Genomic DNA, 72,089 nt, shown 5'->3' on the forward strand with positions numbered 1-72,089 from the left:
AGCCCCACATACTACCTAACCCTAATTGTCACCAGTGTACCCTGTGAGACCCTTTCCAATTCAATTTCCTATTTCAAGTTACTCAATTCACCCTTACTCTAATTGTTTGAGGATTTAAATACAAAATGATGCATTTTTGTTTATTTATATCTAGAGGTAAGTGAAAAGAATCCTCAGATTTTAGCAGCTGGTGCTGCCTTTGCCTTCAGTGGTTTTGTTCAACAAAGAAATAAAGGCAATTAAGAATTTGTGGCATTATTATGTTTTATTTTTTATTGATCCAAGTTTCATGAAGATTTGTTGGCAAGCTGAGAGACACCAGTGTTGTGCTAGTAAATGTTCAGCAACCAGCTCCCTTGGAACAAATAAACAAACAAAACCTTGAATTTGTAGCATATGCCCATTTCTGTGGTGTAAATATTCTCATTAAGGTCAATTTAAAGTTATTGATGTTGAGAGTCTGAATGTAGGTGATGGGAATAGATACACAGTATTTCAGATTTTATAGTATTTCTACCATATGGATACAGTGGATGGTTATAATCTCACAAGGACCAATAATAATAAATGTACTAAAGCTATTTGAAGTGGTGACTTTTGCATATTTAATGCCACTTATTCATTTATTATATTATAAAATGCAATTTTAAAATTGAAATGCAATTGTTCAAATTAAACTAAATTTAAATTTTTACTAATAGCTGTGTCTAAAAACTAGCACACAAGATTCCTGTAATGGTAGCAATCAGCTTTCAGGAGCTGGCATAGACTGACTCAAGCACATCATTTTGGAGGTTCTCTTTAATAGGTTCTTTATTCTGTAGACTCTGTTCTGGTCTTTGTCCTATGTACAGAAGAGGCAGAACTTCAGATGACATTAGCCAGTGGAATGTGGTTCAAGATCCTGGCTGGACAACTACAGAATAAGTTTACTATCTTCTTGGTGCTATCAAAATTTGAGATGCTTTGTGTGTGAAATATTTTGTTATGTCATCACCCTCATTCCTGATTATTTGTTTTTTGTTGCCCAATAGCTCTATAAGCTGATCCCTGAGAACTGTATTGGTCTGGGTCATTCGACCTCTTACTTCTGGCTTGAGCTCAGGTAAAGCTCAGGTAAAGCAAGAGATATGAAGCAGAAGAAGAGAGATAACTGGAGTATATATGTATACCTACTCTCTCCTTGTCTTACTGCAGTTCTAACATTACCTGTATATGGCTCATCTTACACGACCATCTTCCATGAACCTCACTGCAACAATCCTTGTTCCCTTCCCTTGATTTTCCCTTTATCTGCTTCCTTGGTACATCACCAACCCTTAGTCCAGATCTCTATAAATAGTCCTGTCAACCCTTTGGAATAAGCTTCATATGATACCAAAACCCTATATGATGTACCAAGTATGTATATCCACTGATATATCTAACTGCATTGGTCTTTAGGAAACCTAGTAGACCGATTTTTCATATGGAGAAACACGCTTATATGGAATATTCTTATCATGTTCATCCCATCAAATTCAACTATCTCTGCCAAGTTATCAGCTACAGGAGGGAAAGAGGAGGAGAGCCAATTACTTTTCCCAAACAGGGCTTCCTTAACTGCCATAATAACCTGCATGGGCACATCATCAGCTCGCCTTGGCTGGCTAGCTGAACATGGCTCTTACTTTTCTCTGAGAGCCAGGCCTCAGTTCTGATGTCAAGCACCATCTGTCCTCTGGGATGTGTAATGAAACTGAGCACCTGATGAGGCCATTCTACAGCCCCTGTCCTGTCCATCTGGTGCTGCAGCTCCTTCTGAGGTCTGTGTCCTTGCCTTGGTTTGATGCTTACCTTTCTCAGTTTGACATACTTCCTGGCCTAATAGCCCAAGTCAATGCATGAATTTAGTTTTCAGAATTTCTGGAAGGCAATTCTAGGTCATTAAACTATTACAAACTGAGTGTATACCATGCACAAGGCACAAACTCCATCCATATTAATGGTGTGAAACAGTTCACACACATGGTCCCTTCTACCATGGTAATAACCCAGTGAGGCTGGTACCACCATTATCCCACTTCTACAACTTTTTGCCTACCACTCAAGTGGGTCATTTGTTTGGATTCAGATACATTCTGCAGTCTTTTCACTAGCTTTTGCTGTATCTCAAGCTTCCTGGATAGCTAGTTTCTGGTTAAATGCTGCTAAATGAAGGACTTCGCTAAAGATAAAACAAGAGGAAAAACCCAGGGTGCTTTTCTCCTTCTCTTCACTAGGGGCAGCATCTCAGGCAGCAATGGTGATTGTCGTGTGGCTCCACATCTCACTAGACAGCTGTCTACTACCAGCCCCAGCAGGGCTGACAAGATTCCACCCTTCACAGGGCTCTCGGGTGCCTGCAAAACCTGTTTCCTTCCTCTTACAGCCCTGGATGAGGTAGACAGTTTGTACAGCTGCTCTCTGGATTGCTTTATCCTCTCTCTGCTCTTGCAGCTCTTCTTATACCTTGAAACTAATTCCCTATGTTACGTCCTCTCTTTTGAAACATCTGACATGAATTTTGCTTTCCTAGCAACGTCTTGACTGATGTGCAACTATGTTACTTGTTCTTTATACTCACACTTCTGTGGTTGTGTGTGTGTGTGTGTTCGTGCATGCACAAGAGTGTGTGTTTTGTTCATTGGAAGCATCCTCAAATATAACTATTAGTTCCCTTGGTTGTGTTAAACTAGCAATAACTACCTGTACCTAGTTATGTTCATAACAATTTTACTTGTTCATTATTTGACTTCTTTGATAGCCTGTAAATTCTGTGAAGGTACAATTTTTACACATTATATTCACTGTTGAATTTCCAACATTCAGTAGATGATTGGCTCATGGGCACTAAAAAAGAATAACTAACTGAAAAAAATTAATGAATCTTCATTTTACATATATGAATATTTGAATTTAGAGAGAACTAATTTTTCAGATCATTTGATTTTATGCTGCCCACCAGCCCAGGGCACTGCTTTCCTCATGACAAGCACTTTTTTCTATGGACTTAAGAATCACAGCCCAGATTCTTTATGGCAGCAGCCACCTTACTTCATTTTCTATCACCCACTGCCACTACCTCTTGCTTTCGCCTTAACTTGCTGTTTTATCTCCATGCATCATGAGCCATATACCCAATATGTATCCCACTCCATGGTTGGGCCAGTTTCATTCCTTGATACCTGTTTCTATGAAAATGAATCTCAAGGTTTCCTAATAATGTATCTATAATGTCAAGTAGAACTGAGATACTCAGATGCAGCTCTGAAACAGGTGGTTCCCCCAAATAGCTCATTATCAGAATCTCCCAAGGGGAGATTCTTAGGTCCAATACTAGAAATACTTGTCAAGTGAGACCTGGGATTTTCACTTTTAAGAGCATCCCTTGTATTCTGGAAGTAGCCAGGATTAATGAGAGCTCTCACTGCTCCCACTATAGAAGCAATGAGACAGAAATTGCTAGGTGCAAGTGGATATGTAAAAGCGGAACAAGAGTTTTATGTGAATGCCTGGAAGGGGACTGTCCACTTCTCAAATATTGTGCTTCTCTGGATCAGAAGAGACAGACTGGCTGTGCCCAGAGTTGTTGACTGACTGTCCTGGGGGCTGCTTCCTGTCCCTGTTCTCCCTCCTTGCCTCCACAGCACTCTGTATGGCAGAGGCCCCTACAGTAACCAGGCAACTCTGGACTCTGGCCTGAGCTGCCAACTGAGATTGCCAGTAAAAACACAGAATACCCAGTGAAATTTGAATTTCAGAGAAATAATATATACGTATATGTTTACACCAAAAATATTTATTGTTCACTTGAAATTCACATTTCCCTGGATAGCCTATAATTTTGATTGCTACATCTGGCAACCTTGTTCCCTACAGTTGTCTAATACCGGGGCGAATGGAGCACTAACCAAGACTATGTTCCTTTCTAAGGGAACATTCTGAATTTCCTTTTGTATGAGCCACTCATGGAGCCAGGGATAGACCTTTGATAAATATGGTTTTCTTCAGGGCTTACTGATAGACTGAAATACATATATTTAATACCCATGACTGGCTGCTGCCTGAGCCCCAAACAATGATGTTAAAAATATTTCTTGTTCTGGGATGACTTTGACAAGAAGCTCAACCTATTTCAAGAGACCCACATCAATTCAGCTAACCCAGCTCAGTTTTTTAAGTGTATAATTTCTTTTTCTCATTTTTAGTTATTCCAAAGATGTTTAACAAATTTGTCTAAGGATATGTCCTACCTCACTCTACATTTCTCATGAATATATCTTAGATATGGATCCTTTTCATGAATGATAGAATTGTTTCCTATTTTAGGGGAAGTATCTATGCGTGTCATTTATTTACTCATTCAACAAATCTTTTGTTGAGAGTATATTATGTGCCACCTACTCTTCTAAGGGTTGGAAATCTTGAAGTGACAAAAACAAAGCAAAATTCATTCTCCTAGAGTGTGTTTTGTGGAGAAAATAAAGGAAAAAGTGGGGTATGTTGTGTAACTCTTGGAAGATAATGGGCTTGCAATTTTAAAATAGTGTGTAAGAAAGATCTCACCTTCCAGGTGTGGTGGTGCACACCTGTAATCCCAGAACTGGGGAGGCTGAGGCAGGAGGATTGCTGTGAGTTTGAGGACATCCCGGGCTATATAGTGAGTTCAAGGCCAGTCTGAACTAATAGTGAGACAGTGTCTCACAAAAACAAAAACAAAAAAAGAAAGACCTCACCAAAAAGGTGGCATTTAAGCAACAATATGAAAGAGAACTACTTTTATTTAGAATTCTAACAGCATTGTAATAAGTTTGCTTAGTTATCATTCATTAAAACTGCATACATTTCCTTGAAAGAAAATACTGTATACCAAGCCTATAATTATCAATATATCAGATTTGCTAGTATTATATTTAAATGTATGCATTGATGTAAATACTCTTCAATCTTAGAAAAACTCAGGAATAGACAGTGCACTACAGTTGATTCTAATTGACATTTTTTTTTCCATGCAGTGTAGCATTTACATGGTAGCTTCAGGAGTATGGCTGTCTGGTTCTAAATCCTGTCCCTATCACTAATAATAACTCATAATAACTCATGTACAAAACTTATATATAAAAAGTTGTTTTAATGTTTTGTTTCTCAGTTTTCTAATATCAGAATCACAGTATTAGTTACCTCAGAACATTGTTATCATTGTTATAAAGACTAAATAGAACACCATTTCTTTTACAAAGAGAGTTCTTAATCATATCCTGATTTTTAAAAAGCATACTGAAAAAAAAAAAGTGAACTGAAGAAAAACAAAACAAAACAAAAGCCCCTTACATATAGTATTTGTCAATTTCCATGGGCAAGTACTCCTAGCTTGATCAATTTCAAGCTACCTACATTGCCACTTAATGTATAGTTGGGAAGAGAGGCACATGGTTCTGGTGAGCTGGTCTAAGGAGTTTTAACACGCTATGTAATGATGTATAATGTCATATCATCAGAAGTATTTCTAGAAAGTACCTTATTTACATTTATTGATGGTTTTACAGGAGACTTTTTCAACTTTGACACTGTTGACACGTTGAGATTGATGTTTTTTTAATTGTTGGAAGGGCATCTGGTTCGTTATACTGTGGTGAACATTCTACCCAATACATACCAGAAACTGCCCTCTTGCCAAAGTTGTGATGACCAAGCACTGCTCCGGACATAGCCAAATATCACCTAGGGAGCAAAATGACCTTGACCAAGAGCTACTGCTTTACTTCTGCATTGCAAGAGTAACTATCAACAGAGCTAAGAGACAACCTACAATATGGGAAGAAATTTTTAGCAGCTGTACCTCAGACAAAGGTCTACTATCTAGAATATATAAAGAATTGAAAAAAATCAGACCCCCCAAATTCAAAGACCCAATTCAAAAATGGGCATCTGAAATGAACAGACATTTCTCAGACAAAGAAGTAAAACAGCAAATAAATATATGAAAAAATGTTCAACATCACTGGTCATTTGAGAGATGCAGATGAATACAATACTGAGATTCCACCTCACCCCACAAAGAATGGCTGCTATCAAGAAATCAACCAATAACAAATGCTGGCGGAGGTATGGAGAGAAAGGAACCCTTCTCCATTGTTGGTGGGAGTGCAGACTGGTGCAACCACTGTGGAAATCAGTGTGGAGATACCTCTGAGGACTAGGACTAGAGGTCCCATTTGATCCAACTATTCCCCTGCTGGGTATCTTCCCCAAAGAATTAAAAGAATCATACCACAGTGATATATGTGTACCCATGTTCATAACAGCACAGTTTGTAATAACTAAAGCTTGGAAACAGCCCAAGTGCCCATCAACTGGAAACTGGATAAAGAAGATGTGGTTTTTTACAAAATGGAATACTACTCAGCCGTAAAGAATGGGAAACTAGAGTCATTTATAGCTAAATGGATTCATATTGAGGCCATATCTTAAGTGAAATAAATAGGACACGCATGTGTAAATACCGAATAGTATCTCTAGTGTGAGAAACTGAAAGTATAAATAAGGATGAAAATGATTAAAACGAATAATTGATCATTTGAAATAGAAAAAGGTCCAAAGGTGGAGGGGTGGTGGGAGGGGAAGGGGAAAGGGAAGAAAGAACAGGAAAAATTATGAGAAAGAAAAAAAAATGGAAACAAAGTCTATGTAAATAGGGAAGGGTGGTGGGGGTAAAGGGCGCGTAGGTAATGGGGAAAAGAATAAGAACTAAGATTCATCATGTTCAGGTACAAACACCCAGTGATAAATGTAAATGTACTGTATACCTAAAATAATGTACCAATTTGTATATATATATATATATATAAAAGAGCTACTGCTTTAGAGAAAAACAAACATAAGCTAGAAAGACATATTTTAGAGAGATATATTTAGAATTGTGTTTTTAAAAGAAGACAAAAATTATATAATGCCTGTATTATTGCAAATTCCCTGAAAAGATAACTGACCTTCAGTAACTATGGTTAGACAAGTACTGCGGTCACTTTAGGTGAAAAGGTGGGCAAAGACATCACAGGTGAGGAGGAGCATGGGAGAATGGCCGGGGGGCTTCGGGTGGGGGGCTGCATGTTACACTTCAACAGCATGTTGATATCAGACCAGCGTCTGCTCCTACCTGAACTGTGTTGTTTACTCACTGTGTAATTCTGGGCAAGTCACTTCGCTGCCTGGAGCCTTGGTGTCCTCATTAATGAAAAAATAATGAAGGCTGACTTAACTAGATTGTGAAAATAATAGCCAAATCTTATTCATATTTATTAAACTGGAAAGAAAAGGGCCCTTGTTAGCTTTGGGTTTTGGAGGCTTGGTAGGCCTCAGGCAGGGACTGATGGGAGGGGAAGCCAAAAGGGTGGGGTGGGCTGGGGAAAGCGAAATGATAAAGTGCCTGCCCCGTCACATAAGGCTTCGGGTCACTGCTTGGAAATGTGAGAACAAAATGGGACCCCAAGCTAATGACTTTCAGGTGTGCTGGCCAGGCTGCCTGGCCACGGGGGACTCATGCTTAGGCCAAGGCTAACTTTCCAGGGCTGCCAAGGCAAACATCCATACCCACGGTAAACCAACCAGCACTCGAGACCTGAGCCTCCCATCAGACTGCACAGCACCCTGTGGCTGCCCGTGCCTGCACCTGCCCACTGTGGAACCAACAGTCACAGTCACGTATCCCTGCTCTCTCATTGTTCCTCACTGCCCCCACCCTCTTCTAGGAGCTCCTGCTGCCCTGTTCCCTGCCCATCCCAGGAATGATGCCATTGTGCCCTTTTTCTCACTGCAACATAGGCCACATGGAAATCCCTGCTGTTATGAGCTGTTCCTGACTCTGCCCTTTAGGCATTTGGACACATAATCCCTTCATGCCTCTTCCTGTCATGCCTTTGCCTTGCTCTATTCTTTGCACCCTTCACCTTGTTCCACCGTGACTCTCCCCAGAATTCCTGCTTCTATCACCTAGCTACAAGGATGGACCTGACCCAAAATACCTCCCATGTGAGGTCTGCATTGCCCACACAACACTCTCTGGTGGGCTGTGAGGCTGACTGAATGTCACAAATGCAGCATTTGTGATTTCCAAGGATGGGATGGAAGGTCACCAGAGAAGTGGGCATGCAGGTCGGTAGAGTTGGCTCTGTTCCAGGATACCTATCAATGTCACACGAATTGCACCCTGCAGACCCATTGCCTGGAGTGTGCAGAAGGAGCCTCTGATTATACAGGCAAGGCTTCGGTGGAAGGAGTTTGGCTCTAGCCATCACCAGTCATGGGTCAGAATCTAGATAACACTTTATTCGTCAGCTGTGCAGATATTATGCAGTCTCTCTGTGTCTGTTTCCTCGTCAATCAAACTCTTATGCTTTACCCTTTCACATGATTATTTAAGGGGTTGCTGAGATCGCTATTTCATTCACCAAGTATTTGCTAAGCATCAATTATTTTCCAGAAGTGGTGATAGGTGGGAGGAATCTAGCACATTCCTGATCTCTAGGGGCTCACAGTCTAGAGAAATAGACACAGAGAAATTACGGCAAGGTAATACATTACATAAGAATGAGAGAAATAAGAGATAATAGTGACATCCTACTGGAGCATGCCATTTACCATGCTTCAGGGCCTTTGCACTTTTCTCTCTGCCTCACGTCCTTCCTCCGGCTTTCTCAAAGCTTGCTCTCTAGCTTTCTTCAGGTCTCTAGTCAAATGTCATTTAGCCATCAACTTCCCCCTTGACTACCCTATAGAAAATACTCTCTACTTTCTCAGGCTCAGTTCCCTCTATCTTCCGTTTATTTCCTGGCTACATCACCATCTCACCTGTTATATTCTGTCCTCTGCCTTCCCATCCCAACTGGAGGCTCCATGAGGCCTGAGGCATTGTTTTGTTCGCTGACATACTCCACTACCTGACAGTATGCCTGAAATGCAGTTTAATGCCTCGATAAATATTTGTTGATTAAATGAACAAATCAATAAATGAAAGAAGGAAAATCAGAGTGAGCAGAGAGCCAAAAGCCTAATTCTTCCTGCGAGGGTCACAAAGAAGGAGACCCTCGAGGGAGAGTGGCTTGAATAATGCAGGGAAGGGCAGGGCAAAGGACAGATAGCAAGCTGTCTTACTTACTTTTCTCATTGCTGAGACAAAATACCTGACCCCCAAAGTTAAAGGAGGAAAGGTTTATTTAGCACAGTTTGTAGAAGCTTCAGTCCATAATCGGCTGGCTCCAAGGCAGGATGGCAGGGCAAACAGGTATCAGAGAGGAGAAACAGTTTGTGGTGGGCAGAAGATAGCAAAGCAAGCAGGGGATGACCACAGTTCTTTCTATCACTTATATCTTATCCAGGTTACTTAGGGCTGGTAGCACTCACAGCCTTAATCCTGGTGCCCTTGAGCCTGGCATGGCACCATGTATCAGTCCCAGCAACACACATTCTAGACCCAGCCACCTCTGAAAAAGCCCCACCTATGACTGTGTGAGGCTTTGAGGGAACATCTAGACACAAGCCATAACAGAAGCCATGACCTGGCTCAGAAACAGCTGATACTTTTAAGTACTGGGGAGCTATAGATAGGCTCAGAGGCTCTGGTAGAAAATGTGTATGTAGATAAAGGACTAGTGAATCCTTCTTAGGAAGAACAGACTTGGTATGTAACTTAGAGCCTAATTTAATTTTTAAAGTAGCACAGTGCCAGGCACATAAAGGATGCTCAGTGCTTGCTCAGCAGTAGCTCTCCCCTATATTGACCTATTCAAAGCCCATGGAAATCTCCAAGGAACAGACTGTTCTACTGACTCCAGCTGGTTGCACCATCCACTGACCCCACAGTAGGGCACTGTTGCAGGTAAGACCTGGGTTAGTTGGTGTTTGGACTGGACCACCCCACAGGATGTAAGTTCAGCCTCAGTGTACCCCTTAGAAAACATTTGCCCATTCTCAGAGCCTGAGTATGGAGAGCTTGCCCCAATCCAGCTAGCCATGTCATTTTTAATCTTTTCTATACAAATGTGATTTTGCCTAAGGCATTGATAAATTAGGGACCAGCTCCTGTTCCACCTGCTCTGCTGCCAGTCCACAAAGCAAAGTCTGCCTAAGTGGATTTTTATATGGAGTAAGCTCTTCTCTCTGTTTTGTAATGAAAAAGCATCACCTCTTTGAAGAGGATTAATGTCACAAAGAGGCTCCCAGTGCTTCCACCAGTCTCTGCAGACGCACTTGGATCAGAGTGGAGGCTGAATGCTCATATTGAACTAATGGAAGAGGCTGAAAAGGAACTATATAGGGTCTATTATATTGATTTGTACTCCAGTTCCCAATGTATCTAGGGTTTTGATGAGATACTATTCTAGGAGGAATTAAAGAGCCTTATTGTTTTGAAATGTAGTTAAAAGTTTAATTGATAGTTCAGAAGTGAATAACTATAACTGCTGTAGTGTGGAGGCATGCTATGAGGTGGTGTGTGTGTGTGTGTGTGTCTGTGTGTGTGTGTGTGTGTGTGTGTGTGATAAATGCAGTAATTATAAACTTTGGAAAATGCCCCCGTAAGTAGTGAAAATTATGAATGGCATTGCAGTTTATTTATGATTTTCAGGTCTCATCATCTCTCATTCTTAGCAACCACTTCCTTTTTAATACCTCTGCCTCCAGGACTACCTAGATCCAATGCATTCTTCATATTACCATAAGCAAAATCTTTCTAATATACACATTTAATAGCACTGCATTTGTCTAAAACCCCTCTGATAAAAGTGACTATCATAGAAGACAATGTCCAATCCAAACCTCTTCACCTGGCATTCATAGACACCTCCCAAGTAGCATCTGCTGACCTCACCTCCAGCATCCTACCTTTATGCAAGACTAAGAGACAACAAGGTCCTGTTGTACCTTATCTCCCTTTTATATATATCTATCTACAAGAGATCCATTTACCCTATTGAGAGAATGCTCAGTAAAAATTTAGTGAAAAACTGAAGGAAATATGAAAGAGGAATGCAAATACAAACATCTGTTTATGTTCTTTCCTTTTTATTCCTTCATTTCTCATGGCTTCAACATTTTCAAGAATAGTAGCTTCTCTGACAGGACTCAAGTATGAGTTCATAGGTCAAAGTCAGAGTAAGGACCTCTAAACCAGTGTCGTAGTGGTAGATCTGTGGGGAAGTGAACTTTAGCATCCTTCCCTTTCTCCTCATTTTAGGGCCATTGAGACATTGGTCCACACCTCGTATAGAAAGGATTATGTCTTCTGGGGAAATTTTGAAATGGCTAATCAAGCACCTAGGCTTAATGTGTGTGATGAAGACTTGGCCTGATCTGGCTGAGGAAAAAGGAATGCTACTGTCACAACTGCACAGATATGCTCCTGGAGCTACCAGGACGCAGGTCGCCTGACCCTTCATAAAAGAACAGTTTAGATGACAACCTGCTCTTGACAATGACTGTGACAATTATGCTCTGAGTCCCAATAAAAAGCTGCCTCAAATGACCTGCATTTCTGTATTCAGTGTGAAGGAAACCAGTGCCATTCAGAGAACCACAATAGCATTAGGCTAATTGTTCACTGGTTTTAGAACTAGATAATTTTTCTATCTAGAAGGTGCAATAACACTCAACGTTTTGCAAAATAGTTCATTAATATTCTAATTTACTTGGATCTTGATAGTTTGAGGTACACTGAATCCATTAGATTCACTAGAATGTTGAAATAATGGAGACCCTTCAATGATTCTGAGGTATCACTAAAGCAGGGGGTGCTTTCCAACCTCAAGAGACAGGAGAGCTGTTCTCCCCTTGTTGCAGCCCAAATGCTGGACATCTCAGAATCCAACTGAGCATGGGACCTAATGTAACCTAATGTGAATGAGATTTCTAAAAGAAGACCAGAGGTCTCTAATCACTGGGAATCTCTAATCACTCTCTAATCAAATAGAAGCAAGAAGAGCCAGCTCTGGTGGATCAAGTCAGGATTTGAATCCTGATCTCTTCAGCTTCAAATCAGCACGTACGTGTACCAAGCCTTGGTTCAACTCCTCTCGCCACACTGCCAGTGCTTGCTGCATGAGGCCATATTAAAAGGGCTCCTTTATTACCCAGTCTGGTACTTCAAACCCAATCATGGCTCTGAAAGTTGTGTCTCTCTGCCTTTGGTTGATTTTAATATGACACGAGGGCCTGGGAGTCCCTCTTACTCATTTTATTTATTTATTTTAATGGCCTAAATCAACTCCACTAAGCAAATCAATTCAGCACAGAGGCTGAAATTTATAATACATCCACCAATACTATGGCTCAACAGGGTGCATTAAGAGGCTAGTTAAACACCAAATGCAGTATAAATCTCAGCCTTATAGGTGTGCTGAAAACGTAAATAGCTTCCAAAGAGCTATGATCAATACCAAGATATATGTGCAGGCTCAAAGTGTGCAAATAATTTAAATTTTAAATTAGCCCCTCCCTAGTCACTCCCCCCCCCAATATCCTGGGCTCTGCAATTTCTGTTACTGGCACCAAATTTCCAGTATTGGTTTTTGAATTGCTATTAAGATATAAAAATGGAGACTAAGGTAGGATACGCATCTCTGTGTTGGTTGGAATCCATAGCTGGAAAGGAAGAGGTCTAGGGTTTACAGGGAAGGAAACAAAAAGTAAGATAACAGGGCATCCACACTGGTGCTAAAAAAGGGAATGGGAGAAAAGGTGAATAGCAAATTGGTAATGAGAAAGTCTAGAAGCAAGAAGAAGGCAGGTCATCTGAAAAATGTGTGTTGGCAATCATAATGAGGCTGGGCTGGATTTGGGAAATCCATGGATTCTAAGCAGGGGCCCCAAATGAGGATCTCACCATGGAACATGAGGCAGAGCCTCAGGACAGACATGACATCAGATGGACACCTGATTCCTACTGCCATGTTGTGAAGCAGCTGTGTGTCTTATCCTAGTGTTGGCTTTGAGATTGGGTGGCTGTGCTCACAGGAGAGTTAGAGAGCTTCAGAAAGCTGAAGGGCTGAGGTCATGTGAGAAAGTATGATCTCTCTTCTCCATGAGCAGCCTCTGAAGCCTCTACCTTCTGCAGGTTATGAGGCAGAAGCATTTCATGATTTTCCCCAAAGGGATTCACTCTGGGTAGAAGCTGGATTGCAAATGCTTGTGCATGAAAATGGTCTAAACCTGGGTCATTTCAGGGGTAGAAAACCTTCCTTTAGCTTCATCTTCCTCCAGCTGTTTTGGATAGAACACCTTACCTCCTTGGGCCATTACGGTTCCCAACTCTTCTGCTGCACACTACCAGTACCACTATGGGCAATAATTCAACCCCTGGAACTCACATTTCATCATTCGTAAAATGGAAGTAATGATGGGACCTACCTGATCAGGTAGATGGGGGGATTAAATAATTTACAAGCATTTATCCTGAACCATAATAATGTCTCCTACCACTCATGTTCAGCAAGTATTTGGGGGCACCTGCAGGACTCAGGTATATTTTTAACCTTGAGAATACAGTGGACAACAACAATAATGACAAATCCCTGCCCTCATGAAATGTACATTCTAGTGGGGAGGCAGATAATCAGCAATAGACAGAAGAACATGTGATGTGTTAGGTGCTTAAGTACTACATAGAAAAATAACATAGGCCAAGGAAATGGAGAGTAGTAGGTGTGCTCTTTTCACTAAAGCAACCAGGGAAGGTGCAAGTGAAATACGAGATCAAGCTAGAAAAAGTTGTGTGGGAAGACAGTACTAAGTAGAAGAAACAATGTGTAAATGTCCTGAGGCACCTTCAGGTAAGGAACAAGAAGGTGGCTAGAGGGGCTGGAGCAGTGAGTAAGGAGGAGAATGTAGGGAGAAGAGTGGAAACAGCCAAACTTGGGAGTCATGATAAGAACTTTGAACATTAATATGAAGACAGGGAGTTATCAGAAGATCCCGAAAAGCGTAGCTCTACGACCTAATAGTTTGATAGCACAGTGGTGACCTCTGCAATGGAGAATAAATTCTATGAAGGGGAAAATGGACCTATTTAGGATCTCATTTAATTATCCAGGGGAAAGATGGTTGGCTATAGCCTACTATGACTGTCACTGGCACAAGCTGAGAACACAGAAAATGATATCTACTCTTGCATCATTTATATTAATTCTCCCTTATGTGTCCATCCCCCTTTTTGGGGGACTCCTGCCCCAGCCTTCCCACTCCTCATCTGCTCAGATGCTCTCCCTTATACAGCCAGTGTCACTGGATTGTCAGAGAGTCAGTCCAGCCCTCCAGAATATCTTGGTCTCTGTGTGCCTGGAGACACATAGTGTAAACACAGTGTGTCCTGGTAGGCTCGGGCCCACGTCCAAAGCCATGTGCTCTCCTATCCTATAGAGCATCTTCTGCCCATTTCCCCTTGCTGCTTTCTGATGCACTTGGTAGATAGGCTGATGTATGGGTGGCCTGGAATTCCAGGGAGGGGCTGGCAGAAAGAAGAGGTCATATCCAAGGACATTAGCTTCTGTAACTGATGGCTTCTGAGGCCTCACTACCCCAATTTCAAAGGTGATGCTACAGACAAATCAAATTAACCACCTGCATTAGTCAGCTTTCCTGTTGTTGGGATAAAATACCCAACCTGACAACTAAAAGGAGGAAAGGTTTTTTGGCTTAAGACTTCAGAAGGTTCAGCGCTTGGTACTCTAGCTCCAAGACAGAAACATCATGGTAGAAGAGCATAGTAGAACAAAGCTATTCATTTCATGGAGGCTGGGAAGTGAAGCACTGGTGAAGAGATCCGGCAAGATACATAGCTTCCAAAGGCATGACCCCGGAAAGCCACCTCCAATCAGGCACCATTTCTAATAGCACACTCAGCTATTTTTATTATCCCACTCAGTAGGATAAACCCACTGATACGTATAGCACACCCATGATCCAATCATCTCTTCAGCAGGCTCTTCATCTAGTTAAGCAGACAATTAGGATTAACTGGCATACTTCCAATACCTCCAAAGGGAAAGTAGGAATGCACAGAGTCCAAAGGCTGTATTCCCTAGGAAGATGGCCTGGAGATTTCCAGCTTCCCTGCATTCTGGCATGCTTATCTCCTTGGCACTCATACTTCAGATCATAGCTGACCCCAATTTCCAAAGCTTGCTGCAACCAGAAGCTCCTCTTGAGACTGAAGAACAGATGGCAGGATTTTAAACATAGATACATTCTAGTGAGGCCCATTAAGTTTGCTTTTTGCCCTAGGAAGCCCCCAAAATTCAGATATCTTCCATGCAACCACTGTTGAAGCCCTTCCATCCAGCCATCTAAATATTTCTCCAGTCTCTCTCCTTCTCCCCTCAATATTCCAGTGAGGAGAATACCCCATCTCTAGGAGTGGTTGATGCGCCAGCTTCTGAATGTCCCACATGCTATATCATTTCGGTTCCTTTCCCATCCAAGCTTGAATAAGTGGATTTTCCCTCCCCTGCCCTGGCTTTGATTCTCCAAAGGCCTCAGAAGAAAGTACAGTCCAGCCATATGACTGTCCTGCACCTGGCACCATTCCACCAGTTCAGCCTAATGCTCATCTCCCTGGGAGAATGTTGTGCCTGTGCACATTTCTGTGCCCTTACACATGCCCTCTCTCAGTCATTTCCAGTGAGGCATGAACTAAGACTCCCTGTCCTATCACGGCACTCTAGTTTATCCCTGGTGTTTCTCTGAGTTGAGAAAACACTACTGGAGAATTTCTTTGGCTCACATTCACCAGAGAAGCAAAACAATAACTCCAAAGGCCTCCTCCAATAAGTAGAGCTTCTGGCTCAGGCCCAAGTGAACAACTCCCTTGGCTCCAGGGCCACCTCTTTTGAACTTCTCAGTAAGAGAACCAAGTGACTTGACAGGAAGATATTGATCTTGTACAGCTGAAAGTCAGTCAGGAAAGCCTTTTTGGATGAAGTGTCTTAAGGATTTATATCATTATCAGGTTAGCTGAAAAAAAAGGAGAAAGATGAACATTCCAGACAGAAGAACAGGTGAAGCAGCTTTGCAAGTGTGCGTGGACTAGTGTATGAGCAAGTGGGGCTATGCCAGGTTAGAGAGATGCCATGGCCAGGGGTGTGAGGTTAGAGACCAACAAAAGGTGCTTTTGAAAGCAAGTCTGATCGCTTTCACCCATACCTTCATTCTTCCTCCCTCTTCTTTCTTTGGTGTTAACTGGCCTTATTCACACACACACACACACACACACACACACACACACACACACACGCACGCCCCTGCACCCTCCAAGGGAGATTTAACAGCTGTTAACTCAATTCTCTCAACAGCCTTGGGAGTTATAATTATCCCCATTCACCAGATAAGGACACTGAGACTCAGAGGGGCTGCAGAGGAGCTGACTAAGAAGTGATGAATGCAGAACTGGGACTCATGTGGTGTCTTCACAGCTTTAGGGAAACTTCCTCCTCTCCTGTAGAGAACTGCCTTAAGGTGCCTAACTGGGCCTGTGTTTGGGTTGAGGGTAAGCTTTGCCTCTGTCACAGAAAACCAGCACAGCTAGTTACCATGCCTGTCCATTTTTAAAGATGAGCCAATCAAGCTGCTTGGAGACGTTAAATCACTGCTCCAATATCACACTGCTAAAAGTAGCCAATGAGTTACCCCTGCCTTTATGATAGCACTCCATTGCCTACAACACCTGGTGGTGGTGATTGTTAGGTGCTAATGATGACGCTTATGCATTGGTGAGAACATCAGAACATCAGAAGTGCAGGTGAGCAAAGCCACAGACAGTTCACTAAGCCCCATCTGCCTCAGAGCTGCTAGCTGAGCACCAGGAGCCCTCAGGAGCCTCCTCCTGTCAGCACAGGTTCCACCAGGGAGTGAGCAACATCTCTCACTTGTGCAGGCCTCTCTGAAACCTGGCCAAGGAGCAGGCGCTGAGAGAAGGCTCACAAGGCTCCTGGAACATCTAGCTCTGGACATGGTGCCCTTGCTTATGGAGATGGAAATAGCAAGGCCCATCTGACTTGAAGATGCCTTATTGCTCTTGGCACCTTGAACTTAAAGCCTACCATCACTGTCATTTAGCATGTACCCTGTCCAGTTGTGATGTGGAGGAGTGGAGCGGAAAGGGAAGGGGGCTGCAGTGGTAGGCGGAGCCTAGGAAAGAGGCTGGGGAGAAGTCCAGCACCCATTTGTGGGACCCTGTTGGAGTATTGAGGCTGGAGACCCAGCTGGGTGGGATCAAAGGGGAGCTTCTAGTGCAGCCCGGAGCCCAAGTCAGCAGCTTGCGGCTGTATGAGGCTGATTTCTCCCTCCAACTCGGCATTCCAGAGTGAACTACAGTCAGGGCCTGAGAACATGCTGCCTTGGGACGCAGGTTCCAATTCTAGTGTCTATAAAGTCTTTTTAGAAAAGGGCCGGGAATGTCATGCTTCTGATCCCCACCCCCCTAATCATTAGGCAAAATCACACAAGAAAAAAAAAATCTCTTCCCTTTTCAGTTCTCTCTCAAAGTCCCTGATTACAGCAGGGGAAATGCAGCAGATTAGTTCCAGCATCTGTGACACCTAACCTTTTGCTAAGTTACTTTTTAAACAAAGAGGCTCAATCTCTGCTGGGTGAGGATGCTACCATAAAACAGACCTAAGCCTCCGTTACCACTGGGCTCATCCTTTCCACAGCTGACTGTTTAGAGAGGAAAATGTCCACCATCTCTCAAAGGAACGATGTGAAGTTTCTGCTTGAAGCTTGCGCACCAAGTGTGCAAAAGTGAAAGGAAAGAACAGCTAGCCCCTTGCAGACACTGGAATCCCTGGAGGTGATGCAGGGCCAGCTGAAGGCCAGGAGAGAGCCCAGCTCTGAGGACAAGTAAGCCAAGGCGGCTGGGCTCCGAGGGATCTGGGGGTTCCAAAGGCAGGATAGGCAGTTGGTCCCTGGGTTGCCTGGTGGAGACCTGGCTCCTGCAGCCAGCAGGGGGTCCCTGAGCCTCAGCCTTTCTCAGGGCAAATATCAGTCTCTCCCCTCTTTGTCCTTAATGACCACAGCCAAGGGGGAGCGGCTTTCACTCCCAAGGAGGCTGTTTGTATCCAGCCTGTGAGGAGAGCCCTAAATTGGCATTCCACATTGTAATAAAAAAATTCCCAGCAATTATTAAAAGATTCTTATCTCTTGCTCCCTACATGGATAATGAGTTCCTTCTCTGCTGGACTGAGACTGGCTGTCTCTGCTCTCACTTAATGAAACAGGACCAAGTTTGCAAATGAGCCTGCCCTGGCTCTCCCCTTAACCTCTGCTTGTCGAGTTGTACATTAAAACTTCTGGCTTCTGTCTTTCCTTATTAACAGCCCGTAATCTTAGCAGGGCCCTTGCCTCGGCACTTCCTCTTTGCATGTACAGATCTGGTATTTTGTGGGACATAGCAACTGTGGGTTTGTCTTTGTTTCTCTGGAACTGAGTTTTAGGGGATCTGAGCACTCCTGGTTTCATAGAACAAAGTCTACAGAACAACAAGAGACAGGTAAAATTGGAGAGAGAGAGAAAGGGAGAGAGAGAAATGTTAAAGCTGAAAAGTCATCACCACTTTCTCCTTGGGACCTAGAGGTTCTGAAAGCTGTGTCTAGTGATGGTTATGATTGAACTCTTCCAATTGCAACTAGTCTTGGGGTTCATTTTTCCCCCAGGTCCAGTCTACTCTTAGGGGGAGAAGCAGGTCAGCTGAGTCATCATATACTCTTCCAAGTCAGCCTTCTTGGACTTCCAGGGACTTTCCTTTATTTTGACCACAGTTCGATAAAAATTTTTGAAGTAGGAAAAATCATTTTAAGTGGAATATTTGACAGCTTTTCCTTAAGGGCTCAGGCTTCAATCCCAGAAGGAAGGAGACATGAGCCTAGGCAGAAGGGCCTAGTGGGATAGTTGAAGCTTTCATTCTCTTGGGTGAATAGGCTATTATTTCCATAACTAATGGGCTCTGCTCCCAGAAGGTTGTGGATCTCTCCACTGGTATAGTGTGGCCAACACTGTGGCTCTTAGATGGGTTTTACTTGGAATATAACCAACCAGCATTTCAGAGGCTTCACTTTCTGATTCTGTTTTAGGGCTGTGTAAGAAAGTATCTGAACCTACTGGGCTTGAGCAACCATCTTAGTGAGCCTCGTGGTTATGTGGGCCAGGGAGTCAGGCAAGGCTTCTCTGTGCTGTTCTGCTCCTCCATGGACTAGGATCTCACATGGCACTCAGTGGGTGACTGGCTTGGTCTATAATTCTACAACGGCTTTCTCCATGTCTGCTCCCTTGGAAAGGATGATCGGACTCAGAAAGTTGTGCTTGCCTGGGCTCCTTGCCCCCTCTGTGTGTTCTCAGAGCCTCTCCAGTGGTCTTTTCATTGGGTGTTGGAGTTCTTGCATGATAGTTCAGGGCTCCCAAAGCACATATTTGCAGAAACAGAAAGTGGATGATGTTGGTCTCTTGTAGCCTGTGCCCAGACCCCAGCACTGCATCACTTTTGCTGCATTGTGATGGTCACAGTCACCACAGAGCCTGTCCAAGGCACAGAAGATATTTTAGAAGTAAAAGCTGGGCCATTTGTCTAACGCTTGCTGAAAAAGACTTCAGCAACACACAGAAGTACCAAGAGGAGAGCTGGAAGTCATCTCTCCATAGATGTGATTGAGGAGTCATGCTTTAGGCATAGCCACAGATCCGGAATGGGTCCATCTTGCCAGTCCCTGTATGAACTCATGTTTAGAACAGGACTATTGCAGGAGTTTGATTTTGTATGTCCGTAGTGAGAAGGGAGATGGAGAGACTGAGGCCTGGGCTTTATCTTTGCTGCCCATCAAAGTAACTCAGGGAAAAAACTTTAAATTAATTCCAGTCTTTCTTGCCACTTACAGCCATAGGTGGCTGCTTGCAGCCTGTGAGGCAGGGGAGCCAAGAGTCAAGGATGGCACTCTCACCAAACAGAGCTAAGCCATGTGCCTCTCTCTCTTCCTCTGCTCCTAGAGCATCACAGGAAGCTACTGTGACAACTACCTACTGCCCTTAAATGGAGTCCTGCCCCAGAACTTTGAGGTGTCCTATTGCATCTTCTTTGAATGCAAGGGTCACTCTATTTCCAGGACTTACCATTTGGCTATTGAAGGGAGTCTAGACGTAGTGGGTCCTTTCTTCCTACTAAGGGGATATTAGGTCACCCCTTTGTGCCTGTGCCTCTGTCCTCATTACTGTCATTTCTCCCTCCAGTCACAAGCACTCCTCAGTGATAAACTTGGGATATGAGGTACACTAATTTTTCTTCAGTTTTTTTCAGCTCATCTACTCCACCTGATTGTTCTGTGAGGTACACAAGAGAGAAGGCTGTTTTTAGTGGTTCTTAAATCTAGCTGTGCATGAAGGTAACCTGGGAAACTGATGGAAAAAAATACAGATTCCTAGAATCTCTATAAATAGATCCTCATTCAGGAAGCCAGAGTTGGAAAGCAGGAATCTGTGTGTCCATTGCTCCTTTCCTAATGATTTTGATGTAAACCAGTTTTGGGAACCATTGGCCTGTATCCTCCTGGATTCATTTTATTACCTTCCAGAAATGCTGGGTCCTTATTTCAAAGGGACAGGGCCAATTAGCCCTCTCAGCTGGCAAGACCAGCTTGGTTATTGAGGGGGTAAAGCCCCAGGGTGTGTTTTCTATAGCTAGGGCCTGACTCATGACCTTATCCAGCAGCCTTGCAAATGCCACTGGTCACCAGGGCAACCCAGCCAGAGAGGGTTAATGGTTCCGAGCACATGTGTCTTCACTGTTGGTGTGGGAGGGAAGAACAACTCTGAGAGCAGATCATTCTGAACCTGTCCCCTCTGAATAGCATCATCACGATCGTCAATTACAAAAATATGTAATGGAACCTGATGCCTTTTTGGGATATAAAGTGAGGTTGAACATTGTTTGCCATCTCAACAATGTGTTCAGCCCCCACTCTCTTTTTCCAAAGAGATTTTTGTTCATACCAGAACAGAATAATGCTTCATGTGAAAGAGTGATTAAGACATGGGTTCTAGATTTAAAGCCCTGGAATGGAATTTTGGCACCAGTGGTTGATAGCTGTGTAGTCAACCTCTCCGTGCCTCAGTTTTCCCATTTTATAACATTTTGGTAAAATTAGTATGGACTCTCTTCTTAGGATAAAAGATGAGACAGTACTTCTAAAGTTTTTAGGATGGTGTTTGATGCATTGAGGAACTCAAGAAATACTATCATCACTTTTATTTTAATGAGAATATTTCCCTTTCAATGTACACTTAACAGATTTTTACGTGTGTGATACAACATTGTAATCTGTAGGTACAATGTCACACAGCAGATCCCTGGAACTTACTCATGTTCCATGAGTGAAATTTCATACCTCGTGATTAGCAACTCCCCATTTCCTCCTTTTGTAGCCCTTGACCATCTTTATCCTTATTCTATCCTCTGCTTCTATGAGTTTGATTATTTTAGATACCTCTTATTAATTAGACTCATGTAGTATATGTCCTTCTGTAACTAGCTTAATTCACTCAGCATAATGTCCTTCAGGCTCATCCATGTTGTCTCATAAGATTTCCTGCTTTTTAAATGGTGAATAATATTCCATACCATACATTCATATGTCACTTAACAACAGTGATATATTCTGAGAAATGTATCTTTAGCCAATTTCTTCATTGTGTTAATGTCATAGATATACTTACAGAAACTTACCTGTTTTACAGTGAACTCTTTTCTAATAAATAAGAGTATATGCTAAAATAATGACAAAATTATAATATAGTGAATACACAAACCAGTAACATAGTTGTTTATGATCATTATTAACTGTTATGTATTATATATGAGTGTGTATTTCATACCTCTGTATACAACTGGCAGCACAGTAGGTTTGTTTACATTGACTACCATAAGCACATGAGCAGTGTGTTGGGGTATGAGTGTTATGACAGTACAAGTTCACTAGGTGACAGAAATTTTTCAACTCAATAATCTTATAGGACTACCATTGTATATGTAGCCTATCACTGACTAAAACATTTTTTCGCAGGTGACTCTACATGCTGCGTTTTTGTCTTTCACTTATTGATGGACTTTACAGTGCTCTAGTTGTTGTGGATAATACTATAGTAAACATAAGAGTGGTATATTTACTAGGGATCAGGATTTTAATTCTTGTTTGTAAACACTCAGAAGTGGAATTGTTGGATTATACAATAGTTTGACTTTGAATTTTCTGTGGAACCTCCATATTGCTTCCCACAGTAACTGCACTATTTTGCCTTCCCACAGAGTACGATGGTTCTAATTTCTCCATATCCTTGCCAATACTTATTATCTTCTTTTATCCTGATAATAACCATTCTAAGAGGTGAGAGTGATATCTTATTGCAGTATTTATTTACATTTTCCTGATGATTGATGCTATCTTTTCACATACCGGTTGGCTATTTATATTTCTTCTTTGGGAAAACTAAAACTGAAAGAAGACATAAAGAAAAAGCTAGACTAGTATAAGTAGCAATGCTTTAAGTCTTCATGAGTATAGGCAACATGGGCAAACATGGACAAGTGGTACTACAACAAACTGAAAAGCTGCATCTGTCTCTTTTTTTTTTTTGCTTACATTCTTTTATTGGTACATTTTAGGTATATAATACGTTTACATTCATCATTGCGTGCTTGTACCTGTACATGATGTACCTTGGTTCTTATTTTTTCCTCATTACCTGTGTGCCCTTCACCCCTCCACCCTTCCCTATTTACATACTTCGTTTCCATTTTTTTCTTTTCTCATAATTTTTCCTTTCCTTTCTTTCCTTTCCCCATCTCCTCCCACCACTCCTACCCCTTTGGACCTTTTCCTATTTCAAAGTATCAATTATTAGTTATTAATCCTTTTAATCCTTACACTTTGGTTTCTCACACTAGAGAAACTATTTGGTATTTACACATGTGTGTCTTATGTATTTCACTTAAGAGTATGACCTCGATATGTATCCATTTAGCTATAAATGACTCTAGTTTCTCATTCTTTATGGCTGAGTAGTACTCCATTTTATAAAAAAAAACACATCTTCTTTCTTTCTCCAGTTTCCACTTGATGGGCACTTGGGCTGTTTCCAAGCTTTAGCTATTACGAACTGTGCCGCTATAAACATAGGTGCATATATATCGCTGTGGTATGATTCTTTTAATTCTTTGGGGAAGATGATACCCAGCAGGGGAATAGCTGGGTCAAATGGGACCTCTAGTCCTAGGTCTTTGAGGTATCTCCATACTGATTTCCACAGTGGTTGCACCAGTCTGCACTCCCACCAACAATGGAGAAGGGTTCCTTTCTCCCCACACCCCCACCAGCATTTGTTATGGGTTGATTTCTTGATAGCAACCACTTTTTCTGGGGTGAGGTGGAATCTCAGTATTGTTTTCATCTGCATCTCTCGAATGACGAGTGATGTTGAACGTTTTTTCATATGTTTACTTGCTGCTTTTACTTCTTTGTCTGAGAAATGTCTGTTCATTTCAGATGCCAATTTTTAAATTGGGTCTTTGAATTTGGGGGGTCTGATTTTTTTCAGTTCTTTATATATTCTAGATAGTAGCCCTTTGTCTGAGTTACAGCTGCTAAAATTTTTTTGCCACATTGTAGGTTGCCTGTTAGCTCTGTTGGTGGTTTCTCTTGCAGTGCAGAAGTTTTTTAATAAGATGAAATCCCAGTTGTTGATTCTTTCTGCTAGTTCCCGTGCTATTGAGGTTTTGTTCATAAAGTCTTTTCCTTTGCCAATATCTTCCAGAGTTCTACCTAACTTATCTTCCAGCAAGTTTAGTGTTTCTGTCTTAATATTTAGATCTTTAATCCACTTCGATCTTAGTTTAGCACATGATGATAGATATGAGTCTAGTTTCAATCTCTGACAGGTTGAATTCCAGTTTGAAACACTGCGTCTCAAAGGAAACAATCAATATAGTGAGTAGATAACCTATGAAATGGGAGAAAATATTTGCAAAACATACATGTGATAAGTAGCTAATTTCTAAAGTACAAAAATAGTACCTACAACTTCATACCAAAAAACTAATAACTCCATTTAAAATGTTATTATTTTTAAGAATGATAAATCCCTTTCTTGGCTACAGCTCCCTTTTTGGTTTCCAATGTGAAAAGCACCATCAGATCCCCAACTGTTCAAAACAGAATGGGGCTTCTGTGATGCCTTCTTCCCCTGTCTTCTCTCCAACTCAGAGCCACCACTGAAATCTCTCTCTGATAAACCCATTCTTCTTACAGCCATAGAAATATCTGTTCAACTTTGCCTCCACGACTTTTGCCTTAAAAGACTGAAATTGCCACCAGCAGTTTCTCCTTGCGTGATTATCCCCCAACTTGATGAAGAGAGAGCCTTTCAAGTTACAAGACTCAATAACTCATTCTGCTTAAAAAACTTACTTATTTCCACTTCCCAGGCACCACATTCAAATCATTTGCTTCATATCTTGACTCAAACCTTCTTTCTGCCATTCTTTTTGCTTTACTCTACATAGTACAGTATTTACCAATAAGAATTCTGCAACTATATGGTTGTTCTTCTATAGCTATGTTCGTCCATCTGGCACAGACATCAATCACCTCTTTTTTCTGTGGTAAACTTCAAGTCACCTATAAAGATCCTGTCTCAGTGTCAGAGGTCCCTCTTTGATGCCTTTTCATAGAGTCACTCTCCTCTTTGTTCTCATACCTTTTTCTCTCTCCTTCTATTTAAGACTTAGCTCAACGATGTAAGTACCCAAAATAGTCTTATGTCCCGATTAAGAGTTTAGGCTCTGAGGTCACATGATCATGGTTTTAACTCAAGTTCTAACCTAGTTGTGCCTTAATTTTCTTCTCTATAAAATGGAGATAATAAAGTACTGTAGTTCTTTCTAGCTTGCTTGTGAGAATTACATGAAATCATGCAAGAAGAATATGCAGCAGAGTGCTAAATAAACACTTATTATTCTTGCTTGCATTTTTCGTCTGTAGATTGGTCTTCAATGTGAGCATTTGAGAACGAAGCCCTTTTATTTTATGAGTCATAATTTCTAAAGACACAACCCCAAAGATCAAAATTCCTCATATAAAATCCTCAAAATCACAATCCTGAAAGATCAAAATTCCATATGTTGAAATTTTGAAAGCTGGAATACAAAAAACAAAACAGTGCAATTCCCATTTTAAAAGGCTACATAAGAGGAGTAGAAAGTTGAATTCTGGGGAACAGATTGGCCATATGATACAACCAATGGCAATAATTTAACTTTAAAAATCCATTATTTGTGTACATTGGCATTCTTTCCAGCTGATGAAATTCCAGGAACTTTTAATAAATTAAAATTCCATTTGCCTAAAGAATCCAGGAAAGTTTCTGACTGGTTTGAAAATAATTATGTGCATTGTAGACCAAGAAAACTTTTATACAGTGTTATTGTTGTTTAATCTCCAATATGGTTTCTGACACACCTGGGGTCTGTATATGAGTGTGTGTGTAGTGGATTTCTACATATCCCAAAGAAGATAGAAACACAGCACATACAATGGGAAAATTTCATAGGAAATGCTCATTCTGGTGGATGTTGAGTCATAGAAGCCTGTCTTAAAATGAAAAAAAGCAGCTGTGCATCTTAACACAAGACTTCAAACTATAGTTAATGGTCATGGAAGTCAGCCAGCTTTTATGTGTCATCTCCACGTAATTACCTATCATCTCTCCCTGTAATATACATTTTTATATTTCAAAATTTCTTTTTGTTTATTTGGGGATAAATATATAGTTTGGGGGTTTTTTTGGTACCGGGGATCAAACTCAGGACCTTGTGCTTGTGAGGCAGGCGGCTGCACCACTGAGCTAAATCCCCAGCCACTACACTCTATATTTTATCTTTATATCACTTCTATTGGACGTATAAATTCTGCAACAATTTTTAGAAGCTCTAATTCATTTCATGCACAGTTTGCAATTCTCATTTTACTGCTGGGGATTTAGCTCAGTGGTTCTCTCGCCTGCCTCGCAAGTGCAAGTACCTGGGTTCGATCCCCTGTACCACCAAAAAAAACAAGACAAAACAGGGCTGGGAATTTAGCTCAGTGGTGCCACTGCCTGCCTCACAATTCTCATTTTATGCAAGCGCACTATCACCTCGTTGACTTTGTATGTAAACATTGTGCATACCTGTAAAACTGTGAAAACTTCTATAATAAGTGAAGAAATGTCCTTTTTGTACACCTGCTTGCCACTGTTTGGGTGAGTGCATATGCAGTGGTGACCCATCACAATTTTTGGTCAATCCCATCAAAGGATTTTTGTTGTCCATCTTAGTATTTCAGGCAGCTGCAGGTACAAAGTTGGGTGTGCACAACTAACAAACATAGTGAAATTAATTTATACCTTTTACTTTTTGACCTAGTTCTTTATTAATCTGGTTTGTCTACTCATAACCTTTATACTCACCCAACTATAATTTGTATGACTGAGTGTTAATGCTTTAAAAAATATGTATGTTATTACTGCCCACTTAATTGTACAAAGTGTCTGTATTTGTCTCTTTTCCATGACTATAACAAAATGGTTGAGGGTGAATGTTTTGTAAAGAAAATAGATCTATTTAGCTTACAGTTCTGGAGCTCTAATAACATTATCACTGGCTTCTTGCTTGGTTCTATGGAAGGCTTCATGATGGATGGTGTCACAGTTACAGGACTGGATGTAGAAGAGATTACCTGGTGAGACAGGAAGCAGAGAGTGAGGAGGAGCCAGTCTTGCTCTTTTATAACAAGTTCTCTCATAACAGTAACTATGTATGGCCTGGTTTAATCCATTCCACGAGTGAGCCTGCTGCCCCTAGTGACCTAATCACCTCCCAGTAGACCCTACCTCTTAGCGGGTCCAACACATTTCTCATCTCTAGACTGGGGACCTGACTTCCAACACATGAACCTCTGTGGAACAAACCACAGTGTTCAGTCATGTTTATGTTTGTCAAATAAATCCCCTTTGAAATGTAAATAAATGTCTTTCAAAGAATTTTTAAATTAAAATTTTCCCAAATTACAGTTCGGAGATTTTGATCCTTCAGGATTTCAGCATTCAAATTTATATTTTTTGCAGGGATTATGGCCCAAAGTCATCTTTTATAACCTTGCATCCTAAATTCCCAAAGCAAGATATTGCAGTTAATAATTGCTCTGTGAATGCTTCAAAATGAATGAATACTAACCCAAATTAACAACTAATGAATGTGTCATATGATTATTCTAGTGCCTGAGGCATGGGGAGGAGACCTTTATCTCAAAGCCTCTGTGCCTTTTTTCTTACTCTTATCCTTTGCTCTTTCTTTCCTTAATGTCTCTCTTCTGTCCCTTCTGTTCCTCAATTTTTCTTCTTATTCTATCCTTCCTTTCTTCTTTAGCTACCAGAATGATTGTTTATTAATTTACAATGGAAATCTAAAAAGGTAGAATGTAAAGAAAGTACTTTTATCTCAGTGATAAAGCATCATTTCACTAATTTCAAACTACTGGAAGAAGGCTGATTACAGTTAACTTGACTTGAGAAGTAACTGGAACCTCCTAGCAGTAACCATGTAAGTAAGCTTGGGAGTGGATTCTCCATCCTAGCTCCAGGCAACACCTTCACTAAAATCTTATGAAAGCAAGAGCCACCCAGCTAAGATGCTCTAGTAATCAAAAACCGAAGCTGTATTAGATCATAAACCCTGTGGCTAAGGTTAGGCTGCTAACAGAGCAATAGAAAATAAGTACACTCACATGAACAATGTGCTCTTCGTGCTGTAGGACAAAAATGTTTGGAATTAATATGTTGATCTGGAAATAAGTATTTAACATGGAAGGGAGGTGATAATAAATCAAGAAAATGACAGGAATTATTTTTAAAATAAAAAGTTTTACCAATATGGTTTTACTCATAAATGTTAAATAGTACAGATTCAAGAGCAAAATAAAAGATAGATATTAGGGAGTAGGAAGATAGATCATTCTCAAAGGGAAAGAAGAGAGATGCAGGGAGAGAGAAGGAAGGATAAGGGATGAAAAGGAGGAATTGGAATGTGTTATGTGCATGTACTAATTCCTCACAAAGAATGTGAACTTGATGTACTGCAAACGTGGACACAGACACACAAAAGAAAGAGGATCAAAGGATGGGTGGAGTGGGGAGGGATGTAAGGAAAAGTGAGCCAAAAAGGTATTAAGATGTATTATATGCATGCACCAACTTCCCACGAGGAATATAAACATTATATACTACACACATGTACTAATAAAGGAAAAAAGGAAAAATATATAAAGTTGAATTTAAACTGTGTTTATTTCCCTAATCACAAGCCCTAAAAACAATAATATAATATAATCTCTCTGAGAACAGGCCTGTACCTATATAAGCAGGTATACAATAGGATCATACCTGCATCAGTGGTTCTTGAAGTGAAGTTCTAAGGGAACCAGCATCACCTGGGAACTTGCTAGAGAGGCAGATCTTTCGGAGTTGCCTCAGACACATTAAATCAGCACTTCTACAGATGGAGCCAATAGTCTGTGTTTTAAAACTTGGTGATTCTAATATATAATAAGGTTTGACTCTGAAACCTACTTCTTTCACTTTGCGGACCTTGGACAGCTTTCATGCCATTGATAGATATCTGATACATTCTTTAAAGTAGCAACTGGTGCCTTATCATAGGTATGTATATCACACCACTTCAAACAATCCCGCATTAACATCTGTTTCCCAAGAATCATACACAAACTTTAAATGAAGTCTTGTGTCATGTTTATTTTATATTTTACTATTTATTTTTATATATTTATATCTTACTACAAGTACAGTATATGTACTTTACAAAACCCCTCTTTAAAATAAATTTCTTTAAAACAAAATAAACATGATAAAACCATTTAGGAGAAAATTCTAGAAGTGACATTATTGGGCTTGAGAGTAAGTTCATTTTACATTTGGACAAATTTGGTAAATTCTCCTCAAACACGTTACATCAATATCTACTAGTAAAGCTAATCCTTGAAATCTTGTCCATCTGCAGTGTTATTACTAATGTTTAAATGTCACTTGATGGGTTAAAATCATTTCCTCCTTTATGCTGTATTTATTTATGAGTAACATTAAGCATTTTTCATAGTTTTATTGGCTTTTTCCCCTATCAACTGTCATTTTCAGATAATTTCTTTCAAAATGGAGACTAGAGCAAAGAGCTTATTTAGGCTGGTTTGGGGGTTGTTACATGGTTTGACAGAAGCCTGCACTGTTAGTATCCTACCGATTGCCTTGAGTGTTTTCTTATGATTTGTGAGGAGTGATTGATCATAATCAAAAAATTAATCAACAATCAAGCCTAGTAATTAAGCCATAGTCATATTTGCATATAAGTAATAATTCATGCAATCTTTGGAGAATTTCTGTCCCCAGAAATTTAGGTGGAAGCTTTTGATGTGGAAGCTATGCCAAAAGTGTCAGTCACTGGGATGTTGATTTGTAAGGCAATGTGGCTAGATCCCTAATGGCTAATTCACTGAATGAAAGGGGACAGGTTGGTAGGGTGATGTCACTAGGATGGTGGGCATTTTTTCACCCTATTGGCCCCATACTTTATCCTGGTACATCATTTTCTTAAGACCACTATCAGAAAAATGTGAATGGTTCAGAGCAAGTCCAGCTCCACTGTTTCTGTACAGCTCATAATGCACCTATCGAGGATAAGTCTTCAAGATCAATGTTTTAAGGTGATTCGGAGCAATTTAGGGAACTGTTTTATAAGGGGCCAGAGAATAAATATTTTTGGTTTTGTGGGCCACACTATTTCTGGTGTAACTGTTCGACTCTGCCACACCATACTTCAATAACAACTATTGACAACACAAACTTGAATGTGCTCAGCCGTATACCAATAAAAGTTTATTTACAAAATAGTCCATGGGTCAAATATGACTTCTGTAGTTTTCTTGCCTCTGAGTTCCACAATCTTAGAGTTGGTTAATGAGTGACCAAGAGTTTTTGGGGTCACAGCTACTGTTACAACATTCTTTTCTAGTTCTCTTCCATCTCCTACCTTTTGTTGTATTTATTTTTCCCCCTCTTATGCCTTCTCCCTCTTCTTTTTTTCTTGTTTTTACTTTATTTATTTATTTATTTTCTTGTTTTTAATAGTTGTATATTGTGAAGATGGCCTCTTAGCATCTCTGTATCTTGGTTTCCGAATCTTGAAAATAGTAATTGTATACCATTACTAGTATAGAACTATAATGCAGTAAAGGATTCTAGAAAATGCGTTGAGACATATACATATATGTGCATTTGTATGCATAAGTGTGAAGTGTCAAGATGGAGAAGAAACAAAAGACAGAAACCATGATAATTCTGAAAATTATCAGACATTAAAACATCCCATATCATGCTGGAGCAGGACAGGCCCCTAATCCAATATGACTGGTGTTCTTGTAAAAAAGAAAAAACTGGAGGCAGGCACCTACATAGGGAGAGTGCCACATGAATATGAAGGGAGAGATCACAGTGTTGAATTTACAAGCTACCAAATATCAAAGATTGCCAGCAAACTCCAAAATCTACTGTAGTGGCTTGAGACAGTCGTTTTTACAGAACAAACTGATCCTGCTGACACCTTGATCTTGGCCTTCTAGCTTCTAGAACTGCATCATAATCGATTTCTCTGTGTTTTAAGCCACCAATTTTGTGGTGCTTTGTTTTGGCAGCCCTAGTAAACAAATACATGTGTAATAATACCCTTTATGACAAGAGTAGTAATAACAACAACATTCTACATTTAATAATATTTATGGCCTAAGTAAGACTTTATATGTGCATTATTTAGTTTTGTGTTCCCAAATACCCTTATGAGATAAGTACAGTTATTAGTCTCATTGCATAGATAGGGAAACTGAGGCTTAAAGCTTACAGAGTTTAAAAATCATTTTCAAGGTTACCTACATGGGAAGAGATGCAGCAAGGATTAGAACTTATCCATCTCTCTGCCCAATCCTGTGGTTTGGTTCACTGTGGTTCTGCAGAGCCTCAGAGAGAGAAATGTCTTTGGAGTCACTCCAAGGAACAGTCACTTCTGATAAGCCACTGTAAATGAGAAGTAATAAGAGATATGGGAAGCGCAGTGTTGACAATGCAGCTGTTAAGTGGAAAAGAGAAGTCCAAATGGACAGGAGGTAATTTGTGGGTGTTGCTGATTCAGATCTCAGGCTCACGGGCCTGAGTCATCTGTTTGTGCTCCAATGTTCTGAGCTTGAAAGCAATCAGATGTTGGCCCTGTATCAGCCTCCTTGAGTCCGAGCTCCTTCCCTGTGATTATGAGCATATTTTCCTGCACAACAGCCCTGCTCGTGAATTCAACAGGTTCTTGCCTCACTAGGACTCCTGCAAATTACTGGAAAGCACACTGCAAACCTGCTTCACAGTCTAAGTTCATCATGCAGAGACCTGATGGTCTGAGGTAAATTGCCATCAGAAATTTGGAACCTTTTCAATTGTTCATTTAATTATGTGCCATTCCTCACTCATCGTCCTCCTTTTCTGTCTTCACACCCAAGCAATAGCATGTGCAAGAAGAACAATTTCTTCATACAGATGTTCAAACTTAACCTAAAAAAATTAGTAGTCCTCATCTATCTTTGTGATCACCCAAGAAAATATAAATAATCATTCTTAAGTCTCCAGAAGCTGGTACTATGGAGAGGAAATCTTGTGACATTAGCACAGTTTCTCCTCTACTAGCTGAGGTGGAATGTTAGAGGTGTTCAAAGGAAGACTAATGACTCATTACTCCTAGTGTGGCTATAAGGAAAGGCTTGCAAGGTAGACAGACTTCAGTGGTCCTCATGGTCACATTCATCACCCAAGTGCCTCTGGGGAAGTTTTGTGTCTTCTCTTGTCTCACATGCCTGGTCCACAAAAGTAGGGAAGATAGACAAGCCTCTAAAGTACATAGCACAGTACTCGAGGACAGAGTACTTACAGAAGAAAGGAGAGCTCTATGAGTATGGTAAGCTTTGATAACCTGGGGCTGCTTCCATCTTCTCCTTGTTCTTTTCTGTTGCAACACTGGGCAGACAGACTCCAGGTCCTGACTGATCTCTTATGCTAGTGTCCCTCACTCCTAAGACAGCTTCCCAGATGCTGTCAGACCTCAATATGAATTATTGGCTTGGAACTTACTCTTTATGGAAAGATGAGCCCCATGTGAGAAAGATCTCAACTTCCAGAATTTGCTACAGGGCTCTTTCCTGATCATTTACTAGGTGGGCCTCCATTGGCCTGAGGGAGCTAATATGTTTCACAACATGTTTTGTAGATTGCATCTGGCCAGATGTTCCTCTGTGTGGGTTCCCTAAGCAATGTGGGAGGGAAGGAACACCCTGGAGGACATGGAATTCTAGCCAAGAGGCCTGGTGCTGCACCACTTGGTCTAGACCAACCTCCTCCTTTGCTGCTATTAGGGAGCAAAATTGTATTCCAGACTTGAAGCTCAGACATAGTTTTGATATTTTGATATTTTTTCTCCTTCCATTAGGCACACGCCAAAGACTACTTCTGTTAGTAACATAGGCTGCATTTTCTGAAGCATCTTTCAAGGATCCCAATTATAGGCTATTACAAAACACTGTAATAGACACTCACCAAAGTGATTGTGGAAGGGGTAATAAGTAGTGGCCAGGGAACTATATATTTTATTTTCCGGGGTCAATCACACTGAGCATACCATCCAGTCCTATGGAAAAATTAATCCAGAAACATTCCCTTCTACATAGTTTGTATCTGAAAGTATTGAACATCCTAATTATGGCTCAGAGACAAAGACATCTCCCCACAGGGATTTGATGGAGAAACAGGCTCTTCATAGTGAGCCTATGGGATGCATCACCATCCCCAAATCAGTAGGTGAAGGGTAGACATAGAAAGCTGTCATAGGCTGCCAGCTACTTACAAAGACCCAGAAAAAGTAAAAAAAAAAAAAAAAAGAATTTCTGGCCAGTCTTAGGAAATATCACAGTTGGTGTGCTCTTCTCCTGTGATGAAAGAATGTGTATTTTAAAATTCAACTCTTATTTGTGGATGCTGGTCAGGTGTTGGCATCGGAGAAAGACAACAGTGAGGCCTGGTTCTTCTTTCAAGGAATAGTGCTTCATGAAAGACAGAAGGTTAGATTGTCTTGCTTTCCCAGGCCACATTAACCTAGAGAAAGTGATTTTTAGACTGAAAAGAATGAAATGGCAAGAGATAGCAGCATAGTGGTACCCCAACAGTAAAAGAAAGCTGGGAGAGGTGAAATAACCCCTGTAAGTAGAGCAATTGGTAGGTGTTGTCCCTTATGCTAACTTCTTCATGGGCATGGTTACATTTTTATCATCACACAGCCTTTGAGCTAGGGCCGATTGCCACAGAGAGAAAATGGATGCTTGAGAGGAACATGAGTTACCCAAGGGTGTGCAGTCAGGATGTGGTGAAGTAAGTTCTTGAATCAAGGTGTGCCAAAGCCTGAGCTCTCCGCCTCCACATCACCATGCCTTCTGAGACTTATTCGTTTCTCAATAATCCTTTCCCTCCTTCTCCAGGGCAGATCTTCCCCCAAGTGAACTGGAATAGGTCCTGCTCTGTGCTCTATGGTGCCAATATGACTTTGCTCAGGTTTGCTGTCTCTGTGCTTTGCCCCCCAGAGCTTCATCATTCCAGGCTGTGTGTTTGGCTGTCATTTTGCTCAAAAAGTATGAAGCATGGAAAAAAATCTCCCTGCTAAATGTTTAAATAATTTTATCAAAACCCTGACAGAAATTCAAATCACTAGCATAGGCAAAAGATAGAATGTATTCTTAAAATGTAGAATTGTAACATACCTTAAAACAGTAGTCCCCAAACCGATTAAAAATGAAGCACAGATATAGATGGCTTCAAAATAATTTAAAATGAAAAACTGAATAATTTCTATTACCATCATCATCACCATGTTTTCTACAAGGTTCATAGGGCTTCTACTTAAACAGAATCTCAAACCATTTCAGCAGAGATTTCACACTGAAATAGTCAAGGTAGGTGCAGAGAAAGAGCCTGATTAGGTATGTATTATAGCTGTATTCTAAGAATATTATATGTATTAACTGTATTATAAGAATATGTTGGATACATCCTTATAGGATACAGGATTTCTAGCAATGGAGAATTAAAGTCTGATGATGCCTTAGGAGAAAGCATAGTGAAAAATAGAACGCAATAAGGTGGATGGGATTTTGACAAGTGGAAGCATAAAACCGGGACTTTGAGTGGGAGAGAATAGCAACAAGAAAGCCCTGGAACAAGATTTCAGAACATAATCAATGAATTTCCAGGTACTGTTTAGCTGACTTGTAGTTTATAAATCATGATATCAAGAGGGATTATATAGAAAAAGAAAATGAAAATACATCGATTGTGGAATTTGAGTATATAAATGAGAATTTCTATCTATTTAACAATATTCATTCCTGCCTTCATTCATTCACTCATTTATTCATCTCTAAATATCTCCTGCACACCTGTTGACTACCACCTAAGTCTGTAGGTACAAAGATCATCAAGGAACTCTTACTATTCAAACGGCGGCATTAAATAACCCTTCTTTGGGAGTTTAATAGAATATTACCATGCCAACAAAATGGAGGTACCTTACTTGCTTCAGGTTTTCAGTGAGGAGACTGTTGTATGAAGGAATCAAGTAAGCTCAGAATTTAAGCAAGGGAATATGACTGGAGTGTTTTCCTTCATGAATTGGTAGCAATAACACCTTGATAAGTACAAAATGATAAAATATAGATTTGGGAGTGAAAGGAGAACATGAAAGGACATTTTTAGAGGAGTCTGTTTGGTATGCCAGCCGCCATGGATAATAGAGGATACTAAGGCTTTGGTGGATTCTGGTGCCTCTGTAACCCATTGAGAAGACTGGAGAAGAATACACAGACCCAGAGCAGAGCAAAACATCAACGGGGAGTGAGCCAGAATCCCGAATGACTGTGGAGCATAGAACCTCCACACAGACCATGTTGCACTCTGAAGTAAGAAGTAAACTATTTCTGTATAAAACCACTGAGATTTTGGAGCTGTTTGATAAGTCAGATAGTCTACTCTAGCTAATAGATGTGGTGTGAAATTTAAGGGAAGATTTTCTCTATAGGATAGGAAACCCTTGACTATAGAGACGGAGCGGGGGGCGGATGGAGCCCTGGAAGAGAAATTGGAAAGCAAATGAGAAAGTGGCTAATCGGTAGAACAAGTTCCCCAGGGCACAGAAGGAAGTGACTCAGAGTAGGATCTGCTCCCCTGTGCTTTGTTGTCAAGAGACAGAAGACTACTGGCTATTCTTGTTTGGGTGGTTTTACTGCTAATTATTAACTAGAGAGAAATGATGAAAAAAGAACAAGAATCAAAAACATATGGAAGTAACAAAGCTTCAAGAATCTTTTCACGTTATTACACACATGGCGTGTTACAGAAAAAAATAATGGTAGGGCAAACAGGAGTTTAAATCTTGGCCTTGGTATATTTCAGCTGTAAAATTCAAAACAACTTATCTGAGCTTATTCAGTCAGCTCAGCTGGAAGATGAGTAAACTGGTAAACATTTCACATGGATTATTTATTTTCGGAGACAAAATGAGATGATACGTAAATTGCACAAGAAATATTTGGAATATTTTGAAAATCATAACAATAAATCATATTTATTGAATGCTTGTTTTTTGTCAGGCATTGTTTTAAGTAAAATATAAGCATTATAGCATTTATTTCTCATAACACCACAATGAATATATCCTTAAAGGATTCCCAATTTTATAGATAAGGACAGCTATCTAAAAATCATTAGGTTATGGTGCTTTTCCTTAGGTAGAATTATTATGGGTATAGCTTTTGATATTTTCATTAATTGCTTTCTTTTATAAGATGAGCATATTTTACAGTTGTAAGTAGAAAAATAAAGGTTTTTATTTTAAAAACAATGCAAATACACTTTTTTCTCTTGCTGTTCTTGAAGGTGACATTTGCCAAATCCCAACCCTCCTAAGGATCCTTGCAAAGGCCCTGAGGGTTTTCTCCAGGATATCCTTATGGCACACAGACCTAATGGAGAATTAGCCAAGCCGGAGCAGTGACTGCCCTTAGCTCTCCGAATCCCTAGTGTGGTGGCACCCAGCTCACTGTGACCCCAGCCCTCCTATGCTGCTCCAGTGAATGTTTCCCAGGATCACTCGGTGGTGTTGATCAAGCTGTTTACTTTCTCCTAGCTTCACTTTACTCTAAAATGATTGCCTTAGTTTAATGTCATCTCTGCCCAAAGCAGACTCTGTGTCAAGGATTTCTGGATCCAGTAGTTAATCTGGGCTGTGATCCTAGGAAATACAGCAAGGTGGCAGAGGAATAATACAAGGAACAGAGAAAAGGCAATAAAGTACATGAGCAATGTCCTCTCTTTCTCTTGGGAAATGGGGTTCAATTCCATTGAAGACTTTCTAAGAGCCTGTGTAGGATGCACTTTGGAATTGTCCTACTTTGGGGCAAGGAAGTTGGGATGTTTATTTGCCACCTTCTACCCCTGATTGTTAAAGGGTTACAGTTGGTGCTGTCAAAGGCTTGGGATCTCTATCTGACCAGATGAGTGAGCCAAAATTCTCTAGTAGGCAGAAGACATTTCATGGCCTAGAGACACAATTCCTTTTGGTGTCTATGAAGATTGTTGTCAGGTAACCTCTGGGAAATGATGAGGTACAAAGCTAGATACCAACAGTATCTGCTGCAGTTGGTAAAAACATAAATGAGATGATCATTTGAGGATTTTGTGAAAATAAATACTCAATATTGCTATTTACCATAATTAAGAAGACAGCATTAGCAATATTATAACTAGTGCAGAATTCATGTTAAAATCCTAGTCTTGTGAATCCAATTCCCAGAGTATTTTATTTACAAGAAAACATTCAGGTTTCTTTTTGGTTTTTCTCCTTGCCTCTTCCAACCCTTATAGCTGCTAGGGCTAGCCCCCAATTTTTCATTCTCTGTGAGGAAATAATTAAATGAGCATCATTTTTTGCAGATTAAATTTCCCATCTCTGAAATTCTGTGCTTTGCTGTAAGAAAACCCTCAAACTAACATTAGCCTCTATTGTTGCTCTATTTTTTTAAACCATGCCACTTATGGTTCTGGGGTCAGGAGATAGACATCTTGTTTTTATGAAGATTCCCAAGGGTGAACTACATTCAAACCATGTTACCCTGGAAGACTTTAAGTTCAATGGAGAACACATCCTAGGATGCAGGCAGGTTTCCAAGACAACTGGGGTTTTGATGGTTCATGGAAGTATGGCCAAAGCAGCTGCGTATTGGTACTTTGGAAGTATCATACTATTCTGCAAGAGCTTTTGGTTCAGGAAATATAAAACATATTTGCTACAAACATTTTTCTCCTCCATTTTTAATCACATATATATGGCAAGGGAAATGTTTCCCATCTGGTATTTTTAAAATCCATTTTTACTTATACAAAAATAAAATTTTGAAATTTTTAAAAATTTCCCATAATGGAAGAGTATATTTGGTAAAGGGCTGATAGTGACAGCAAGTCACTGAAGTGGCCTCAGAGTTGACACATGAATGGGCGATGTCCTGGATTCCTTTGAGGAATGGTTCCAGCTCCCTCAGTGGCAGATACAATGGGAAACAAAGGGCTTATCTAATTCTATTAATCACAGAAACTTGGCAAAGAGAAGAATGTGGTAGAAAGAGGTTAAAGGATTTCAGATATCAACAAGTCCAACCTTACTTTATTTTACAGCTGAGGAAACTGTGCCCCAGAGGGAACAAATTCTTTGCCTAAAGACACATGGTTAATTAAAGGCAGATTTGGGGTCATAAACTCAGGTCTCCAAAGGCTAGGGGCAGTGTTACAGTGTTCTGTCTATCCTCTATGCTTAACACCTCAAAGCACAGATGGAACATTAGATTTCAGATGAAAAATCATAAGGATATTGCAGATTCATGTGCATTATGGATTTTGGGGCAAAGGGGCTCACAGAGATTTTGAAAGGAGACTCCTCTCCTCAAAGAGTGCCTGATATGATGGGCTCAGGTTGTAGATTAATGACCTTCTGATGATGATGACCTTGGAGGTTTGCTTAACTTTTATAAGGTTCTGATTGCTGATCTTAAAAATGGATTAAATTGAGCAACTATGCATTGTATTGTGGTGAAACTTAGATGAACACCTAGATATAAGAACATTTTGCATAGTGGCTACCATGAGCAAATGCCCCCAAATAATGATTTTCCTCAGTATTATTATTGTTATTATTGCTCAGTAGTTTCACTTTTTAAGGTAGTATTTCCTATACTGTGTTTTGTGGTTCACTACTTTCAGGAGTTGTGCACTGATCTTATGAAATATCAATAAATGCAAGAAACATATCTATATTTTAATGTCTTTTGAAAATTTTATAAACTTTACCATTTTCTTGAAGATTCTTGAAGCAATAACTAAAGTCTCTGAGAAGGTATGCAGGAGACAGAATTATTAAGTTTTGTTGGCTACAATATTATCAGACTACTGATGTTTCTTTCTAAAGAACATGCATTACTTAGTACTCTAGAGAATAGTGTCTTATTGCATAGCAGCTTTGGGAATGATGCTATAAAGAAGATAAAGGGTAGATATATATCTGTTGTGTACACAAATCATATTACATTTCAAGAAGATATGCAAAGATGACTGTAAAGGAGCATTCATCTTTGAAAGCTTGACTCCTGGTTGCTCCATGAAGGAAGAAATAGAAAGCAAAAGAGCATTCGCCACCTGCCTCAAAAGCTCAAGTTCCTGAGTTTGATCCCCAGTACAAAAGAAAAAAAAAAGCAAAAGAGCATTGATTATAGAGGAAGTTCCTGAATGAAAAAGGTAAGAAAATGCTAAGGAAGTTTGGGAGAGCAGCAAAAATTCATCTTTACTCCTTTAGCAGTGGGCAGGAGGGGAAGAAGCAATGGCTAGAGATTTAGGCATAAGCTTATTTTCCTTTTCTTCTCCAAGGGGCAGAAAGATCTTGGGTTTAGTTTCACATTTACAATACCTATACAGGGCCTGACATTAAGTAGGACTCAATAAATATGCATTCAATAAATCCAGATGTAAGTGGATGTGAAAGCCTTGATAAGGAATCTGGACATTATTTGGCAGGCAATGGGGAGATGTTGAAGCTTGTTGCTCAGAGGTGTGACATCTTCCGAAATGTACTTTAGTGAGATTGGTTTGGCAGCATTTGGAGGATGGAAACAATAAGAGAAAACCTAGAATCTATGCACTATTTCAAACAAGAAGCAAATGAATTTACAGAGAGTCGAAGGAGTGGAGATGCTTATGAGAAAGCAGTTGTGCCAAAATAGTATCAAAACTTTCTGTAATAACTGAAACTAAAAGAAAAAAATTCATGAGGATTCATAAATTATTTCTTGTTGTGCAAAGCAAAAGGTATAAATTATAAGACTCCAAGGCACTGATCCCTAGACATAGATGGTGATAATGTCACAGGCAGACAAAAGGAAAAAGAAAGGTGGTGAATAGTTCGAGTTGGTGAGAAAAATGAGCTGGGCTTTTGACTTTGAGACAAGCTTAGGCTCTGATCCGGTGTCCAAGAGCATATAACCAGAAAGCTTCTGACAATGTGCAACTGAAACCTAAATTAGGACAAGAGATGACAATTTCAGATCTACCTATATGGAGCTGCGACCCTAAGCTCTGTGAGTACTAGAGTGTAGATTTAGAGAACAGAGCTAGAAAAGGAATGGACTGGGACAGGACACTACACCATTGTCCACAGCTATAGCCTGAACATGCTGGTTCCACTCCTACTCATGAAAGAAGGCAGATGGCTAAGCCAGGATAACCCTGTAGAACTGAAACAGAGTGTGGCAAAGCTGGCTGGGGAAGTAGGCACCTGTTAATTACAAAATCCAGACACATGTGCAGAGCAGTTCCCGAAGCCCTGAACGTGGACTTCTCAGGAGAACTCCAGCAGGTTTTCTTTTTTTTTATTATTATTATTAATTTTATTGGTACATTTTAGGTATACAATATAATTACATTCATCATTGGGAATTTGCACCTTTACATAATCTCTTTTGGTTCTGCCCTCCCTTCAACCCCTCCATCCCTCCCTATTCACAAAGACTTTGTTTCCATTTTTTCATTTTCTCATATTAATTCCATTCCCTTCTTTCCTTTCCCCTACCCCTCCCACTTCCCCTTCCCCTTTGCCCCTTTTCTTAGTATTTCACATTATCTATTTTACCTTTTAGTCCTTATTTACATTTTCAGTTTCTCACACTAGAGAAACTATTTGGTATTCACACATGTGTCCTATTTATTTCACTTAAGAGTATTGCCTCAATGTGCATCTATTTAGTTATAAATGTCTCTAATTTCTCATTCTTTATGGCTGAGTAGTATTCCATTTTATAGAAAAACCACGTCTTCTTTATCCAGTCTCCAGTTGATGGGCAATTGGGCTGTTTCCAAGTTTTAGCTATTACAAACTGTGCTGCTATGAATATGGTGGACATATATTGCTGGGGTATGATTCTTTTAATTTTTTGGGGAAGATACCCAGCAGGGGAATAGCCGGGTCAAATGGGACTTCCAATAAAATTTAAAAAAATAAAAATAAAAAACAAATGCTGGTGGGGCTGTGGAGAAAGAGGAACCCTGCTCCACTGCTGATGGGAGTGTAGACTGGTGCAACCACTGTGGAAATCAGTATGGAGAGCCCTCCAGCAGGTTTTCAATAGGATGGCTTAGATCTTAGGTCAGCGTGAGAGCACCAGCTCTCTCAGGACCAGTGTGTAGAACTTTTTGCCAGTTTCCTTGATTTGGACAGCATAAAGAACACACTGAAGCCATGAAGAGCTGGCTATCACAACTTTTCCTCGTGATACCTCACCCTGGTTTCTCCAGCGTGTTCTTTTATTTTGCTTTTTCCTCTTTTACTTGGCCCAAGCTTGCTCGGCAGAACAAGTTTCTCCCCCACTCTTCACTTTTACTTTCTTGAATAAACTTGGCCACTGCTTTTTTTCTGGTTTTGTTCAATTCTTTGAGGGCAGAAAAACCTGGACTCTAACTCCAGAGGGAGAGGCAAGCAACCTGGAACCCAGTAGCCACTTTTAGAAACAGGCAGCCTGGTAACAAGACTGATCTCCTGCCCGTACAGGGAAGGTTTGTACATGCTCTTGCTGTTTTGCCTAGAAGGAGCCCCAGCCATTCACTGGCCTACTCAAAAGAACTTCTTCTGTTTCCTCTGCCCCAGTAGTTGTCTCAAAAACGCAGTTTCTGTCCATTCATCTGTGGTTGATTGGACAAAGAAAATGTGCTATTTATATACAAGGGAGTACTACTCTGCCATAAAGAAAGGTAAACGACATATTTTTAGGTAAATGGGTGTATCTTGAGATATAATTTTAAAGGAAATAAATCAGATACACAACTTTAAATATGGAATTCTCTTGTGTGAGAAGCCCAATGTGTAATTAAGGAACAAAACAGAGGTTAAATAATAAGAAATAGGAAGAACTTGTTCAAATGGGATCAGGGAGAGGGAAGAAAAGGGAACAGAGATTTTAAAAAGGGGAAGGAATGGGAGAAAAGAATTAAGATATATTATGTAAAGGTACAAATTTCTTATGATAAATGTGATCACTATGTATGGCAAACATGTACTAAGCAAACAATAAATTTTTAAAAAAGAATGCATTCTCTGGAATCAGACTGCTTGGATTTGAATCTCAATATTAAGAAGGCATTTTTTATCTCTATCTTCATTTCAGTGCAGATACCAGGGTTTGCTTTTGAAAGGGGAAGATCCTACCAATGGAAATCATCTAAATCAGATAAACCATGGTAGAGTCAATAGACTGGTAGAATCACACATACCTTCATTCTCACCAGTGTTATTAGAAACCAAGCATCTCTGCACTCTTTAGACACAGTCTGCAGATGTGTGGAATGATCACAAAAGTGTAATATCCATAGCAAATAGCTTTGAACACCTATTTCCATGGGGTCACTTTTAAAGTTTTTCTACATCCTTTAACTCACTAGTTATCACAGCAAATCAAGATGGAGGACTACCTGCTTATCATTTAATACAACAAATAATAAAATAAGACCTGGAGAAGTAAATTCATTTTCCTGAAGTTAGACAGCAAGTCAGTGGCTAAGGCGGAGTCAAATCCAGGTGCTCAGCCGCCTGAAGAACATTTCTAAGAATGACACTAAACAAATTGACCTATGTTTACATATAACTTCAGCACCAGATGCCTTCCTGGTCTGAGATCTATTACATGCCCCAGACTCCAGTTTTCTCTTTTCAAAAAATATTCCTCAATACATACTAGTTGTACTTATTAATGGGATTCACTGTGATATTTCCATTTATGTATATAGCATGCACAGATCAAATTGTTTTCACATCTATAAATGAAAGAAAATATTTTGTGTCTTTACTGTAAGAAGTGAGCTGAGCACCTAAACAAACAGTGTCTGGCATACAGGGGTTTACTGTTATCTTCATCATCTTAGTCATTACGACAAACTCATTAGGGGCATCTTGGTCATAAATTCTCCTCAGTCTCCCTCTCCCTGGATCTGTGAATCTACATGATGGTAATCTTTTCCCCTGGCAAGGGAAGGGTGCTTGCCAAGCTGTTGCCTCTCAGGATGAAGGAGAAACATCTTCTAGGTATGCCAAGTGCATGCTTATTCATAAAATAAACACTGACGGAGGGAGATTCAGCAAGAACCTGGGTGGCAGCAGGAGCAAGAGCGGCAGGGAGTCCAAAGTAGGTTCATTAGAAGCTGAAGCCAGCCCCCTTGGAGGCCAGCAGGGAGTGGGGCTGGAGGTGGGAAGTGGTGGGAAGGCCAGCTGGCTCTCCAGCAACTAAGTCAACATAGCCCCAGATGTCTGCCCCGGGGTTGAGGCCATTAGCTCCACTTTACCTGCTCACTTCATTTTTCAAAATTAGCCACAAAAGCCTCCCACGGAAACACAATGGGCAGAATTTCTCAGCAGGGGCAAAAAGAAAACAAAGCATATCTTTCCCTGCACTTGTTTGGAGTTGCTGAATGTTCCCCAGAGCCCTGGAGGCTTGACAGACCCAGTTCTGATTGCTCCCACATGGACTTCTGCGTGAGCCCCACCTGTCTTTCCTCTTCCGGATGCAACGCAGCCAAGTCCAGCGGGCTGCCACACCCCTGTCCCTAGCCTGGGCACCCGGGCACTGAACCCAGAAAGGCATGGACTTTTTTCTTTCCCTTTTTTTTTTTTTTTTTTTTTCTGGGGGATAATATTACACTTTAAGTTCCTGGGTTAGGTTTGAGAGTTGCTGGGAGACAGTATTAGCTTTCAGCCACCTGATTTAATCTCTCCTCTCACTCCTGCCTTCTCCCACTGCTGCTCAGACAAGGCGGAGGGCAAAGGGGAGAGGTGAAGAGGTTAAATGCTTGTCTAAAGTGACATCTTTTCATCAGGTTGTGCTGAGAGCTGGGACAGACAGGAGTGGCTGGGTGTTGGTGGGGCGGTGATATGTTGTCTGTCTGTCTGTCTCTTGGCTGTCTGTACAGCTCAGTGTAGGCTTAAATGGGAGAAATGGGGAGAGGGAGGAAAGACGGGTGTAGTGATGAAAACAGAGATGAACAAAAATATAAACACTGGAATACAAGCTGTGCAGTAGGAGCTGTCAGGCGCAATGCACGTTTTTGCTCTAGGAAACATCTTTCTAACTTACAAATTGATAGGAAAATATACAACACCTACTATGTGCTTAAAAGAATATTTCAGATAAAAAGAAATTTAAAGTACTGGTAGAAGAGGCAGCTACTTCAAACACAGGGTCAATGCAAAACAAATAAAGATAGAACCTCCATATGTGATTTATCATTTGTAAGTGTAATGTTTGAGGAGCCCAGGAAATAAGAGAGGGATTCAGGAGCTTGCAAACTGGGCACAGGGAATTCTTTTTTGTGAATGATTTAGTTGGTAAATGTATGGATCACCATCTATGCTGGCTGGGAGTTATGTACCATAAGGACAGTGACTTTTGTCTGCATCTTCTTCATGTTGTTTCTGAGCGAAGAGAACAAGGTCCAATTCACAGTAGGTTCTGAAAATCTCAGTTGCTTGGAGAAGTCAAAGGAACTAGAGCTGAACTGGTAGGTGCTAGCGCCCTGTGAGTATCCTCCTCAGGACTAGGATTTGCAGGTTACATCATCCCCAGGGCCTTTACTTGGCGTTTCTGAACCTCTCTCCTCACTGTGTGTGATAAATGTTTGTTCATCCTCACTAAAGACATTAACACAAGATTTTATTATCTTTCAAGTTACCTTCATCATCCTCCAACTTCAAGAGCCCTTTCTTCCTGAATCGCCTTTGATTCTGGAGCTTTCTCTGTTCAAGCAATTTTGAACAGTGTAGTACGCTGTTATACCCTCACCAAGACATTAGATTTCAACCTTTGGAAACTGCAAATGACCCTTTTTAAGGGAAAAATATCTTGGCCCGTGTGTGATTAAGACTCTTGACATAGGAATCATGTTCTGTTATTATCCAGGTGCATCCTAAATCCGATCACAGGTGACTTTAAAAAGAAATGCAGACTATATTTGATAGAAATGTGGAGGCCAGATGAAGATGGAGGCAGAAGTTTGAGTGTTGCAGCCACAAGCCAAGGAAAGCCAGACGCTACCAGAAGCTGGAAGAGGCAAAGAACAGATTCTTCCCTGGAGCTTCCAGAAATAGCATTGCCAGCTGATGCTTCAACTCAGTCAGGTGAGAGTAATACCTATGGGGCTGAGAGGAAACAGATTTATTTTATTTTAAGACACCTAACTTGTCACAATAGCGATAGAAAACTAATAGATTTAGGCTTTGGGTCAGAACTTGGGGCTTAGTTAGCCCAGGGGAGAAGATGGAACTGGGGACAAGGACAAGTAAAGACAACAGTTGTCTGAGATAAACTAGGGAATCTTAGGCATTTACATCTTGCTCTTGTAAAGATCCAGGGTCAGGATAGAGTCTCAGCTCGGTAAGAACTCCACTGGTGGGGGCTCAGTCATCCTTCACACATGATTGTAAAGGTTGCCTTGGACATCTACTCCCAAATGTCAGATAGAAATGAGGGAACTTATACTTCAAATCTATAAAGGGCATACCTCATTTCTACCAATAATTTACTCAGTGAAATTTGGTCATATTATTCCAAGGGCTCTAAGAAATCTTATTATTATTATTTTTTTTTTGGTACTAGGAATCAAACTCGGGACCTTGTGCTTGTGAGGCAGGCTGTGGAACTGCTGAGCTAAATCCCCAGGCCCCAGAAATCTTCTTTTTGATTGGATAGCCAAGTACCAACATCAATACATAATTCAATTCAATTTATTTTAACTGGGATATACAAGCATACAACTTGTACATATTAATGGGGCAATAGGATGTCTTGATACATGTATGTTGTCTTAGCCACCCCCTTGTCACGGGACATTGTAACTGACACCTGCAACTTAAAGGAGGACAGGTTTGTTTTGCTGCACAGTTTCAGAAGTTTCAGCCCACAGTTGGTAGGCTTGAATGTAGAAATAGCATTGTAGAAGGGTCTGCTGGGGAGGAAAGCAGAGCATGTTATGGCGGCCAAGAAGCAAAGAGAGAAGAGAGAAGCCCCAGAGGGAGAAGTTTCCTTCCAGGTCATGTACCCTGTGACCCACCTCCAACCAGACCCAACCTCCTAACAGCAAGGCAGCTCTAGCGCCGTCTCTGAATACATGAAGTTCTCGAGGAAGCTTCTAGATTTAAACAATAGTGCAATTCAATCATAGAACCCACCTTACACGCAAGGGGTTTGGAAAGTTTTTGATTGGATAGCCACATACCAACAAAGGAGAAAAACAGCTGCAAAGGCAAAGGGATTAAAATAAGATTAAAATAAGAAGAAGGTAATTTAATTCAAAATGAAACCACATATTTTCATTTTAAAACTGATTCAAAATATTATGAAGTAGAATACAAAATTCACATGAATATTAGAGATGGAATAAAATGCATAAAGCAAATCTGCCTGAATTGTTCATGTTAAGAAAGTCTTGTGATCCATCTATGTTTCTCTCTGATTCAGGACACTCTGATTTGTGACTCCTCTCTGACTTGTGCTGAGTCTATAAACACAGAATCTAGAACCAGCAGGGGCAGTATTCAAATTTCAGCTCCTTTACTTACTGGAGTGATCCTAGAAATTAATGTATATCTAAGTCTTTGTTTCTTTATATTTGGAAACAGGAGAGAGTTGGTGTAGTTTAGCCAGTCTCCAGGATACAAAGGCAGAATAAAGAAAACTACCTCATGTGTTTATTTCTGCACTTTCTAAGGTGGGATGAGTCAAACTCACACATATTTTGTGAAATGCAGCAGAGCAACTAACAGAAAGTACAGTGTATCAGCCTGACTTCTGAGTCCTGGCCCTTCTTTCCCACAAGAATTATGATTAGGAGCCACCTGTAATTTGGTGAGCACCACCTAGGGGTATACTGGGGGATAGTTTGCAGTGCCTCAAAGAGATGAGGTCATAGCTTTTGTTTATGAGAATTAATTTAGGACCATGTGCTCAAAGATCATTAATCCTAAAGTTGAATATTACATCTCTTATTCATTTTCTCTATTTGATTGACCAGAGGGAATTATAATGTATGAAAATAAAAGAAAAATGCTCTCCATGGGACAATTAGTCTAGAATTGTAGGCAGCTAGGCAATTTGATACCTGTGCATGTGTTACTTTTGCTCTCCTTATTACTGCTCAGAAAGAGGGTGCTCTCCCCATGGATATGCCTTCTAGGGGAGTAGAATCAGGAGCTAGGCTAAAAATCTCTAAGGGAAAATCAGTGAGCCAATACTGCCCTACCAGCCACAAACACTAATAATTCCAAGGATGAAAAATAACATGACAATCAGGAAATTTCTGCACAATAAAATTATGTTAAATATGATCAAAGATGCAAAATATATAATGGAAAATATGTTATAAAAAGAATAGACATATTTGTAAAGGGACTAAATGCTTCTAGAAAAGAATTGAGAAAATAAATATTTTAAAAATGTCTTCATGACCATATTAAACACTATAACAGACATAGCTGAAGAGAGAATCTGTGAACTGGAAAACTGATCTGAACGAAGCACAGGAATTTAATACAATTGTGAACTGACATCAAGTCCACATTGCAAAAGATAGCCAATAGTGGTGAAAAAGCAATTCACTGAGGAGCCTAAGGGCTGCACTGAGTACAAAATAAATCCTGGTTTGGAACAAAGACTAGGACAGTGAGTGAGATCTGGAGCTTTGTTTATTTGTTTTTGCATAACAGTGGATCCTCAGCCCCAATCCTCTGTGCCTACGATCTTTTTATTTTACACCATGAGATCTCTCTTACAATTACTTTGACTGATGACTTTACTGAGAGAAGCCACGACTGAAATTGCTTATTATTATTAACTTTAATTTTCTTTAAAAATAATCTTTACATTATTTGAATACAGAATAATATTAATAATAGCATTATATTTTACATGCCTCCCTGATTGGTGCTTTGTAATGATGGATTTAGCATAAAATATTTAAGATTGAGTAGCAACCCAGTGAAAATGAGACCTATAACCACAACGGAAACTCCATAAATGCCTCTGTCACTCCTACAGCTAGTAAGGTTCCCCAGAGGGTTCCAGGTGGCTGGGGAAAGAGGACCAAGTAAGTTTATTTCCAAGAGCAGACCCAGAAAAGAAGGCAAGATGCAGTTCTAGTCTCCTCACGCTGAGCTTTGCCTTGCACACAGTAACATTAGTATGTGAGGAAAGTTCAGAGCTACCAAGCCTGCAACCAGACACTTGCTGCTGAAAGATCTCACAAATGCCTCATCTGCACCACCTCCTCTCAGGGCTGCTATTTTGAGCCCTCCCTTTGCCCTATTTGCCTTCATGCCTCAGAAGGCAGAGAAATCATAGCCAAAGCTCAAGTTGACAAATGGTAATAAAACCAAAGAACTCCCAGGCAGGATTTGAGTTTGACCTCAGAGCCGGTGGTCAAGTTGAAGATATATTTTTAATGTAAATATTCCTGGTAACATGAGCTTGAGATTCATGCCAGCAAAGCTTCTGAGGGGCCTCTTCTCACCCTGTGTTACACGCATACATTGCTCCTTCTTGGAGACTTTTTTTTCTGTTTAGGTACAAACTTTGTTTTATGGTCCCTAAAGTAGTTAGCAACCTGATGACTTTTCCAAAGCCAAGGCTAAAAGATCATATAGCTGATTTCAAAAATTGTGTTGAAGTTCTTAAAAACCAACTTCTGGTCTATATTTGATAAATGTTTGTGCGCATTTGATTCTAAACTATTGTTTTTAAAAAAGGAAACAATATGAGGAAAAAAAAATGGAAACAAAGTCTTTGTAAATGGGGAGGGGTGGAGGGATTGAAGGGAGAGCTGGGGAATGGAGAAAAAAATTAGAACCAAGATATATCGTGTAAAAGTACAAATTCAAAATGATGAATATTGTATACCTAAAATGTACCGATAATCTTTTATTTTTTTTTTATTTTTTAATTTTTTGGTACCGGAGGTCGAACTCAGGACCTTGCACTTGCGAGACAGGAGGTGGAGCCACTGAGCTAAAACCCCCGCCCTATACCAATAATCTTAATGAAAAAAAATGTATTAGGAAAGTCCTGCAGATTTATGTGCATTCCATTCTAAAGTGAACTTGAGGCAGCTAAAACATATAAGAAAGAGCATTAGGAATATGTACTTAAGGACTAACAATCTTATGATTGGAGAATTGAATATGCTAAATTTAAGAGGGATGTAACTGTTTTAAATGGGTTATGTATTTGAGCTTCCTAGTGACCAGGGTTAAAAGAAAAATCTATTCAAAAGAAGAACATAGAATGATTCCTAGAAAGAAATAACAAGCTCCATTTCATTTTATGTACTTTGCCACAGCTACAGTTGAAATGCATTATGTGAGACCTAATAGGTTCAGTGGAAAGTGCCCTGCACAGCAACATTAAAACAAAAAACCCCAAATATTTAAATGATTGCTTGATAAAACAGCTTTGATACTTGATTTTAATACTTTGACTACAAAAGTTACTCAGTACTTATTGAATTAATAAATGAAGAAAAAGGCTGAGAAGTATCCATTGTATTTAATGACACCATAGCCTCTCAGTATTGATAAGTGCCTATTTCCTGGAGTGATAAGAATTAAAGCCACATTTGGTATATTTGGAGAAGGGAGTATACTTTTTGAAAGTAAATATTGTTGTTTAGACAATTTCTTGAGAAATATTGCTGTAGGGGTAAGAGACACAGAAAAAAACATTGGGGGAAGTAAAATAAAAGATTTTCTAAGAAAGGAGAGATTTGCCCAGGTGATATTCTGGAAGAATCCACTGTCAAGTGTGCAAAGTTATTATGAAGCAGAACCCAGTGGCATCAACACACAGGTAAAAGATATGGACTCAGGTACAAGCATGGCACCTCTTGGAGTTTCCTTTAAGCTGAAGTTGGCAGCATTACTTTCTTTGCATGGTACACTGCTGTGTATGTAGACAGTAGTAGGATTATTTTCGACATGAGCTGTACCCGACTCTGCTTTGAGATGCCGTGAAGGCAATGACCGGAAAGGCAGCTAACAGTTATTTCCCCACCTTCCTTCCAAGGGGTCATTTTCTATCCCTTTGTTAGGGTCCAATGGCTTACACTGATTATTTTTGTTCTTTGTCTAAAAATAAATCATAATAGTATTTCAGGAAAAATATGTTCAAAAGCAGTAATCCCCCTTTGGGCATGGGTTTGTGCATTCTTGTTTATTTGCTACAGGCCAATAACATGTAAGAAAAAATCTACGGTTAAGTGTGACTTAATATAGGAAAGGCAAGTCTCATAGTCTCTGTAGGACTAAGGCAAAAGAATAGGCTGAGTTGCTTGAGACTCCTCACTTCATCACTCTCACAGACCCTATAAACATGGTCTTGAAGTTGGGAGATTATATTATTCTAAAGAGTAAAACATGCTTGACCACAGACAAAGGTGAATTTTGGATAAATGCAAAGAGTTTCAAGAAAAATTTTTTAATTTTTCTGTACACACACACACAGATGCACACTTGGAAGAATAATTTATTAATTTTCCAATATAGTGTTATTTTTACTAGACTAATAATGAACAAAGGTTTAAGAGTGATTTATGGTTTTGGTACAGATTCAGTGTTTTATACCATGTAAACTATAGAGAATTTCCTAGTTTCAAATCTCGAGCTCTCTTGGCTAACAGGAGCAGTGAAATTCTTCATGTTTGAGTTCAAGTCTGTGCAAGAATAGAATATCTACAGATACCACTTTGTATAAATTCTCTTTCCGAAGCTCCACTGGAGGGTCTATTTGCTTCAGGGCTAGATTTATGAGTGGCTTTCTTGTCATCCTCAGAACAGGATTGGAACAAGTGAATGGACAAAGCCGCACACCAAGTAAGAGCCTCAGTTTACCTTACAAAAAGAACATGGTGTCTTCTCGTGGTTATGTGAGAAATTTAAAAGCCTGAAATTTAAAGCCTTGCCTTTTAGATGCGTGGTGAGATTCTTCTTCTTTAATCCACCTGCCCTTGGCCAACTGAACACCAGGGATCAAAAGAAGACAACACCTATCCCGGGTGAAAAAATTGAAGAGAAGACTTGAAGATCTGCACAGGTGTGTATTTGTGCGTGTGAATACCAATGGTGTGTGGTGTGTGAGCAAATAGCAGTTTAATTGGCAAATGGCAGAAATTTCTACCTCATAGCATCCTCTCCTTCTGTTTGCTCCAGGAGACACCCAAGTTTCACAGGAACACAAGCTCCTTGGAATGCTTTATACACCCTTACTGTATAAGAGCATGGCACTTAGTAGGTGCTCAGCAGGGGGCAGTGTGACATAGTCATTAGACGGTTAGCATGCTCTCTCTAGGTCTCCTCTTCCTCATCTGAAAAACGGGGATGATAAATCTTTCCATACAGAGTCTGTGTGGATTAAATTAGATAATAGGTTTTTAACTTTGGCAAAGACTAAGTATTCAATAAATAGTAACTTTGTCCATTTCTACTTTCAAAATTATAAACTATCTCCTTCCAGCCTAGAACTCTTATCCAGATTTCAGACCTAGGTATCTTTGTCTGCTAGGTCAGCAAAGGCCTCCCACTCAGAAGTTCTAAAACTCACACCACCTTGACCTCCCAGCCTCTTATCTGTGTAGAGCTTCCTGCTTCAGGCCAGAGAGCAGTGTCCAGGTAGTTTTGCAAGTTGTTTGTCATTCTTAACAACTCCCTCTCCCCTACTCCTGCTACTCTGAGTTCTTTACATTTAACCTCTTAAGTGCTCTTGGAACTTAGTTTCCTCTCCACTGCCCCTGCCATCCCACACACAGTCTAAGCACCATGCCATCCACCTTGGGAGACTGCCGTGTAATCCTAACTGGTCTGTTCCTTCAGTTGTCTCTTGCTCCCTGCCCTCAAGTTTGTGTTTACATAGAAGGAATACCAGACCTGCAGGATCACAAATATGGCCCTGCTTCCTGCTGCTTGGAATATATTATGGCTCCCCAGTGCTCTTGGAATGAAGATAGAAACACTCCTGCCATCCCTGCATCCCTGGCTTGTCAGGCCCCTCCCCCTTCTCCTCTGGCCTCATTCAATCCAGACTTGTTTCAGTTCCTTAAAAGGGCCCCAATTCCCCTGGTCACAGGACTTTAGCACCAGCTGGGCCGCCCCCCACCCCCACCCCAGTCACACCCACCTTGGCCTGGCCAACTCCACTTACCCTGCAGATCTCTTCCTTCTTTAGGAAAAACATTTCTGAGTAGGCACATTTCCCTTTTTATATGTTACTTTTTGTAGCTATTTTTCCCTGTTATCATATAACAGATATTTTTGTAGTCATTTTGTAGTCATGTCTGTTCCATATGGTGTAGGGGTGAGAAATAATTTTTATTCTCATTTTGATAATAAAATATTGTCTCTGCTTGTGTGTGTGTGTGTGTGTGTGTGTAAGGACAACAGCAGTCTCTTGCACTCAGGACTCAACTTTCGAATTCAGTGATTTTCCCACTTCTTTTCTCTAGCTATTTCAAACTTTGTGAAATAAAAAATTTCATTTTGCCTGTAATGGCAACATAAAGTGGAATGATAAGTTGGGGAAACTGTTTTGTGAGTTTGCTTTGGAGTCTTTTTGTTTAGCAAAAGTTTTTAGCACATGTTACACAGGCCAGATTTCTCTTTGTTGTTATCTGAATTTGGGCTTAGTCTTCTCTAGCTGCTAAAGATCCTAGGCCTCTGGAATGGAAAATCAGAAAGAAAGAGAGAGGGAGAGGGAGAGGGACTAGAAATATCACTAGTAAGAGAAGATAGATTAGTAAACAGGGTTTTTTTTCTGTGATTCAAATAGGTCACCGGTTTAAGACAACCCTTTCAGCCAAATATTAGGTGCTTTGCTTCAACAAGGGCCAAGAACCAGGTAGAAACATCAGGCCAGAAAATAACTCAAAGAAGGCATTTACACAAAGGCTAAGTCAGTGGGGTACATAGGAAGACAGGCGGGAAATGAAGACAAGCTGATGACTGGAAGAGCTTGATTGAAGAGGGTGCTTCAGAGTATTATCCAAGCACCAAGCAGATGAGTGGGGAGCAGGCTGAATGTGGTTTCTGGAAAGTTTCATGAATTCTGGGTATGACTTCCTCTTTAGATTAAGAAAGACTAATGCTTCTCAGACTTAATTTGCAAATAAATCCCCTGGAGATGCTGTTGATGATCACTTTCTGAATTGGTGAGTCTGAATGTGTAGCTAGTGATTGTGCCATTCAGCAGCTGACAGCAGTGCTGCTGGCATAAGCAGCAAGTATGCAGAGCACCAAGTATGCAGAGCACCTTTGCCAACCCTGGAGCAGATTCCTCAGTGACTGGTCCAGGCCGGCTGATTCCAGTGCTTATATAAAGGTAGCCCACATTGACAAGTCTGTTTTCTTCTCTCCTAATTGCTCTGCCACTAGGTCCTCATGTCTGCTCCCATGCTTTGTAAATGCAAATCAATCTTAATTATTAGAAAAGAAAACCGGGCCACCATGAACCTGAAATGTATCCAGGTTAGGTTTACACCTATCATCCAGGGAATTCTCAGCACCTTTTCATACCTGTTGACAGACTGAAACAAAGTGAGAGATGGAGGTAGGTTAAAAACGGAAGATCCTTATTGAAGTGAGGTATCTGGAGCTAATACCTCATGAGCACTCTGTTATCCACATGTGTCATTTCATTTAAAAGACACAGCAGCTTAATGAGGAAGTAACTTTCTTTTTTTTTTTTTTTTGGAACTTTCTATTTTATCTCCATTTTACAGTTGTGGAAATTGAGGACTGAAGAGATTAAGAGAACTGCCCAAAATTGTGTGGCTGGTAAGTGAGGAAACCCAAATTCTGATCCACAAAGGCCCATCTTAAATCTATTGTTCTTAACTTGGATGTGCATTAAAATTTCTTTTTTTAAAATTGTGTAGTTTTTATTAGTATATATTTGCATTACATAATGATTACATTTTCCTGGGGAATTTGCACATGGCACAGCATAATCCCTTTTTGCCCCCTTCCTGCCCATCTTTTCCTGCTCCCTCCCACTCTTGAGCCCCTTCCAATTTGAAAAAGCTGTTTTTATTTACTTCTTTGATTCTCTTTTAAAATCTTTTTTCTTATTTCCCTCTTCCTCCATCTCTTGTTCTATTTCTCATTTGAAAAAGATTTCCCAACTTCCTATTATCTAGTCTTTATTTGCTTTTTATTTATATTTTGAGTTTCTCACGGAATTTCTTGAGGAGATTTCAGAAAATAGTCACTTCTGAACCCTCAACAGTTTCTATTTTGCTGCTATTTAAAAAACATCAACTTTCAGTGATTTTAATGTTTATTCAGAGTTGGCTAAGTGCTGACTCTTAGGCACTAGAATTTATTCTCCCCAGAAAGAAGGGGACATATTCAAACCAAGGAGCTCAGCATGGTATTTTTTTGGAAGCTACATTTTAGTGCTTCATAATGTACAGGACTAACCCCTGGCCCAGTGACCACTGACCACTGACCTTCCAATAGCAGGACAAGGTCCACATTCTATGTAATCATAGCTAAGCAGTGTTTGCCATGTGCCATGAGACACTGTTTAAACATTGACATAAACTGTTCCCTATAATCTTTTAAGAATGCTCTCGAAGTAGATGCCAATAACACGCTCTGTTGTATAGATGAGATTAAAATTCTGAGAGGCTAAATGTCTTGCCTTGTCACAGGAATTTCAGGATTCACACTCAAGCACTTTGGCCCTAGTCCACTGGACAACTGCTTTGCTCTACTATAACTTTCTGGACTGTGTTTGTTTTTCATCAGCTTAGATAATGCAAGTCTTAACTGCACAGTGAGGGATGCAGGCAGCAAGAGCTGAAAGAGATTAATTCTATCAGACAAAATCCATCCTACAAAGTAGGAGTGGGCTCACTGCATGGAAGTTTAGAAAATGTTCCAGGTAAAATCAGGAGCCAGTTTTTATCTAGCAAAATTATTCAGCAAAAGACAAAGTACCTTGGCCAAGGATGAATCCTTCACTGCTGATACTTCAGATATTTCCTGAACATCCACAGAGCTGAGATGCTGAATGTTTGAGGATAGAATGCGGAGCTGACCTGGATGCAGTCTGAGGTCTCCTTTCCTTGAGCTGCTGTGATCCTATGATCTGACTTAAGTCTTCAAACACTCAATCAGCAAGTGAGAGCTTGATCATTTACAGTTACACAGTGAGATGTTTCCAGGAATGATTTCCCTGAAGCATTTTAATAAGTACTCTATAAATAATAATTTATCGGAGTTGCCTACTATGTTAGAAAAATAATATATTAAAGAAGCCCGGCTAATTGAAGCTGGCAGTTAAGTTCTCTGAATCGAAACCAATCGGTTTATCTACATGACTTTAAAGATTTGGGATGAAAATTGTTCATTATATTCCCACGTCCTGATACCAAAAGATCCAGATGTTTCACAATATATTGACATGGCCTTCCAGGAAACTTATCTGCAACAGAGTTTAAAACGTGCTGGTACAATTAAAAATAAATTGGATCAGAAAGAGCCTTTATTCTTCTTTGACTGGGAGCTTAAGGAACTTGAAATATACTGAAAATTCAGTGCACCAAGTCAGCAAGATTGCAAGTTCTAAGAAGATGAATATACTGCCTGAGTTTCTGCTGCTTGTCCAATTTATACTTACGTCTCTGTATAAAAAAACAGGGTACTTTCTCTCCCTAATTTGTCTCAGTTTTGTCAATCAGTTATATAGTCACTATGATTATTCTACCAGTGAAGAAGAATACACAGGGCACAGTCTACTGGGGACAAATCAGGCTCTGAAGAAGGCTGAGCTCCGGGTGGTGTGGAGAAGAGATCAGGCACAAGCATCTCCTCACAGTTCCCCACCATCTGTGCTCATTCTTTTTCTATTTAAAGTTTCCCACTCCCCATCGCATTCTTAGAGGGTAGTTTGAGGCAGACTCCAGAGTCAAACACATGATGTATACATTCTAACTTACCTGGTTTGGCAATTGAAAATGTTCTCTTTAATCTTTGCTCAAGATTTTATAATAGTAATGAACATTTTTGAACACTTGGTTAAGTGAATGCAAATATTAATTTTAACAGTCTTGCATGTCCTCTGCAGTAGGTGTTACCAGGAGTCCTATGTTACAGTCCTGTGTTGCATAAAATAATAACATTAATCAACTTGCTCAAGACTCCATACTGATCAAATAATGGGGATAAGATTCTCACCCAGGAAGTCTGCCCTATGTGTTTCCTGAACACTACATTACTCCAGGTAGACTACAGTGCATAATTCACCAGCAAATATCTATTGAAGTGAGTGGGGTAGAAGAAAAGGCAGGACAGAATCCCTGGGTCAAGAAGCTCATTCTCCATGAGAGAGACCACAAGCCCAATTCTGGATATGAAGAAGAATATGGAAGTTGTCTGAGAGGTACCAAGAACTGTGGAGAGGTAAATCCACTAAGAAAATTATCAGAAGTTTCTTGGAGGAGAGGGGAATAAGGATTGATTTTGAAGGGTGATGAAATGTTAAAAGGCAGAAATTAGAAGAAGACTGTCTGGGAGAGGGACCAGCCTGAAGAATGGTATTGGCCTAAGGAATAAGGAGTGAGGCTCAGGTCTTAGGTCACACATGAGGGCTGGACTGCATACAGTTCAGTGCATTAATATGAACCATGTGGGTTCCTCACCATGTCCTCTGCTCCCTACTTCCCTACTCCCTACATGATTCTTTCTCCTGTGCTCTACTCTCTAGCCACACACTTTTCTTCCATGCTGGTTCAACTTGATGTAATTCATGATTTTCTTTCATAATGGGATATTATTTTCCCTGATGCTTTTTCATCTAGATCATTGTTGATTACTTCAAATATCAAACATTGCTTTGTTAAGGAAGCCTATTCTGCTATTCTGAGTAGGTAATGTCTCTCTACCATGCAGTTGAATAATTATGAAATATGTTCCCATTGCTCTGCATAGTGCTTGGCACAGAGTAGATACTCAATAAACAAAATGGAGCCACCAAGAAAGAGTCCGATAGATTAGAAAGGTCCTGCTTTGAGGTAGCAGTCAAGGTCAAAGATAGTTTCTACATTGGTCCGAGTAAGAACTAGGGCATACCTGTGAGGATAGCAGGAGGGATATGAGAAAGAATGATCACTGAGATATAACCCTGGTATGTGGACAGGAATCTCCCTTGAACAATTTAGAAAAAAATACTCAGGATTTTAGGCCTTGAATGATAGGAAAGACATGGAGTTGCTGTAATCCAAGAAACTCACCCCCTGCTTTCACAGTGAGGATTTTTCCCTTTCTTCATGAGAAAGTTTTTTTAGTTGAAAAAAAATGTCTATGGTAAGAATTGCATTCAATCATTCTGTCCTTCATCCACTAAATCAGCATGTGCTGTTGATAACACAGCACCAGGATACAAGAACGTGTAAGATGCCTTTACTGTTTTGGAAAGGGTGAGAGGCCAGGAGGGGACACAGGCTTGCAACAATCAAAATGACCCTGTTAAAAACTGATGCTCCTTCAGACCTAGTTTGTCCTCTGAGAGTATAGAGTTCACGAGTCAGCCTCCTTTCATGCGAAATATTTATCATATCTCCCCGCGCTTACATGGTTTTCTGATATGAGGTAATTATTTCATATTTGCCGAATGACTTGTAGACATTGATAATCTCATGAAAATTTATTTAATGTCAACTTGTGCTTTTCTGACAGACTTATCTATTAAAGGCCTTCCTCAGATGTATGTGTTATAATAGTGCCTCTAGAAAAGGGTTTGTAATAAACAGATGCAAGGAGAAATTCAGTAAGAACATACAGAACTGATCATGTTTCTCAATTATAAGTTAAAAGGCAAAGCCTTGGGAACTGGTTTTTCTTCACTTTGAGGAAAGTGTGATGTAATAGTCCTTCATTCTTAAGAAATGAAGAGAAATGAGTGGTTTGTTCAGTTCTTGATAAAAAACAAGTCAACTTTGAAGCAACATTTTATTGGAACCATAAGTTTTGTTCGAGAAATTTTTAAATCCAGAGTTTATTTTCCTTTGGTGTTGCTGCAGAGAGTCAACAGGAATTGAGATAATTTTTTTCTTCTATTTGTGCCCACTTATTAAACACACATGTGAGCTAGATTCCTTCCATAGGTGCAAAGGAGATTGGGAGGGAGGGAAAGGTGCAATTTGGTCCATTGACCTGTTTCCCTGCCCTCAGGACTCTTTCAAACAGCTGTGAGAAAAGGGAAGGAGGGGAGAGAAGGTAATTTAGCAGCTCATATCCAGATGTTCATTTCAAACACACCCTGAACAACTTTTGCATGGTTTATTACATTTTCTGAAGCCATTTTTCACAAGCCTGTTTTCTCAGCTGGGAAACTTCTGGTGTAGTCTTTTCAAAAAAATATTGCATTTGGCATTACAAGACAAAAAAAAAGAGCTTTTGAGGCATTCAAAGGACAATCTGTTTGCCTTGGTCCTCAGAAGCAGGACTACAGGCATGTAGGCATTCTGTACCACCAAAATATAGGTAGAGGAAATTTCCATTCTACATTTCATTTACAGAGGAACTTGAGCACCCTTGAGGCTCTGCCCTCTCAGGTTGGCGTGAAGGTCAGAGACAAGAAACTTGGCTGGAGACAAACAGGGCAGTGGAAGAGTCCCCCACACCTCAACCCAAACTAGAGCTGTCTACATGGAACTTTAGAAGCAGTAATACATTCTTCAAAAACCTCTGTACTATTTTAGTTTTCTACCTACCTTCTAAGGTAAAGTGGGAAGGAGTGGAAGAACAACACTTCTGAGTGCCAAGGAATCTCTTTGGCTGAAGCACTGAGGATACCCTCCCCATGGCTGGTCCCTTACACCCAAAATCCAGATCCTGGTGCCAGAGAATTTAGGGCCATATGACAGCCCCAACCGCACCATGGAGTGGAGCTGCTCTCCTGGCCAAATGGATAATATGAAACTATTTCTCCTGTCTGGTTTCTTCATATATAACCAAACCTAAAATGGGCCTTAAGAGTGGACAACACAGGGTCGAGGATTTAGCTCAGTGCTTTCGCTGCCTGCTGCACAACCACAAGGACCTGAGTTTGAACCCTGGTACCAAAAAAAAAAAAAAAAAGAAAAGAAAGAAAGAGTGCACAACACAGAATGATGACTCTTAATGGGAAGGTTAAGATCTGTCCCTTAAAGAAAGGAAACCAAGTCACAAAGCTAAAAGGAATAAGAAGAAATAATAAAATTTCAATGTACAGGAAATAGAAAGCTTAAAGGTTTTAGCATCTAAACTCAGAAGTAGATGAGTTCTTTAACCTTCCTGGAGCTCAGTTTTCCCACTCTTAATATTGGGCAATTAGGGCTGGGGATTTAGCTCAGTGGTTAAGTGGCTTGCCTCGCAAGCGCAAGGACTTGAGTTCGATCCCTGGTACCAAAAAAAAAACAAAAACAAAATATTGGGCAATTATGTCTTTCCAAATGTATGCATGTATCATATTACATGAAACATTATATTATAGTCCATAAATGTGTTTATTATTTATGAATTAAAATAGAATACAACAGTACAAATTTTAAAAGTTGAGATTGAATGGTATGATGTCAAAATACCTCTAGCAGTGCCAGGCATACCACTCTCCTAATTGTTGGTTAGTCCTCCAAATCATAATCTACTGACTTAGATAGTAGAATAACGTTAGACATCTGTAGGTGTTTCTCTTGGGGGTCTGTGTGTGCCTCCAAGACATTAAATAAGACATCCAACAGATGGCCTTTTATACAAATCTGCTCTGAAGGTGTAAAGTCCATGGCAATCAGCAGGCAGTAAGGGACACACATACGGTGGGTGCCTACACAAAGTAAGGGGTAAAAGGACACAGAAAAGAAATATCCAGGGATCAAATTGGAGAAACCCCACACAATGGGGTCCTGCAAAGAAAACCTAACAAGAACAATGACAGTGGAAATTAATGAACACAAGGCCAAGAGTGCTCCTCAAAGAAATGAGATTTTCTAAACTATGAAATAAATATAAATCAAAATATAAAATACTGCAGGAAATATTAACAGTTGTGCAAAACTACATATTACTTACACTGGGAAATGAAATACTGGGAAGTGGAAGAAGTGAAAAAATGTGCTAAATCTTTCAACTAAAGTAAGACAGAGTCAAAAGCTATTGTCTTTTCTTGACCTTGATAATTAGAGGAATATAGCATCAACTATGTTATTTTGCAAAATTTAGTAAAAATAAAAAACAGGATGATTCCTCCCAAATTACTGCAAGACACTAAGAAATCAAAGCAAAGTTCATCTAGCAAAAAGCAGGAAATAGGGGAAATGATAGGAAAATATAAAATACAGAAAACGCACAATAAGATCATAGAAGGAAGAACAAATGTCAATTATTGTAATACCCTTAATATTTAGGAAAGATCAGTTCAGGTGCCAAATAAAAATATACCTCATGGGAGATAACGGTTTTTTAAAACTGTCTCAAACAAGTTTAAACATAAAATATTTGGAAAATGTGTATCAGAAATATGCAAATAAGAATAGCAAATGTATAAGTGTGGATAACAGAACAAGTAGAATCTGGGTTCAAAAAGGGTACAGATAATAGTTAATTTATTTGGAATTATGTTCTTTTATGAATAAATACCTATATTATATTTTATTATTCTCAATAACAAAATTTAATAGGTATGTACTTTAATCTCTGGCCACTCAAAGGTAATATTTTGGTTGGTGTACATATTGCTCTCAACTAGGCATATGCAATAGCCAAAAAACAGTAAGAACAGGTAAAATTTTTATTAATATGACAAAAATATACCAAAAATGTACACTGCATCTAGATAGTGAATGCTCATCTGCCAGGTAAGTATAAGATTTCTTTTTCCCTCTGAAGTGCAGTGCACTCTTCCCAAAAGCAATCTTATTTGACTGAGGATGTGGTTCCCATGAGGATATGAAATTATTCCTCTTTCCTATCCTACGTATGCGCATACTTCTCTGGTGATATTTTCAACTTGGCACTGTAGAAGTGCTCTCACATCCAAATATCTGGTCTTTGTAAGAAGATGTTGAAGTTCTGCTCTAGAAATAAGGTGTAGCTCTTGAGAGACTCATGAGAAGTGGATTTAAACACTTCCCATCATGCAATTAAACTCTGAGACTATGCATTTAGTCTAGCTACACAGAGAGCTCTCTGGCAGTCTTCAAACTTTATTCTATTGAGTACATTTCTCATATTTAATACTTTCAGACTTTTAGAGGAGTCCATTTACTTCACCTTACTAGAAGTAATGTCTTCTCTCACCCCAAAGTCCATTTAGGCTCATGCCTTTGCATTACAGGCAATTAGTTAGCTCTGGCATTAGGAGTAGTAATTTGTATAGGTCGGTAAACCTTCAAAATGTAATTCTTATTATCTCTTCTGACCAAAATAGTCTGAAAATATTCTTGTATTATAAGACACTATAAAACAACCCTTATCTGGGTTATTACCCACATAACAATTGTGATAACTCTACTCAAGACTTTTCTACTCTGAACAGAATAGAGTATTTCTGACAAGCTCCACACCATGTTCACCTACTTTGAACATAATTTTTATCACCATCATGTTCTGTAATTATCACACATTATCAACCACGTAGAGCACTTTGCACATGTTCTATAAATTTATCCGACAATAACATTCAAAGTGGGTTCTATTAAAATTTCTACTTCACTGCTGAATAAACTGAGTATCATGTGCAACATCATGGAGGAAGTACATAGCAGAGGTATTATTTTTAAAACTCCTTTTCATCACAGGAAACATCTTTGCCTCCCTTCTCCAGGGACCCTCTGGGTGAGCTCCTGTCTAATCTTCAGTTACATGGATTCCCAGGTCATTTCAGGCACAGTTCCCGCTACAGTGGTTTCTGCAATATTTTTCTTTCTCCCTATATCTGTCCTTCGGGGTCCTTTTGGGAACACAACTCATTCCAGAGAGTGGAGAGAGCAAGGAGAACTCATTCCAAGCTCTCTTGCTGCATGTTGTTGGTGAAATAAACCTGAAGCAGGAAAGTTTATTGTCATTCTTTGTTTTTCTTTTGTGCAGGGATGGGGATTGAACCCAGGGTCTCACATATGCTAGGTAAATGCTCTACCACTGAGCTACACTCCCAGTTCCAGTGTTGTCTTTGATTACGAAGATTCATGATATTTGTACATGGATTTTGTTTTCTTACATATATTGTCATAAACCCTTAAGGGCAGAGGTGGCCAAAGTGCCATTAGAATAACTTACCATGATTATTTTGTTCAAAATTCCCTCTCCTTTACAAAGAAAGGCACCTTTCTTGGGTCATTCATGTTAGCTTTCAGTTCTCTATCATTAATTCATTTGTGCACTCATTTATTCCCTACATGTTGACTGTGTGCACTCTGTGGGTCAGGAACTCTCCTGGCTGTTGGATGAATACCACTACACTGCACTGCTAATTAGGTCTACACTAATAAAGTAGACAGCCTTATAGACCTTAGTGAGTTTAACCTTTAGTGAAGAACCAATAGGCAAGTTAAAACCTGCAACAGAGTAGTACAGATGTGCTAACAGGGCCACTGGCCAGATAGGCGAGAGACTTATCAGATATATTGGCCTCCCACCCATGAAACTCTTTGGCTCATATCCTGCCTGCCTGGCTGACCCTCCAGGCATTCCCGGACATGTCTGAGTATTCAGGATGTGCATACGTTGGGCTCCCACTACAGGACCCTGTTAGACTTGGAAGTTTACCAGCCCCCTTTTGGTTGGTATTGTGTTTTGAAAGAGGGTGGAAAAGAGTGAGCTCTATATGTGGCAGCAAGGAACTTTCACCCTCACCCCTCTTCCCATCTACCTATTTAACCCTTATGTTTTGGGGTTTGAGTCCATGCTAAGCTAAAATTCGAGAAGAATATTATGAGAGAAAGGCAGGAAAAGATAAGCTTCAACCCTGTTAGGATAAAATACTGGCAGATATCAACAGATCAAGAAATTGTTAGTCTTGTAAGATGTGCAAGTGTGAGGTTGATAAGGAAAGCTCATTTTCCTTCATCGCCTCCTCTAAGGTTGGACCAGGAGGACTTGAACTTTATGAGTACCTTACCTGGCTTCCAAGTCTCCCCAAAACAACACAGTACTTGGAGTGGAAAACAATGACAACATTACCTTTTATATATGATGCTTGACTGAGCACTTATTGTATTCCAGATCAAAGTAAACATCTTCCTTGGATTATTTCACTGCATCTTAAAAATGACACTATGTGGAAATACTTTCAGCATCCACATTTTAAAGGCAATGGGCACCTAAAAGTGAAAAATAACTTGCCCAAGTCTCCACAAAAAGATGTGAAACAAATTATGATCCCTGTCAGTTGGTATCCAGAGGTCCACATAGTCTATTGAATGAACAGCCTTCTATGTTTTGATAACCTAATTTTATTTTAAAATCTTGGGTAATAGGCTTTATTGTTTTTTGTATATTATCAAGTACTTAAGCAAAGAGTTAAATACAAATAAAATGTAAAGATTGAGGTCTCCCACTACAAGATATGTTGTTGATGGTGACATCTTCAAAAAGATTTACCTCAAAAGGAACACAAGTAATTATAGTATAAGACAGGGATGGCAAATCTTTTACAGCTTTCAATGATACCAACAACACTGTAGCACATGTGCCATGGGTTCACCACCACTGGTATAAGATAAATCACAAATAAGTTAAATCACAAAATAGTGTGCCTATGTAAGAGTTGAAAATTATTTCTTGTGTTTAGGATGGAGATCTATCCCAGGGAGATAATTTATGACCCGTCCGTTGTCTATTCCATAATTCTAAATAAAGGCCCACAGTGTGCCTTGTGCTATTACAGGTGGGAGGGAACAAAGGTTAGTGTTTTAAAGTGTAGAATTGAAAGATGAACTGGCTGGGTCAGAATCCTCATACTACTATTAACTAGCTAGGTAAGAGAGGGAGACTCACTTAAATGCATCATGTTGGTAATGATGCTATTTGCAGTTCTGTAGTGAAGTACAATTAAGAACATGAATGCTTCTCACCGATTATTACCCATAGTTTAACTATGAGGGCCTGCTACGAGACAGGGCATGAATATGAACAGGCAGATGCCCAGATGTAGAGGTAAAGACAGAAGTAAGGCACTGACCCAGTCATTGGTCAGGTTAAAAGCACGGTGTCAGAGGGGAAGCAGTGTGATGCCATATCTGCAAAGATTCACAGATGTGTCCCTGCTAGGTAAATTGGAGAGGGCCCTTATTGGCAAAGAGGTCTGTGATGAAAATGAAGATAGTGAGGTGCCAGGCTTGGTGGTGCAGTGTGTAATTCCAGCACTTGGGAGGCTGAGGCAGGAGGATCACTGGGAGTTCAAGGCCACCCTGGGCTACATAATGAGACCCTGTCTCAACCCCTTCCACCCAAAAAATAAAATGAAGATGGAGAGGCCACTGCCAAGTGCACCAGTCTCACAGAACTCCAAAAACAATGGCTCTGTGTGCACCTAGGGTACTAGGGGGAGACCCTAGTTGGAGGGGGAGCCCATAGACAAAGACGGACTCATGGGGAAGGTCTTCAGGGCACATGAAAGAGTGAAAGCCGTGTGCTGCAGTGATAGCCATCCCCCCAAAAGGGTGTCAAGCACTGTAAATCATACGTTTCAAAGCTTCTCTGTGTCTTGTTCATTTGATTGTTTTTTTTCTTGACCTTCTTTTTAAATGAAAAAAAGCTTTTAAAATTTTTCTCCTAGGGAATGAAATATTGTAAAATAATTTTAAACATATTAATCGATAGAGAAATCATAAATAATATTTAAAATTATATACAATCCTGCAGCCTAGAGGAAATACTAATATTCTACTGAACAGCTGTCTCAGAACACATACATACAGTTTTGGTGAACTGGTTAATAATATTTAAAAAGCACTTGTATGGCAGCCTTTCCATATTAACAAATAAAACATATATTAGCACTTTAATGACTACTGAATTCTCTATTTTATGGAGAGAATGTAGTTTATTTACCTGGTATTCATTGACAAAAATTTTCCCTAATTTCTGAGCAATATAAACAGTGCTTCTATGCACTGCTCAGAGCACAAAGCAATAAAACCATAAAATAGAACAGAAAATATATCAAATAGATTACTGAAAATTAAAACAAATAAAAATAATGAGAAACGAATGAAAGACTATGTCTAGTACCTTCAGTGGAGGTTTATTTTTTCAGTAATTTAGTTTTGCATCTCTTATTTATTGTGAATCAACAATGTTACTGATACTACACTAATAATGAGGTATAATGGTTAAAATGATACTCCCATGGCTTAAGTTGTTTTAACAGATTTTATTAATTATTATTATTTTAGTTATATATATTCTAATGTGGTAAGTCAGTATGCATATAATTTATAATGATCAAATCAGGAATGCAGTTCACTCTACTAGGGGACACAGATGATAAACTAATCAGCAAAAATGTGTTAGATAGCCATGACCACTCTGTGAAGAATTAACCCTGGATGGGAGGACAGAGCAGTGGACACTTTGTCTAGGGAATCTGAAAGGCTTCTCTAAGGACTGCTTTTACGGTTGAAGAATGAATGACTGAAGGATCCAGGCAGGTGAAGATGGGGAAAGCTGAATTCAGAGAAGCAGCAGCAAGTACCGCAAAGGTCTTATGAGGAAGATGAGCTCAGCAGGTAGAAGGGAGGGAAAGAACAGGGACTGACAGTGCAGTTTATGTGTATACAATGAGAGGAAGGGTGGCAGAGCTGGGAGGTACACGAATGGACGGGGAGCATCTTACAGACTAGCATCTTGTAGTAGGAGTTCTGTTGTTACTCTTGTGAAAATATAAGCATTGGAGAGCGTCCTCCTGAGCAGAACTTGATTTAAGTTTTTTAAAGAGCCCTGTGGCTTTCCTAAACTGTAAGCTTCTGAAGGGTAAATTATCTTGTTTCGTTGTGCCTTCACAGGGCCAAGAAAAATACCTGGCTCACAGTAGGCCCTACTTTAACATCAGGCCACTAGATAGATATGAGATAGGCAACCAGCACAGAAAATGAGGATGGAAGCTTTTTTATTAACCCAACAATAAGTATTACACATTTAAAGATATGGTACTACGTACTGAGGCTATAATGATAATGAGACTTTCTTCTTGCTCTCAAGGAGTTTATATTCTAGTTGATGAAAGAGGCCTGAGATGAATAAACTTGTGGGTGATTAATCAAGGTACAAGTGAGAAGCTTATCTGACATAAGAAGAAGGAAAATGAATGTCTTTTTTTTTTATGTTCCAGCCTATGATCTACTTATCTTTAGACTGAAATCAGACCACGGGTCTTTTCAAGTCGAAAGCCGGGTGTTCTGCTTGACTAGAATGTCTAGGAGGAAAGGGAAATTGAGGGTATAACTAGTCAGTATAGGTTGGGGCATGTTGGCCACTTGGGACATTTGGCTACCTGGGTACAGATGGCAAGAGAATCGGAGATGGGGTCATAGACACAATAAATAAAAATGTAGCATATGAGATGCGCCATTATTGTCCTCTCTGTCGCAGACAGATTTACTGCTCCTTCACCCATCCCTCCTGAGAGCTGCAGTAGCACAGAACGAGCACCTGGTCTGAGGTTGAATGGCCAGTTTGAGCAGGAGAGAAGTATCACTTTCCAGTGGCATATCTGCGAGCAAGTTACCAAAAGTCATGGAGTTCAGTATCCCCATCGGTAAAAGGTGTGCACCAATGGATCTGTTTCATATGGTTAGAGTGTCTCAAATAGTTACATTTTTACAGCTGGATAATATGAAAGGCTTAATGACATCTAATATCCTATTGCATTCAGGTGAAAACATTTGCTTATCATATGGCTATACCTCCTACTTAACCATCAGACCTGGTGATCATTTGTGTATTACCAAGAGCAAACACAATTTTTTGTAAACAGTGTGTCTGGTAATATTCCTTGAATTAATTTTTTGAGAGGATGCTCAGGATTGAATCCAGAGCCTTTGCCCTGAGCTATACCCCAACCTTTCTGTTTGAAATAAGAGACAGGGTCTCATTAAATAGCTAAGTTGCCTGAGCTGATAACAAACTTGCAGTCCTCTTGCCTCATCCTCCCAGAGTGCGGCCACCATACCTGGTTGAAAAGTTTAAGATTTTAAAGCCACTTATTGAGAGACAACTGATGCAAAAAGCTGTGCCCATTAAACTTACACAATCCAATGGTTCGGAGATCATTACAAACCTTTGAAACTATCACCACAATTTATGCCGTGAACATCTCTATCACCTGCTAAAATCTAGGGAGTCCTTCATTCTAGAGGACATTATGTGCAAGGACAGGTACAGGCGGATGGCTGGCTCACTGCCCTATCATGTCTCATTCAAATCATGGTCAGTTGGGGGGCATGTACCCTTTCAACAGAAGGGTTTGAGCTGGGGTTTGGAGGATTTGGCTGAGTCAGGTCTGATCTGTGGATTCAGAACCGGAAGGAATCCCCAATGCAGTGTGTTGCAGAGCAGAGCTCATGCTCCATGTGCATGGCGCACAGTCCTGGGGGCCAGATGCCTCTGGGAATCAGACACCCCCGCACTTCTTAATTGACTGATCCATGTGTATAGGTGGGAGGGAAGGACAGAGCAGCCTGCCTGGAACTACCTCCACAACCTCTCCTTATATAGGCCATAAAATTCTAAAAACACAGGAAATCACAGAGAAAAAAGTGTATTTGGATACTTGCTGATGGAAATCATTTCTTGAGGTCACGACATAGGTTGCGACTGTAAGATCCTGGAATCAGTGTTTGTCTTTGTGGACCAAAGTGTTTCTTTTTTGAAAGGACATGGGAAGCCGGAAGCAGACACTAGCTCTTGGTGGTAGTCCGGCTTGGCAGGGAGCCTCACCTTCCTGGCAAAACTTCTTTGGTTTCAGGGCCACTGTCTGTCTTGATTGGGTGATGTGTGAGACAGTCCTGTGTCCCGTGAACCCTGAGGAGCCAGTGATCCTTCTTCATCTCTGTCAGTTGAGGGGAAATAATTTAGTTGAATTTGGAAAAAAAGAAATAATTTTTTTCTTTTTCCATTTTTTTTCTTTTTCCCATTTCCCAAGTTTCTGCCAAGGCAAACTGGGAGAGACCAGCACCAACAGGAAAGCCAGAGATGGAGCCCAGTTTTCTTGAACACATCGTTCCCAACCATACTCTTGCTCTATATGTGTACCCAACACTTACTGAAGCTTGGATTTCCATAAAAGCTTTGTGAAAAGGAAGCATGAACTAGAGACACCTTCAATGTGTTGTCATGTTATTTTCAAAATCAACGTGCAGGAAGCAAACCAGCCACAAGCTCATGGTCAGAAGGTCCACTAAGACTTTCCACTTGGGGCCCTTCCTTGGATTCTTCCACCCAGATACATTCTTTCGGGCCTCTGCCACCCTCTGAGCCTTGCCTTCTCTTTCAAGAAAGGGCAAGAGCAGCCCCAGCAGAGGCCCTTGTTCTTGGCAGCACTCCGTGTCAGCACAGCGTCTCCAGCAAGCTTTCCGTGGGAAGGTCTTCCATCTGGAGCTTGGCAGAGAGGGGAAATTGCCTTTGAGGTTCTTCTACCCTTTCCCCTCAGCTTCCATAAGGTGCAGTTTGGGAGGCCCGGTTTGACTTTAGGGAGATTGTTGGTGAATTCAGGTAGTCAGAACATGAAAATGGAATCTTCCTCTTTTCTTCCACCAGCCTGAAGGGCTTTGAGAGAAAGAATGTTTGTTCTGCCACTACTTCCATCTCTGTGCAACAGGTCACAAGATGTGACAGGTTCATGCACTAATTCCTTCCTTTTCAGTTAGCAGAATAACACAGATGGGAGCACTTAGCCTGGGATTGAACGTAAGTTGGAGCAGCAATAGAAGGAAGATAGAAGCAGTCCAGCCCCTTCTCAGCACCTCACTAAACAGAAGTTATTGTTTTGCAGCACTGCTATCCTCATCTGGGCAATCCTGAGAAACTACCCTCACACAGGCTTTAGTTTCAATCCACCCACCCTGCAAAATGCACACAGCGTGTTACAGAAATAATAACACCCAACAGCAAACTGCAACACTTCCCAGGAGTCTCTGAGCAACAGTGCCCTGGCAGTCTTTCTAAAATGAACCCTGGGGCTGTCTGTGAGGTGATACAAAGACTACTAAGGGGAACCTAGTGGAGGGGTGGTGAGGCTGAGAGACGAGAGCCATAAACAGACACCACTGAGACCCCCATCATTCTCTTTGGCTGTTGTGTCCCCTGAATGTTCAGGTATAGAATTGGTTTCAAGTAGATTGTGCCTTGCCAGACTGTGACTGAACTTTTTGTTCAAAGGTGACATACAAACTTCAGTGATCAAAGGGTTAGATATTTAAAGTCTAAGGGACATCTTCAAATCTCAGACTGCTGCCAAAAAGATATGGTGTTTAAATAAGTTATCCAACTTTTCCTAAGACTGTACTTTGTTATTTGTGAAAGAAACCCAGACAAAATTTTCCCCTTCATTTACTTGTTGAATATCAAGCTAAATGTCTGCAGCAATGACTGGCATGCACATAAAAATAGCAACTACAGATTATTGGCATTTTTAATATGTGCCATGTGCTGTGCCCCCAACACTTATTATCAGCGTGTTTCTAACTAAACCTCACTCTAGGGTGGTAAGGCAAATGCTATTATCACGCCTCCCCCATAGGGTGAAAGAGGAAGTAAGTTCAGTGCTAAGATTCCACAACTTGCAAGGGGTAGGTCTTCGTTTGAAACCAAGCCTGTCAATTTGTGGCTTCACAATTCAAGTTCATAATCATGTATTAGTTGTTCAGGAAGTGGTATTTGTTTGAAAATGACAATTTTCATCATGATCACCATTATCATTAAGCAAAGCATAAGGGACCTTCTTTATGCCTTGCTAAACATTTTGTACATTAGCGTTGTGGTGCTGCTTATAAGAGACTTAAACTGGAGATTTCAGAGAGTAATTCCTGGCTTGGAATTGTTGTGGAAATCAAAGAAGAGACTGACAGGCACATCTGGGAATTCAAGTAGGGTTAGATCCAAAATGCATCTTTGTGACTACATGTCAGCTATCATCTGTTTTGAACCTCTCTGTCTCCTTTTATGAGAACAGCCCCCTCCCCACCCTGAGAAATAATTCTTCCCCTATACCACATCGTTCTGATGAGGATGGAAAGCCACATTTTTCCACTGCATCAAATCACCTGAGTGGGCAGGGAGTCGTGGCCATTGTCCATAGTGATCAGTGTGTGGGGTGAGGCTATAATTGAAAAGGAGCCTTTGAGATCATTTCAGAAGACATGTGTTGAAACTGGAAGAATGGCAAGACATAAGTACAAGCTTTTGTAGCTGTGTTAGTGAGCTTTTCATTACTGTGATGAAATACCTGAGATTAACAACTTAAAGGAGGAAAGGTTTATTTTGGCTCATGTTTCAGAGGTTTCAGTCCATGGCCAGCTGGCTCCAGTTTTTATACCTGTGGTAAGGCAGAAACATCATGGTGGAAAAGACAAAAGGACAAAAGACATTATTTTCATCTCAGATCCCTTGTGTTTAACGTCCATTCTACTCCTAAATTTCCATATTGCTTTTCCATTATTTTACACAGAAAAATACTGGCTTGCACAGTGTACATTAGATTCATCAATACTGAAGTCATGATGAGCTTGGTAAGAGTAGTGTCAGCTGTCTGTCTTGGGAGGACCAACATTTTTAGGCCTCACAGGTGTCTTTAGTTCCCATCCTGAGATCATTTATTTGTCTTTTTTTCCCAGGGAATCTAGAAGCACATCCCAATTAAGTTTCAATTGGTTCTTTATTTCAGTTACATGGTGTGATGAAAAGAAAATAGGAATTGAAAGCAGATAAACCTAATTTCATGTACATACTCGCTTTACTCAAACATACAAGCCTAGTATCTAAGACAAATCATTTATACATCCAAGTCTCCATTTTCTCATCTCTAAATTAGATACAGATAATTGAGTGTGAGAACAGGAAAATCAGAGGGGAATTGATCAGGGAAATTAGGTGGAAAAATCAAGTAATTTAGAGTAAACAAACACACACACAAATCAAAAAAGACCCCCTGCATAGTACCTGCCCCAATAATGCACTTACTTATATTCCACGAAGCTCAATCATACTCTTCCAAATGAAGATGCTGCACAGTAGTGAAGACAGGTGACTGAACTCTCTATGAATGTTTGTGTAACCGAATAATTATGTTGCTCTCCAGGATGGAAGTTGCGTATGACCTTGATATGTAAAATGCCAATGAAATATCTCAGCCTCAACCCTTAGACTAAATTGCAAAAGTTAGCCAAATATGGGAAGTGTCTTCCTTGTTCACTGAATGAACAATGACTTTTTGTGTATCCTTATCACTTCTCTCTGCTGCTTTCTGCCTTCTAGTAACAGCTCACCATTGTGATTCCAGGGCTGGGGAAGGTAAGGGTGATCTGAAGATTTCCTCGACCTTGTCACATACAGTAACAAGGCTACCAAAGCAGATCCCAGGGATTAGCTATGGAAGCTGCTGCTTAGTTCTGCTGGCTTGTTTAAAGCGTTGCTAGAGATTTAGGGAATTTTATAATTGAAGTTGTGTTTGAACCTTTTTTACTTTCATATTCCCTATAGTAACATGTTCTGCAGAGTCTCTTTCTTGCTCTCTCTCTCTCTTTCTCTCTCTCTCTGTCTTCTATGTCTTTGTATCCTGGTCCTAGGCACTGGGGACAAGATTGAGTAAGATACAACCTCCTACCTTAAAGAGCTCATAAGAACATTTTATGATCACTATTTCTTTAGCCAACAGCCAAGGAGGTGGAGCAGAGACCAATGCCAGAGTGCAGGCCTGACTTCTCAGCCCAGGAGAGGTGACATTAGAGGATGTTTATGCCTCACATGGTGCCCAGGTGCCTCTCTTTGTCCCCTATGAGCCCGTTAAGAGGGAACTATCTTCCTATAAAAGCAGAGAGTTTAATGTCTGGCAGATCCTGGATGTAAATTTCAAACAATGTGATTTAAGTAAAACTTATTTAAAGTGAAAGTTGTGGTCATACTGAAGATACAGCTTTTTTTTTTTTTGCCTTACACTAGTTTATATGAAATTCTTTCTTTCCCATTCTTGATGCCCATTGGGTATAGGTATCCTTTTGGC

Source organism: Heterocephalus glaber, unplaced genomic scaffold (assembly GCF_053883595.1).
Source record: "Heterocephalus glaber isolate CG9 unplaced genomic scaffold, H.glaber_assembly_v1.0 deba00001532, whole genome shotgun sequence".
In the NCBI taxonomy this organism is placed as follows: Eukaryota; Metazoa; Chordata; class Mammalia; order Rodentia; family Bathyergidae; genus Heterocephalus; species Heterocephalus glaber.